At 30.1% G+C, this 70966-nt stretch overlaps 6 protein-coding genes and 1 pseudogene across 7 annotated transcripts; 5 read left to right on the top strand and 2 right to left on the bottom strand.

Annotated features, from left to right (window-relative positions):
* The first annotated feature begins 3851 nt into the window (after positions 1-3851).
* On the top strand, positions 3852-6101 carry LOC114177417 (subtilisin-like protease 4 pseudogene; annotated as a pseudogene).
* Positions 6102-12416: 6315 nt separating this feature from the next.
* On the top strand, positions 12417-14842 carry LOC114175651 (subtilisin-like protease 4). The gene has a single exon (XM_028060423.2). It carries the CDS (start codon positions 12473-12475, stop codon positions 14720-14722), a length of 2250 nt encoding a protein of 749 aa, XP_027916224.2. The 5' UTR covers positions 12417-12472; the 3' UTR covers positions 14723-14842.
* Positions 14843-16613: 1771 nt separating this feature from the next.
* Positions 16614-18019, bottom strand: LOC114175653 (uncharacterized). Its single transcript, XM_028060424.2, has 3 exons — positions 17837-18019; positions 17502-17617; positions 16614-17386 (listed from the first exon to the last, which is right to left on the bottom strand). The coding sequence occupies exons 1-3, from the start codon at positions 17945-17947 to the stop codon at positions 16900-16902; spliced, it is 714 nt and encodes a 237-aa protein (XP_027916225.2). The 5' UTR covers positions 17948-18019; the 3' UTR covers positions 16614-16899.
* Positions 18020-21374: 3355 nt separating this feature from the next.
* Positions 21375-24284, top strand: LOC114176562 (PGR5-like protein 1B, chloroplastic). The gene is made up of 10 exons (XM_028061639.2): positions 21375-21738; positions 21841-21968; positions 22120-22216; positions 22303-22403; positions 22769-22825; positions 23092-23168; positions 23334-23385; positions 23498-23608; positions 23681-23778; positions 23890-24284. Exons 1-10 carry the CDS (start codon positions 21543-21545, stop codon positions 23957-23959), a joined length of 987 nt encoding a protein of 328 aa, XP_027917440.2. The 5' UTR covers positions 21375-21542; the 3' UTR covers positions 23960-24284.
* A 4951-nt stretch (positions 24285-29235) lies between these two features.
* On the top strand, positions 29236-30440 carry LOC114179160 (expansin-A18-like). Its single transcript, XM_028065396.2, has 3 exons — positions 29236-29461; positions 29527-29842; positions 29921-30440. The coding sequence occupies exons 1-3, from the start codon at positions 29299-29301 to the stop codon at positions 30231-30233; spliced, it is 792 nt and encodes a 263-aa protein (XP_027921197.1). The 5' UTR covers positions 29236-29298; the 3' UTR covers positions 30234-30440.
* Positions 30441-33877: 3437 nt separating this feature from the next.
* On the top strand, positions 33878-40968 carry LOC114179106 (B-type cell cycle switch protein ccs52A). Its single transcript, XM_028065325.2, has 10 exons — positions 33878-34617; positions 34713-34835; positions 34969-35073; positions 37293-37472; positions 37573-37635; positions 37717-37911; positions 39271-39372; positions 39464-39526; positions 39647-39715; positions 40473-40968. The coding sequence occupies exons 1-10, from the start codon at positions 34150-34152 to the stop codon at positions 40524-40526; spliced, it is 1422 nt and encodes a 473-aa protein (XP_027921126.1). The 5' UTR covers positions 33878-34149; the 3' UTR covers positions 40527-40968.
* A 1059-nt stretch (positions 40969-42027) lies between these two features.
* On the bottom strand, positions 42028-54565 carry LOC114176151 (agamous-like MADS-box protein AGL14). Of its 2 annotated transcripts, none has more exons than XM_028061089.2 (8): positions 54348-54565; positions 54034-54242; positions 46533-46623; positions 44528-44589; positions 44337-44436; positions 42714-42755; positions 42573-42614; positions 42028-42420 (listed from the first exon to the last, which is right to left on the bottom strand). In XM_028061089.2, the coding sequence occupies exons 2-8, from the start codon at positions 54219-54221 to the stop codon at positions 42244-42246; spliced, it is 702 nt and encodes a 233-aa protein (XP_027916890.2). In that variant the 5' UTR covers positions 54222-54242; positions 54348-54565; the 3' UTR covers positions 42028-42243. The 2 variants fall into 2 exon arrangements, with proteins under 2 accessions (XP_027916890.2, XP_027916891.2); XM_028061090.2 differs by having other exon boundaries at positions 46533-46614; positions 54348-54561.
* Between the last annotated feature and the right edge of the window lie 16401 nt (positions 54566-70966).

Here is a 70966-nt window from a genome sequence, read left to right on the forward strand (position 1 = left end):
TAATTTATATTTATTTTTCTGTCACATTCGGGATGAACGATATTTTATCCTTTTATCTATTTATTTTATTTTTAAAATAATTTTTCTACATATTTTTTAATTTTTAATTTTATCCTTTTATATTTTTTAATTAATGGTTATTTTATACTATTTTTTATTTTTATTTTTATCTTTTTATGATTTACACCGTCATAAGAAAAATTCTTTCTCCAAAAATTTATTTAATCTCTATTATTTAATATCTAATAAATTATTATTTTAGCTCTTAAATATAACTATTACGTTATCAAATTTAAATTTTTTATATCAATTTCCGAATTGTTAATTATGTATAAAGTTGGAATTATTTTGTTAACTAATTTAATCTATGATATGTATTCCTAAAAATTATTTTAAAAATTTGTTGATTTTTAAAACAAATAAATAGTTATTTTTTAATGTGTGCTCTTGACACATTTTAAGTATTACTAAAAAAATTGTAATGTATTTTCAATATATTTATTGTTAAATAATAACTTATAATTAAAATATAAATTTTTATAGTTCTATACTATTTTTTTTTCATTCTTAATTTTATTTTATGATTTCTGATTACTTGATCATTTAATAATTTATATATTATTTTTTTTTCATTTTTCATTTTATGCTTTTATGATTTCTAATTATTTTATAATTTAATAAAATTAAATTTAGAAAAATACATTTTATTTTTATTTTTCAAAATAATATTATTTAAAAAATAAAATATATTTATCAATAATACAAATTATTTATATTGCTACAAAAAAAATTCTTTCTCATATGAATCTTTTTTCTTAATCAACTTAAACAATGATAGACATCCCACAAACATTTTAATTTGTGTTCTTAGTGAAGATGACAAATAAAATTGACCTTGTGTGTATTGACCAAACATGTTATCGTATTTTGACGAAGAATTCCTGCATTGATTAGATATGGATATAGATAATACCTAACTTTTTCAATTAGGTATGGGGAGGGTATGTACATCAGTCCCCCACCCCTCATTCCTCGCTCACATACCCGCTATAACTCTCATCCCCGCCATTTTCATATTCATGTTTAAATTATTAAAATACTTATAATCTATTAAGTAACCTTATATATATATATATATATATATATATATATATATATATATATATATATATATATATATATATATATATATATATATATATATATATATATATATATATATATATATATATATATATATATACACACACACACACACACTATATACTTTCTATTTTTTATCTTTCACTATTTAGTTTGTCATGAAATTCATTCGTATCTCCAATATATTTCTAGTCTTATCTCAACTTTTATGCAATTATGTTATGTATGTATTAAATATTTTTTGTCTCACTTTTGAATATTTTTACTCATTTTTAATATTTTATTTATTATATATTTTTTTTTTCACTTGAGAATGTTTAACACTATCAATTTAAGTATTCAATTAACAGAAACCTTTCATTTACTAGGTAATATAAAAAATTTATCTTCTTTATTTTATTATTATTAATTTTTCTTTCATTTGAATAATGATTTCATTTCGCTAAAACAATTTTCGTTATTTATCAATTATCAACTAAATTGATATTTGAACAGTTTTTTAGATCTCTAAGTTATTTTTTATCTTATCATACTCTTAATTATATATTTGTTTTTCTTTGTATACAAATTCAATAGTTTCTCAAATTATATTTGTTTTAATAATTTTATATGTTATTTAATTTTATAATGTGGAATGCTATTTTGATATTTTTTATATAATTATTTTTATTTTCTAACTCATTATCCACTATACAAGAAAATGTCTTATTAACAACCAATTTTAATGACCAAAATTTGTTAGTCACTTTAGTAGGGGTGGCAAACGGGCCAGCCCGGCCCGTTTTGGCCTGGCCCGTATGTGGCCCGTCAAAAAACGGGCCGGGACGGGCCAGCCCGTCAAATAGAAACGGGCCAATAATCATAACTCATCCCGTATAGGACGGGCTAACGGGCCGGGCCGGGCTGGCCCGTCTAGTTTTTTTTTTAATTTTTTTAATTAGTTTTCAAATTTTTTAATTTGTTTTATTTTTTAAATTTGTTTATCTATACATATAAATTATTATTAAAGTCATATTTAATCAAATAAAATATTATTTTAAATTTTAATTGATTAGTTAATGTTTTTAATTAGATAAGTTAAAATAATTATTAAATTTACATATTAAATTATTCAATTATAACTAATAATTCAAAAATTAATTTGTAGGTGTTGATGATTTAAATTACAATACTATTATATATTTCTACATTTAAAATATATAATCTAAAAAGTTAATCTTTTTAATTATTTTTATTTTATTTTATTTTTTTAAAACGGGCCAACGGGCCAGGACGGGCCAGCCGGTACTTTGGCCCGTCAAGTTGACGGGCTGGACGGGACGGGCCAGAACGGGCTGACGGGTTGAAATCTTCAACCCAGCCCGTTCCTTTTAGCACGGGCTGACGGGCTGGCCCGTTGGGCCCAGCCCGTTTTGCCACCCCTACACTTTAGTGACTTATTTATATACTAATTTACAAAATAAAAATATAATAAATGTATTGAATCTTATAATGAATATTTTATAAATTATATATATTATAACACTATACAAAATAACATGTTTAAAAAGTTTATGAAAATTTTGAAAAAATATAATAAAAATAAATAATATTTCGAATTTGGGTATCGTAATGTATTAGAATATACAAATGTGAATATTAAACGTGTAAATGGCAATACTAATGTTTTTTCCTCTTTGAACAACTAGTTTCAGTGTGCATAAAACATTCATCACACTAACATGGTTGTGTAAGTGCTCTACCAAGACAAGGCAACACAGTTATGGAACATAGCAGAAGCGTATAGAGTAGATGTAGAGAAAAGCGTTTATATCGTTCAGAAATGGTAGAAGAACTACTTAAACGTGAATAATTTTTCTACTCAGTACTGAATTTCAAGAGTCGGTTCAACTTATAGGAGAGTTTAATATTCACTTATTAATATTAAAAACGATGTTTTCATAATTGAATTGAGTTGTGGAATATGTCATAAGTAATAATTATTCTAATAACCTACACAAACACATTAACCAAGAGGCACAATCAAGAAATTATTCTGTCTGTCTTCTAGGTTTGGAAAGGTGCTTCTAAAGAATCATTTCACAAATAAAATTATATGCACAGAATAATTTAAAATTATAAAAATATTTGACTAACACTTACTACCCACTGATTATGAATAAATTTACGTAAGTCCTATTGCATACAGAATGAACCTATTTTTATAAGACATGAAATTCATGTAATAGTTAACGGTGTGTTTGGAGAAATAAATGTTGAATTGTTACATTACCTGTTCATTTGGGTTAAAACCAAAACTAAAATGATAGTGAATTAGACCGTAAAAACTAAACAAGACCAATAATAATGAACTGAGTTTGAAACAACGTAAAAAAAAATGAAAGATTATTCAGTAAAAAGACACTCACAGCTCTTTACCTTAGTGTAGAGCTATGCGATTCATGCCCCATTACGCATCACAAATGGTTGCACTTTCACAACTCCTCAACGAAACTAAAAATCAACGACAGAAATAAACAATAGAATTGAACGGCCAAGCTCATTATATTATGTCGGTAACACTACTAACTAAACAATATGGGCTTCTAACATGCATATGCCACCTTTGTTTTGTACAAGATCTATTTCCTATTGTACGTGTGTTCAAAGCACACTCAACTAAAGAACCTTTGTTTATTCATCCATCAAGCAGAAAACTTCTGCTAAACATGAATGCTTTCGTTTTCATTCTTCTCACTTTTGTGTTGAGCTTCCACATTCATCTTGCTCAAAGAAGTGAACTGCCACCAACCACAAGCAGTTCAAAAACATATATTGTTCATGTGAAAGGGCCACAGGATAGGGCACTTGCTCAATTAGATGATCTAGAGAGCTGGTATAATTCATTTATGCCACCTACTGTTATGAGCTCCGAGGAACAGCCACGAATAATTTATTCATATCGGCACGTGATAAGTGGTTTCTCTGCAAGACTCACCGAACAGGAGCTGAGAGAAGTGGAAAAGAAGAATGGGTTTATCTGTGCCCGCCCCGAAAGGATGCTACATCCTCAAACCACACACACCCCACAAGTTTTGGGGTTGCAGCAGCAAACGGGAGTGTGGAAAGAATCGAACTTTGGAAAGGGAGTAATTGTTGGGGTGCTGGATTCTGGAATCACGCCTGAACATCCTTCATTCAATGATGCAGGAATGCCACCACCGCCACCCAGATGGAGAGGAAGATGTGAGTTGAATGCTACAACTTGTAACAAGAAACTAATTGGAGCAAGGTCTTTCATCCGAGCGTTGGAGGCAGGGGAAGGAACAGAGGCACCGATTGATGACGATGGGCATGGGACTCACACTGCAAGCACAGCAGCTGGTGCTTTTGTTGATTATGCAGAAGTACTAGGAAATGCCAAAGGCACTGCGTCAGGGATTGCCCCTTATGCTCACGTGGCAGTTTACAGAGTATGCGTCGGAGGAGACTGCTTAGAGAGTGATATACTGGCCGCATTGGATGCAGCTGTGGAAGATGGCGTGGATGTATTATCACTATCCCTTGGCCCATCTGAGTCACCTCCATTTTTCGATGATGGCACTGCAATAGGCACGTTTGCAGCAATGCAGAAGGGAATCTTTGTAAGTTGTGCAGCAGGGAACTCTGGTCCCTTTCATGGCTCCGTAGTTAATGGAGCGCCTTGGATTCTCACAGTTGGAGCAAGCACTGTTGACAGAAGCATTGTAGCAACAGCAAGGCTTGGAAACGGGCAAGAATTTGACGGCGAATCTGTTTTCCAGCCTTCCAGTTTTAGTCCAACACTGCTACCGTTAGCATATGCTGGAAATAATGGCGGACATGAAGCTGCATTTTGTGGTAATGGATCCCTGAACGATGTTGATTTCAGCGGCAAGATTGTTTTGTGTATGAGAGGAGGGGATGCAGGAAGAATTGCCCAAGGGAAGGAAGTGAAGAGAGTTGGTGGTGCAGCCATGATTATCATGAACGACGAAAGCAGTGGCTTCAGTGTGTTTGCTGATGCACATGTTCTACCTGCAACACATGTAAGCTATGAAGCTGGAGTTAAGATTAAAGGGTATATGGATTCCACTGCAACACCTACAGCTACCATTTTATTCAAGGGAACCGTAATAGGAAACTCCGTATCACCGGCCGTTTCATCCTTTTCCTCAAGAGGTCCCAACCTTCCGAGTCTTGGGATTGTGAAACCAGACATCATAGGACCAGGCGCTAACATCCTAGCCGCCTGGCCATTCTCCCTTAACAACAGTACTGATTCAAAATCCACTTTCAACATCGCTTCCGGCACATCAATGTCATGCCCTCATCTTAGTGGCGTAGCCGCTTTGCTAAAAAGCTCTCATCCTCAGTGGTCACCGGCTGCCATAAAATCTGCCATAATGACTTCTGCAGACATAATGAATTCTGAAAACAAACTCATTGTTGACGAAACACTTCAACCTGCGGATATCTTTGCCACGGGTTCTGGCCACGTGAATCCATCAAAAGCAAATGATCCCGGGCTGGTTTATGATATCACGCCAGATGATTATATACCTTATCTGTGTGGTTTAGGCTACAGCGATACGGAGGTTGCGATCATTGCACATAAAACAATTCAGTGCTCTGAGATTTCAAGCATTCCCGAGGGAGAGCTCAACTATCCCTCATTTTCTGTGGTGCTTGGTTCCCCACAAACATTCACAAGGACTGTAACAAACGTAGGTGACGCCAACTCGTCTTATGTTGTCCAGGTTACTGCGCCAGAAGGTGTGAATGTGAAGGTGGAGCCAAATAAACTGAATTTTTCAGAAGCAAATCAGAAAGAGACATATTCAGTCTCGTTCAGCCGTACAGAGTCGGGTAATGAAACCGAGGATTTTGCTCAAGGGTTTTTACAGTGGGTCTCTGCCAAACACACTGTAAGGAGTCCGATCTTAGTCATCTTTGTGTAAGACAACAACTTTACAATCTCGATCATAGAGCACCCTTTTATGTTCTATTTCGTTCAGTCAATGCATAAGGGGAAATAAACTAGATCCCCACAAGATTTCCAGGCTTTTTTTTTTTTTTATGAAAATGAAATAGAAAAATAAAATCTCTGTTTGGGTAAAATTTGTTACCCAATCAAACAATGGTGAATATAGAAAGGATGACTAAAAATGAAAAAAATTACATGGGGGTTAAATGACCATGCTCAATACTAACAAACTAATTGATTAATTTTACAGATTTTTGTACTCTAATGTTAAGCACTTACTGCTTAGACATAGTTTTTTATAGAGTTTTCCTTTCGGTGCTTGAATTTGTAAGAATTACTGAATTAAAAGGAAATCAGTAGAAGAAAAATCTGAAATCAGAGTAACTATTGTAGAGTCCAATTACCAAAGATATTCTGTATATTATCCTCTCCACTCCTGTGTAACAGAACCAGTAATCCTTTCTCTGTCCAAACAAGCTCCACTGAACTTCTACATTTTTAAACTACGTAACTCCTAGATGACCTTAATTAAGAGGACTCTCAATTCTATCGGTATCCGACCATACCAAACCATATGGCCAACAACCGAGAACCGAAGACCTGTAAGGACTTTTGAATAAATTCATCTGCTCTGAGTGGACTTAAGAGTGACTAAACAAGTATTTTGGACAAAAATGCTTATTCTGGTGGGACTCACAGATGAATTAGTATAAATAACTAATTATCTTATACATTCTTTACACATCGATTATTTTCTGAAATTCTCTTTTCTGAAATTCTCTCACATTGCTCATGCTAACTTAAGCATAAAAGTCCCCTTAACAAAGTATAAATTAATCCTATAAAAACATAAACTAGGCAAGAGTATTAGGTTCTTTCATCAAACAATTTTAAAATATGTATATATATGTATGTTTGTTTTTGACAAGTCACGACTTAGTACAATAGGATCAATTAGATGAATGACAATTTGGATAATAATGATTTATATATTGAAAGATGGTCCATATTCTATGTATGTTTGTATTAATAGTTTTAATAATAAGTATACAATTACTTAATCACAACACATGTTAAGTAAATTTTTATGTTTATAGATCTTTGAATATTATTATATTTGATAGAGTGAATCCAAGTTTTACAATTTTAGGTTATGTTTTAATTTTTTTATTATTTGTTATAAAGAATTTATTTTATATAACTTTTTTTTCAAGTTTCTAAAGATTTCCCTCCCTTTTATGTTTTCTTTTTATAGTAAAGAATTATCACATTTCATAAAAGGTGTTTACAAAAGATTTAGAAAATTCTACTTGATAGTGTTAACTTGTAAAAAACTTAATTCTTAGTTTTTACCATATCTTGATGAAATTTTTATAATTATTCCAATCTTATATATAAGATTCTTATTATTGAAAAAAAAAATTGATAACAAATTTCCATAGGTTCCTCTTAGACGATTTTAATTTGTATTATTATTATATATATATATATATATATATATATGTTAATCCATGAAAATATTTTATAATTAATTTTTTTCTATGTAAGATTTTTTGAAATTTAATTAAAAAACCACTTTCATTTTTAATTAATTAAATAAATAAATGTTAATATCATGAATGTTAGATAACATATTCTCTGAACATATATGTATTGTTAACCCAATAACTTAAAACTTGAAAAGCCTCTCTCAATGAGTATAATATGAACCTTTCAATCAATTCTCAGATCCATTTACAATAATTTCTTTCTACAAAAAGAGTTGTCAGACTTTTGAAAATTAATATTGCCGTTCTAAAGATTTAATGTACTTTGTATAGATATAAACAGAATCAAATAAATTATTAATGTTATTATTGCAGAACTTTGATGTCGAATGTTTAATTTGTATGTCCATAGGTGGTTCCTTAGAGTAAACAGCAACCCAAGAGCCACAACAGCCTCTGTAAGCAATGAGGAGTTTCTCCTTCGATGCTTCTAAACACTAATTTCACCATCAAATTTTAAATTCATGAAGTTTTTCGTATACAATGTCACATTCTACTTGTTATGAATGCGATTTTAGGAAGTCTCGCTAAATAGTATTGAACCGATCAAAATAATATGTCTTGAAAAATTTTACATGAACAATTAAAAGAGTGTGTGTTAGCGACTATATAACAAGTTCTAAGTCTATAATATTTTTTGCCTCGAGTCAAAGACACGTCAAATTTGTATTTAACTCTTCTTATATTTTATACTCTTGTCATAAGAGCGTCGTGAAGTTTGTGTTAAATTATTAATTTAGAAAGTATGAATGTACTCAGAATGCGAAATCAAAAGACATAGAAAAGTAAAGCTGTTTTACTTAGTGACATTAGTGGTCCATTTCTTCTGAAAATTAAAACTATTGTGAACCAGACAACTATAATGGACGAACTAGACCATAAACAATAGAATGAGTTTTGGACAAAAGAGAATCTTGAAAATTCGTTTAAAGAAAAAAAATAGCATAATTTAGGGCTATGCCTCCCATACTCTTTGGCGTGACAAATGGTTGCACAAAGTCTAAGCAGAAAATGTGTATAACAATGTTGGTCAAGCTCATTCTATTCCAACCAGAGATTGATGCGTAATTGTGGTATAAGAGGGGTAAACTAATAGAAAAATATAATTGAATAATAGGCAATAATTTTAGAGTTTTCTGATTTTTTTCCAAATTAGGAAGAAAAAAAATAAAAAAAAAATATTGAGTTTAAATTGTAATTGTAACATCTCATTTAATAGTTTTCCACATTATCAAACAAAATATTATATCATGATCAGATAATGCAGATAGTCGGGATAACAATCATATATATACACAATATATGAACCTAGTACAGTCCTCTGAGCTATTACTTCTACATATATATATATATATATATATATATATATATATATATATATATATATATATATATATATATATATATATATATATATATATATACACAAAGTAATAGAAGGTAAAAGAAAAGGGTGCTAAGCTACACCACTCCAAACATATCACCAAAAATTTATTACAAGGGACACTCCTTGCCATGCTCCAACTCCTATTAGGAGGGGGTATCTCCATCTGGTTTCTGCTCTGCTCCCACCAAACACAGGTGATCATAGCAAAAGGACAACAATACAAAAGCAGACAACACAAACGAAAAGGGTAAGCCAACTGAAATAAACAACATAAATACTCTTCGCAATTAGAGATATCATTCATAGCATATAATACAATCAAAATTTTATCGACTCAATATCCAGATTGTGTAAGGGACGTTGGAGCTCTTGGTGGCTTGCACCTGTAACGGTTCCCAGACTCTGCAGAGTCTGGACACATGGAGTATTCACCCGACCGTTCCTAGGGTAAGGCCCCACCACGTCTAAGACTTGATCAAGTCCGACAACGAGGACCTCCTGCTACTCCTCACGACATAATCCATTCTACTCTATCTGAGCTTGAATGATTATTGGAGTTTCAGGATACCAACCATTTTAGATTCCTCACATCCTTACACACACTACTATTCCACTTGGATTTCCCTTGAAATACCACTTTAACCTCATCTTCTCATAACTTATATTCATCCAATTAAATCATGCAATACATCAATGGTAGCATTCAAAGCATACAGGGCCTAAGTTGCACAAGGATGCATTAAAACATATATCTTTACCAAAGAAAATAGATGTGAAGCACTATCACTGCAGTAGTTCTCACTTAGGCTAAAAAGTCTAGCCTAGGCGAGAGGTTATCTCGCTCAGGCGAGACACTAACAGTGGCAAAAGAGAAAAACCTGGGCGAACTCTCGCTCAGGCTAGGCTGGTTCGCCCAGACGAGATCGTTATCTCGCTCAGGCGACCCCAGCTCGCCTAGGCAAGACTTCGCGCAGGAGCAGAGGTGCGTCTCCTGATGTTTTTGCTCAGGCGAGAGTGACTCGCCTAGGCGAAAATACCAGGTCACACATCTATTCCCACATGCAACAGGCCAGTTTCTAGCAATCATCAAGTAATTTGCACTAATACACGCAATACAAACACGAATTCATCATTCAATTACATAATTCAAGCTCATCCATGGATTTTCTATACAAATTTGAGAAGAGGAGTTAGCTTCCCTTACCTCTATATATCTTTCCAATCAACTAGGACCCTCCCACTCAAGAGCTTCAGCTGTACCACTTAGAGAACTGGAATTACAGGTTCAAAATGAGATGGGTTCCCAACAACAGAAAGGGATTCCACAAATTGTCGAATTAAAGAGGAATGAAATGGTTGGGAGCGACTTACATGGAGGAGAAGGAGGAGTTGAAGCTAAGAGGAGAGATTCTGAGTTGGCCCCGGGTTTGAATTCTGCAAATAGAGAAAAGTGGTTCAGAAATTTTCTCCTTTGGTAGAGAGAAGGCGAGAAGAGAAGAGGGAGAAGGGTGCTGTGAGGTGCAAAGTGTTTCAGTGGTGTGGGTGACAGAGAGAGAGGAGAGCTTAGGGGGACTGAAATTGGGTCTTCACAGTAATTATTTTAAGACATGATTAAAATAAAAAATAATTTATGATTTTTAATATAATTTGAAATTAAATTTTGTTGTTATTAATTCCTCCAAAATAAAATATTATAATATAAAATATTTAAGATCAATAATAATAATAATAACATTATAATTTTTTTATTTTTTTTATTTCACGTCAAATTTTTATATAAATCATTATATAATAATAACAAATCTCAGTATTTTTAATCAAGAAGATTGATCTCAGTATTTTTAATTACTTGATTTTTTGAAGAAGTAGTTTTCATTCTAACATTACTAATATTAACATTACTTATATTCATAATACTTAAATTATTGATCAAATATAGAAACATATACTTAAATTCTATTATTTCTTCAATCAAAATAAAAAAATAATAAAAATATTTGACATAAAAACAGAATTTTAAATCACTTAAGTCGGGTCATGATTAGGGATGTCAAAAAAATCCGTACCTGCGGGTATCCGCGGATAAAACCCGCAACGGGTAGGAAATGGATATTAAAAACGGATACCCACTACCCGCGGGTATGGGTATTTTTGATACCCGCATGTTCGTACCCGTGAATACCCGTACCCGTTAAACTTTACCTTATATATATATATATATATATATATATATATATATATATATATATATATATATATATATATATATATATATATATATATATATATATATATATATATATATATATATATATATATTAGTAAACAACATTATGAGTCTTCATCCAATAATGGTGGTCAGATTCTTACCCCACAAATGAGTAAATTACTTCCATATACTGTGGAGGTATTGATGTGTCTCTAAGACTGGTTATGGACCAACATGGAAGGTAATAAAATTAACACTTTTACTTAGATATTTTAATTAAGTGATTGTTCGAAATTTTTACTGAACTTCTTATGTTTTAAGGCTCTTCTAGATTAAAATTGGACAACATGAAACTTTATACAATGTTGCAAGAGGTGGACATTGATGAAGTTAGTAATTTCTTTAATATTTTATTCAAAAATAAACTACAATATAAATTGGTAGTGATTTTTTATTTGTTTGTGTTTCAAGAATCAATCGGAGAAATGAGACTTGTTGATTTAAGCACTAATTATGGTTAAATATTTATTATTTTAAATATTTTTGTAAATACCCGCGGATACTCGTGGATATCCGCAGATATGAAAAAAATAGACGAGTACCCGCATAACGGATACCCGACGAATATGGGTACGGGTACGGGACAAATATTTTTTCAACGGATAAAGTACGAGGGAACTACTACTCGCCCAGTTGACATCCCTAGTCATGATTCGGCCAATACCACGTTACTCACTACTCTTTATAAGTCCTCACAAGCCCAGGCCGGCAGTGTTACAAGCAAGCTTCATTAATAGTATATATACTAGTCGAAACATGTGTGGGAATTCACCTTTTTTTAGTAAAAAAATAAATTATAAAATAGATTTTTTAAATAATTATAAAAATAAATAATTTGTATACTTTTTATTATAAATAATTATTTGAATTTAAAAATAAGATAATTATTTCAATTTATAAAATAAATAAATTTAAATTAATGATTATTTAAAAAGTAAAAAAAAAAAATAATTATTTGTGTTGAAAACAAAGGATTTACATAAAGGGTACAATTGAAAAAAAAATGTTTATACTAAAAAAATGAATTCTTTTATATATAAGTGTAGATTAGTAGTGTGTTTAAAGTACACCCAACCAAATATCAGAGCCTTTGCCATTTATTCTTCTCCCTTCAGCAGATAGCTTACACAGTTCTGCGCAGCATGGATTCCTTCTTTTTCGTTGCTCTAACCTTTGTGTTGAGCTTCCATATTCATTTTGCTCAAGCAAATGAACAACCTTCAACCGCCAGCACTTCAAAAACATATATTATCCATGTGAAGGGGCCAAAGGGTACGACACTTACTCAATCAGAAGATGTAGAAAGCTGGCATAATTCATTCATGCCACCAACTACTATGAGCTCAGAGGATCAACCACGAATGATTTATTCATACCGGAACGTGATCAGTGGCTTTGCTGCAACACTCACTGAAGAAGAGCTGAGAGAAGTGGAAAAAAAAGATGGCTTTATCTCTGCTCACCCCGAAAGGATGCTGCGTCGTCAAACTACGCATACCCCACAATTTTTGGGGTTGCAGCAACAAACGGGAGTGTGGAAAGAATCAAACTTTGGAAAGGGAGTAATTGTTGGGGTGCTGGATTCTGGAATCACGCTTAACCATCCTTCATTCAGTGATGCAGGAATGCCACCACCACCACCCAAATGGAAAGGGAGATGCGAGCTTTATGGGACAGCTTGTAACAACAAACTAATTGGAGCAAGGTCTTTCAACCTCGCTGCAGAGGCAACGAAAGAAGCAGAGACACCGATTGATGAAGATGGACATGGGACTCACACGGCGAGCACAGCAGCTGGTGCTTTTGTTGATAATGCAGAAGTACTAGGAAATGCCGAAGGTACAGCAGCAGGGATTGCCCCTCATGCTCACCTGGCAATATACAAAGTATGTTTTGGAGAAGACTGCCCAGAGAGTAGTGTATTGGCTGCATTGGATGCAGCTGTGGAAGATGGCGTGGATGTATTATCAATATCCCTTGGCCTAAACGAGCCACCAACCTTTTTCAATGATAGCACCGCAATAGGCACGTTTGCAGCAATGCAGAAGGGAATCTTTGTAAGTTGTGCAGCAGGGAACTCTGGTCCCGTTCATGGCTCCTTAGTTAATGGAGCCCCTTGGATCCTCACAGTTGGAGCAAGCAATATTGACAGAAGCTTAGTAGCAAGAGTCAAGATAGGAAATGGGCAAGAATTTGATGGGGAATCTGTTTTCCAGCCTTCTGACTTTTCTCCAACACCTCTATTCCTAACATATGCGGGAAAGAATGGCAAACAACAAGCTGCATTTTGTGCTAATGGATCCTTGAATGATGCTGATTTTAGAGGCAAGGTTGTTTTGTGTGAGAGAGGAGGGGGGATAGGAAGAATTGCCAAAGGAGAAGAAGTTAAAAGAGCAGGTGGTGCAGCCATGATTCTCATGAATGATGAAACAGATGGTTTCAGTCTCCCAGCTGATGTGCACGCTCTACCTGCAACACATGTAAGCTATGATGCTGGAGTTAAGATTAAAGGGTATATAAATTCCACTGCAACACCTACAGCTACCATTTTATTCAAGGGAACTGTAATAGGAAACTCCCTATCTCCGGCCGTTTCATCCTTTTCCTCAAGAGGTCCCAACTTGCCCAGTTCTGGTATTTTGAAACCAGACATCATAGGACCAGGCGTCAACATCCTAGCTGCCTGGCCATTCCCCCTTAACAACAGTACTGATTCAAAACCCACTTTCAACATCATGTCCGGCACATCAATGTCATGCCCACATCTCAGTGGCGTAGCCGCTTTGCTCAAAAGCTCTCATCCTCACTGGTCACCAGCTGCCATAAAATCTGCCATAATGACTTCTGCAGATATACTCAACTTTGAACACGAACTCATTGTTGATGAAACATTTCACACAGCAGATGTCTTTGCCGCAGGTTCTGGCCACGTGAATCCATCAAGAGCAAATGAACCTGGGTTAGTTTATGATATCACGCCTGATGATTATATACCTTACCTATGTGGTTTAGGCTACGGCGATACAGAGGTTGGGATCATTGCACACAGAACAGTTAAGTGCTCTGAGACTTCAAGCATTCCTGAAGGACAGCTCAACTATCCTTCGTTTTCTGTTTCGCTTGGTTCCCCAAAAACATTCACAAGGACTGTGACAAATGTGGGTGAGGCCAACTCATCCTATGAGGTCACTGTTAAGCCCCCAGAAGGGGTTAATGTGAAGGTCCAGCCAAATAAACTTTACTTTTCAGAAGCAAACCAGAAACAGACATATTCAGTGTCATTCAGCCGTATAGATTCGGGTAATGAAACTGTTCAATATGCTGAAGGGTTTTTAAAATGGGTGTCTTACAATCACACTGTAAGGAGCCCTATCTTGGTCAACTTTGTATAAGACAACAACGTTAGCAGGCACCAACAGTACTACAATGGAACCAGTGTAATGTTCCAACAATAAGCTTCAACTTGTATTAAGTGGCAAACCCAAATCATACGACAGTCCTTTTTTTTTCTAGTTTTGTTCCATGTATGCATTGTGAAATTTAAAACTGAATCACCAAAAGATTTTCAAATCTTCCCTTCATGTTCAGTCACGAGTGTGCAAAAATGAAATAGAAAAGTAACATCTCTTTTTATGTAAAATTCGTCAGCCAACCAAACAATGAACAACTTTTTTTTTTTTTGTTTAGGAATCAATAACTAACATGGAGAGCATGGTGTAAAATAACCATGCTTAATAGAAAATCCGGACAGGTGCCCGATTTTTCTTTCAACTGAAACTTCGGAAACGAACTAATTGATCAATTTGTGTAAACCATTAATTATAAAGATGTTTATAATCTCATGTTAGGTACTAACTACTTACACATAGTTTTTCTTTGAAATTCCAATCAGTATCTGAGTTAGTATTATGGACTTCTGAATTAAAAGAAAATCAGTAAAAGAAAAGATAAAGGGCACAACCCTCCCCCAATCAGAGTAAAGTACTCTAAACTCCAATTACCAAGACATTCTCCACATGACCCTACATTATTCTCTCCCGTCCTATATATGACAGAATCAGTTATCCTTTCTCTGTTCACAACTAACTCTGCTTCCTTCCCCATTTCATGCCTGTGTTACTCTAAGGTTGACCCTGGATGTTGGGCCTACGGGGTATAGACCTTAAGAGGCCACTCCATTGTGTCCAGTTTACTAACAGATTTCAAGCACAGATTGATCAACTCCATCAACACTTTAGCAATTGGCCACTATACAAAAGATTATACAGATACGTGATTTATATTTTGTACTATACACATAAATGCTTTAAAAAAGAAAACCAAAAATTAAAGATATATTCATGATTAACAAACAAAATTCAAAGTCAAACACAGATTCACCATCAATTTAAGACATGATTACCAATGAGAGCATCGGAGGTCTTGAACAAAAATAGCAAGATGACGAAATTTTCAGAAAAAACAGAGCGGCAGCAAAACTATTATTGAAATGTGGAACTATGAATTGTAAGAACTCGCTACTTAACCTTAACCTTGCAAAAATGTTTCGAACAAGTTATGCATTAGTGGCAGCTAATCATAAGTAACCGAAGGCAACTTCACCTCCTATTTGAAATGCAAAATCAGAGGTTAAAGGTTTAAAGAGACAACAAAATGAATCCCCAAAAAGAAGATAGAAACAAAAATAAAATCTGGCTGTGCAGGCAACTGTGTTTGAACTAGAAGACAATCAGATTCAACAATATTTTAGAAAAACAGAAGAGCCAGAACATGGTTAGCATAGAAGATAAGACGACAACAGGAAACGAAAATGTTGAAAGGCAAAAGAAAGGCTACAAAGGGGTGAGCTTTGCCATAAAATAGGTAGGTCAAGCAAAATTGGGGTGAGTTGGCTACAATATGAAGGGGGTGAGTTGTGCCCTGTCCATTGTGATTTGGCCACCAATAAGCTGTCAACGCAGAGACTATTTGCATCTTTACACAGAAAAATGTGACACTACGAGAGCAATATCAGAACTATTCGCTACTATATTGATAACTAACCATGTAGTTGGCAAAATCCCTGATCAAATGAATAGAAAGAATGTTTTAGAAAAATGTACAAGATATTGATACCAGTTAGTGGTTAGAACACTTCAATAAAAGAGGAACATGGGACTAGTGAAAAATAAATAGAAACCACAAAGGAAACGCATTATTTCTATGCCTTAAGAATCTCCAACAAAAACAACAAAATGATGAAAAATGCATACAAACTGCAAACTATTGATTAAAGAGCACCTATTTTGGTCAATAGACTTTAATAAAATTCATTGTGAAGGTCCAGCATTCATGTCAGAATAACTTGGTAGCAGTTCCTACTAAAAATTACAGGTAATAGTTTGACCTTAAGACTATCAGAAAAAATAGTGCATCCAATATTTGATTGGGATGTAAAGAGACCTACCTCCAGATTGACTCTTGTTTTTCGCTGGTTAATCATAATCAAAAACAGAAGTTTAACGACTGTAACATGGAACAACAGCAATGGCTGTGTAATACAAGAAAAAATGAAACACCTTCCGAAACATCAACCAAAACCAGGAGGCACATCAGGGTCTTCATCACTGCATTCAGCAGGCGGTTTCTGCTCCACGTCCATTGAAAATCCAGGGGGAGCATTGCTATCAACATCATCTTCACCAAGAGTATCCTGTGAGGGATGGGAATCTTCCTTCCTTTCTACAGTTAATCCTTGCACCTGAACCTGCACCTTCCCTTTGTCCTGGTCCTCTTGATTGTTATTATTCACATGATTATGCACGAGAGTGAAACCTGGCGGCTCCTCGGGCTCATTTTCATGTAATGTATCATCAATCTCAGTAGCTGAAGCTGTTTCCCCCTGTCTCTGAATTGGCATCACATCAGATGTGGACAACATAACCTCATCTTTCCCTTTCGGGTTTGCCAGTTTATCATAGACAGATTGCACCGTCTCCATGATTTCGTTTTTCATGCCATCACCCGATCGAATTATTTGCCATAAACTATCAGATATCTGACCCATTACTTTATCACTGGTTACAAGAAAGAAAAAAATCAAAATAAACTTCCACACTGAGTACAAAGAGACACAACATGCCTTGAAAATAAAAAGCAATTTAGAACTACACAACAGCTATGGGAACTCACCCAACTTCTTCATATATAACATCAGAAAGTTGTCTAGGTTTCATATTTTCTGCTCCGGCACGATTGAGTGCCACTGATTGCTTCACAATTGAAGCAATATGTTGTCGTAACTCTTCCTGTCATCAATTGTTGAATTTAATATTACTGAGACGCAACCTTATGTTACTAACAATTACAAATTATAATCAATCTGAATAGTTTAAAGTAAGTGGAAAGTAATGAGCAGTTATGTAAACTGTGATTGATTAATTTTGTTTCTTCCTTCAAATCATTTGATATAAACCCTAAAATGAGAAGAAGAAGAAGAAAAATTAAGAAACAGAAGGAGAGCATACGTTATCCTTGAGCTTACGAACGATCTTCAAACGAAGCCTGTCAAAGTCGCCATCGTCCTTCAGTTTTGTGATAACCTCTTCTTTGCCGACCACTTCTCCACTGTTTCCCATCTCACATTCCTCCTGCGGACGCTACCAACAGCTTTCTCCGTTCCCGTATGCACCCGCCAAATTTTATTTACACTTTCCCTTAAGTAAGTTTGATTCAATTTTATTTCCGGTATTCAATATATTTTTTTTCAAATTACTTAATAAATTATAAAATATTGTTAGGCGAAACACCATTTTGGTAAGTCTGAAAAAAAAAATACATATATAAATAAATTATATCATCCTAACTTTATTGAATGTTAACCGTTGACAAAATTTTAATTCAGTACATTCTAAATTAAAGTCATGATGATATAACTTTAATTTAAAATATTTAAACTAAAATTATGTTATATTGATATGATTTTAATTTTAAAATATTTTAAACTAAAATTATACTACAATTGACACGATTTTTTCATAGAAAAGTCGTGCCATTTTTTAATTTTTATTTTAAATCTATCCATTTCGATAATTTTGCTAGAATAGTACATTAGAATTGTGCTTTTTGGACTTTTTCGACATCTAATATTTATGTTTTTAACACTATATTATATCATATTTTAACTTACAGACATGTTTGACTCAAATAACTTGAATATAAAAATATTATCAAGTCTTTAAAATAAAAAAAATGATATTTGTTAAAGGTTTGAAATTTATTTAGTTCTTTCGTTATTATAAATTTTGTATATAATAACCTTTTAGAATTAGGGATATTTGGCATTAAAAAGCTTCCTATACTGCATATTAAGCCACCACGTGTCATTAATATGTGTCATGTCAAATATATACAATGGATAAAGTTTTGAACTTAGTGGTGTTTAAGAGCAAGCAAATTCTCAACTTGGTTGACAATGGTACGTATGTTTTCTTGTTATTGTTGTCTGTACTTAATATTATTTACAAATTGATACATATTTGACCCGTTTATAAGTCCAAAACCACTCATGGAATTTAATTTCATCCAATTCAAAATTAAAATTATTGATTTTTGGATATAAGTCTAAATTATCTTCCCAATTCCATAAAAAGAGTGTTTATTTTACCTAAATACGCTAAAACTTATGTTCCCAACTCCAACTACAATTGACATTCAAGTATGCTGAAAAGAGTGTTTATTTTACGTAAAGAAAGATCATAATCCTTATAGTTGTCCAAATAGATAATGGAGACGATAAATATTACAACATTGCAATTCCCTTCAATATAAATTAATTTATATTTTATTATAATTTATTTGAATTTTAATTTTCTCTTTTAATTTACATGATAAAACAAATATACACACATATCAATTAAATTTAAATTAATAATTCAAAGAAAATTATTACCTAAATAATTGTACTCCATATATAGCATTATTTTCTATTAAAGTATGTTTTAAAATATTATGCGCTGTATATTTTTAACAAATTACCATAATTTATTTACTCTTTTAAACTACATTAGGAAAATCCTCTTAAACATAATCAATCTAAGCTTAAATTATAAATTAATTAATTAAAAGTTTATCATCTTAAAAACAACTAATTACATCTTAAACAATAAATACCTAAATATTATTTAAAAATGAATAAAACATTATAATTAAAAAAATAAATTAATGAATTACAATTAACTATATAAAAATTTTAATTTATTCATTAACTATTAATTTCTACATTATTTTATGTTTTAAAATAGGACAATGATACTACGACTCCCATTATTTGACTCTCATCTTTTACTTTCTGACGTAGCTTAGTATATTTAATTGATTAATGTATTATTATATTTTCCTTTAAAAGTTTAAAAGAATCGATGATCCATACTAAATCGAGTCAGAAAATTAAAGATGAGAATCAAAAAATAAGAGTCAAAGTATCATTTTCCTTTAAAATACTACGAACAGTTTTATATATAAAAATTCAGGACTAGAAAAAAAAAAACTAAAATCACCACCTATTTTATATTCAAAATGTTTAGACAAAAACTCCTCTAAAGAATAGTAACAAAGAGTAATATTTTGTTCGCATGCTCACTAACCCTCTCACATAAGTATCTTCAAGTGTTCCCCAAAGCTAATTAATGTTCGAAATCCAAGTGTGAGTCTAAATGTCTAAGTTTCAGAGTAAAATGAGAAAGTTGAGCACTATATAAAGATAAAGACTCATAAACCTATTGCCTTAAGGTTTTGGGTTAAGAGTGGCGTCAATCCCTCCTTATATGTGGGTTGGGCTCATGCTCATTAGTGTTGTATCTCCCCAGTGATCCTCTCTTGAAAAATCCAACAATAGTATCAAAGCCAGGTTCGTGTGGTGATCGGCTCAGACAAGACCCTGTATCGAAAGTCTTTCTGATAGTGAATTAGGTAAGTAAGTCTCATTAAGAAGAACAACATATAGATAAAGGGATATTACTCTCCCTCGTGATCTTCTTTTAAAGACCCAACAATTAAGATGCCAACACTGATCAAATAACTCCAACAAATTCTAATTTATTTACTCTTTTAAACTACATTAGAAAAATTCTCTTAAATCACATAATCAATCTAAGCTTAAATTATAAATAAATTAATTAAAAGTTTATCATCTTAAAAACAACTAATTACGTCTTAAACAATAAATACCTAAACATTATTTAAAAATGAATAAAACTATTATAATTATAAAAAAATAAATTAATAAATTGCAATTAACTATATAAAAAATTTAATTTATTCATTAACTATTAATTTCTACATTATTTTATGTTTTAAAATAGAATAATGATAGTATGACTCTCATTATTTAACTTTATTTTTTAATTTCTGACGTGATTTTGTATGATTATTTGATTAATGTATTATTATAATTTTCTTTAAAAAATTTAAAAAATCAATGATTTATACTGAATCATATAAAAAAAAATAAAAGTCAAAATATAATTTTTTTTAAAAATATTATAAACAATTTTATATATAAAAATTCAGAAATAGGAAAATAAACTAAAATCACCAACTATTTTATATTCAAAGTGTTTAGACAAAAACTACTCTAAAAAATGGTAACAAACACTAATATTTTGTCCACATGATGCTGACTAACCTTCTCATCATAAGTACCTTCAGGTCTTCCCCAAAGCTAATTAAGATGCCAACACTGTTCAAATAACTCCTACAAATTCTAAGTTTGCTTTAGTTGTGTTATGATAGGTTGAAGATGACTATTCTTCCTTATGAAATTTCTTTATTTTTATCCTTCTAAGTAATGGATCAAGAAACTAAGAAAAACTCTTAATCACAGTCATTTGACGTGGGGCCCTCCTTGCCTACGTGAGGGAAAACCCGTGGCGATAGTAAAGCCAACGCAACACATGAGGGTGCCCACACCAGATTTTTAAGGAACACGTAATCAAAAGACATGTAAGAAACAAAGGTAGTAAGCGATATGATGAGGTTGTCTACTAGCGAAACAACGAATGAAGAGAAGGAAGCGGAATAAGCCGTTGCATTTCCCTCCACACGTTCCACTTACCTTATCTTCCACCTCTCTCCACTCTCCATAATCCTCCTTTCCCTCCAAACAAAACCACCACCACCACCTTCAACTTTCCCACTGCACTGTTTTCATTCACAGCGACCACCACCATCACCATGTTCACGGCTAGCAAACTAGCCTTCATTTTAACACTCCCTCGTCCATGCTCTGCACCCTTCGCACCAATCCCTTCCTTGTCTTCTTCTTCTTCTCCTTCTTCCGGTGTCCACCTCATTCACTTCAATGGACGCCACTCATGCCTCCGCCGCAGACTGTTTTTACTTTCTCCTAAGGCCACGGCAGATCAACAAGGTCTCCTCAATACATCATCTCTAAAAATCATGATTCATTCTCATCTTCTGACAACAGCTTCTCTCACTGCCCACTTGTTTTTTTTTTTTTTTTTTTTTTCAGGCAAGGTTAGTGAATTTGAAGAGGATGGAAACATTGTTGATGGTAAAATCCTCCCTTATTGTAGCATAGACAGAAAAGAGAAGAAATCAATTGGTGAACTTGAGCAGGACTTTCTTCAGGCACTACAAGTATGGCCCCACAAGTTCTAAGTTTGTTTGTTTCTGTCTTATTGGTTATATGCTTTTCGTGTGATCGACGATGATTGTACAGAAAACAGGCATTGTCTTTTCGTGTATGTGAATTAAATTTTGTATTTGTTTTGTTTTCTCTACTCGACAGGCATTCTATTATGAGGGAAAGGCTATCATGTCTAATGAAGAATTTGATAATCTTAAGGAAGAGCTCATGTGGGAAGGGAGCAGTGTTGTCATGCTAAGTATGAGACAACTTCGATCACATTAGCAGAAGCTGCTGCTGTCATTGAATTTGTGTTTTTGAAGTTTCTTTGTTGGTTGATTGCAGGTTCCGACGAGCAAAAGTTCCTGGAAGCTTCTATGGCCTATGTGTCTGGAAACCCAATTATGACTGACAAAGAGTTTGATGAGTTGAAAATGAGGCTAAAGGTTTGCCATTTTTTTTTCATCGATCAAAATTTGGAAGTCTTATTGTAGCAGATGGTGCATCTATGAAAATGTGTAAAATCATCATCATCCCCCTGATAATTTAAGGTAAAAAGAAGTAAAAAAGTATATCATCCAGGTCATATCAATGGTTAAGAACTTTGGGTTGATACTGTAACACAAATTCAAAAAAAGGGAGAACTAGTACAGCAGTTCATGAAACTTTGTCACATGGGTTTCATTTTGGAAAGTTTTCACATGAAATGAAATTGATCACCGAAATTAGGGAATGCAATTGGAATTAGGTTAGTTGCTGAACGTATCTCCACCTTCTGGTTTTATTTACTGATCTCATAGTTGTTTTCCAGATAGAAGGGAGTGAAATTGTGGCTGAGGGTCCAAGGTGCAGTCTTCGTAGTAGAAAGGTATTCTTTGAATTCAGTTTTGCTAGTCGTCGGTTTTGTTTCTTATTTCATCACAAAGAGATCTGTTTTCAAATTCGAATATAAACTACTAAGATCTGTTGTATCACAAAAAGTAATGCCAAGTGATATTACATGTCAAATCAAATGCTTCTTAGTCATTAGAATTCAGATTTATGATTTGATCAAACCATTTGCGATTCATGAATACTTGGATCTGAGCTTTTTCATCTTTATTCTTTACGTTACTAATTACAGTCCGTTTATAGGTTTACAGTGACCTATCGGTTGATTATTTAAAGATGCTCTTGCTGAACGTCCCGGCTACAGTGATTGCATTAGGACTGTGAGTACCAAAAATTTTACCGAAAATTCTTTACTAATTACAGTCCGTTTATAGGGTTCACGATGTATTTACCAAAAATTTTAGCTCAAGATGCTATCTACATTTGGTTTCTTTGATACACAAGACATATCCCGAAACTGAAACTTCTAAAATAAATGATATTAGGTTCTTCTTTCTTGATGATCTGACTGGATTTGAGATCACATATTTGCTAGAGGTATGTTCCCTTCATTTTTATCTTGCATCTTGTATTCCAAAACTTGTTGTTCAATTTGACTGGATTTGGATGCAGTTTGATTCCATATATTATGCATTGTTATTGAGTGCAGCTGCCAGAGCCTTTTAGTTTCATTTTCACTTGGTTTGCTGCGGTTCCCCTCATTGTGTGGATAGCTCTGAATCTAACAAATGCCATAGTAAAAGACTTTGTGATTTTAAAGGTATAGTTTTACTGATATGAACATGAAGGTTGTATTTGATTACTACATGTTACTGACATTTGATTTCTGCAGGGTCCCTGTCCTAACTGTGGTACCGAAAACACCTCTTTCTTTGGGACTATACTGTCAATTTCAAATGGTGGTTCCACAAACACTGTCAAATGCAACAAGTATGTAAATACAACTCATTAACCAACCATCGTTGCTTCATGTGATTCAAATTCTTATATTATTTATAGTATGACATTAACTGAAGAATTGAATGAAACATTTTGCCTCAGCTGTGGCACTACAATGGAATATGATTCAACTACAAGATTGATTACATTACCAGAGGGAAGTAACGCCTAAGGGGAGGTGATTCTAGCGATCATTCATAAAAGTTCTTGTGAAAGTGACAAATTAATCATTTAGTAAATTGCCATGTACGTGAGAAAATGGTGTTGGAAGTGATGTTATCACCATCACACCCAACTGGTGTCATCTCAATTGTATGTGCCACCATGTACTTGTGACTATATGGTCTTTGTATACTTGTAAGTAATATGGACTTTGTATAGCATAAACTGGATTGTCTCTGCTTCAAGAGTTGAGTTATGAGGGTGCTTAACACCATCGATCAGATTAACCTACAATAATGTGTGTGTAAGGATTTTTGTTACACACTTGTGCAAAATTTTTCTTCTATTATTGAGGCAAGAACCTGATATGAAAAAAGTAACACAATTTTTCCTAACAGAACCTTTATATTCCCTGGAATATGAACAACAGCAAAGAAAATTGACAATATTTACGCAATTAAAGCTAATTCACATATATATATTTCTTGTACTCTATTAGGCTTTCTAAATTGGATGAATACCTTAAATTTTAGGAGGGTAATGGTATCTTTTTATTTTGAACCGATAAAAACAAGCATTTGTGAATTAAAAATGAAAACTTTTAAATGAGTTAACATAGTGTTTTGAATTTTACAATCACAAAATTGAACTTTTTTTTTTTTTTCGAATTCAATGTTAACCATGAAAAATATGATAATACGATAGAATGGGCAACGATAGTAACTTCGGAGTCATATAGAAACTAAAAAATAACATGATATAACACATCAAAAATTTTATGTTATCCACAGTGAATATTGCTAATATGTGTTCTTAAAATTTTTTAAAATGCCGTAGAACTTGTATAAAAAAAAATGGCCTCTTAGCTTAACAAAAAACTGAAGGGGGTTTCCAAAAGAGTTATACTACACTCCTTCAAAATTCCCATAGTACCCCTCTGAACCTTTCACTATTCAACAGTAAAAAAGTTAAAAAAAAAAATTCTTTGCTCTCCTCTAAAGTCATGGGCTGTCATAAATGTCACACACCCAACACCTTTTAACCTCCCTCCTCCACTTTCTCTTAATTAAAAGAGACTTTTAATCTCACACCCCTAATTTGAAAGCTTCTGCTGCTAGGGGAGACCCTTTGCATCCAAACCCACACCAGCCGCTGCACTGAAGAAATATGCAAGAAAATGTTCTTTGTTTTTTCCAAGAGTGGTAAGCATTATTCTTCTATTTATGATTATTGTTTGAATGTACTTGAAAATGTGAATGAATATGATTATTGTTTCAACATGGAAAAAATATATCATGTGTAACATCGTTTATAGCATCGTTTAAGAGGTAGAAGTGAAAAACGAATTTGGATAAATCGAGTTTCGAAACCCGGTAAAATATTTAACCGGCTTTTTAAACCCGGTAAAAACTTTAACCAACTTTTGTAACCCGATAAGCAGATTTGGATTGTGCACCGGCATTTGAATTCCGGTTGTTAAACTCAATTTTTGTTTAAAGTTACCGGCATTCCAATTTCACTAGTTTACTTTTATTTATTTATTTTACATATAAAATTTAATTTCAATTTGATTAATATTATTTAGTTATTGTTTAATTGTTTTTAGAATATATTTTATTAATATTTATTATCTTTTGAATTTTAAACTTCAGCTTTTATGTATTTATTTTTAATTTGTTATTTTTTTATTCATTTTATTACTATTTTTAATTTTATTTTTCATATATTTTTTAGTTATATATTTTATAGTTATTTTTATTTTTTTAATTTTTAATAAATAATGATAAACTTTTATTTAAAATATTTGCCTTTATAATATCTAGATTAATTATAATTATTTAAAAAAAATAACAAATAAAAAATTATTACAAAACTATTTAACGTTAAATTAAAACGAAATTAAATTTTCAACCAATTAATAAAATTAAAAATAAAATTATAAAACAAATACGTTAAATAAATAAAATATTATACTTAAAAGCTAACACAGCACAACCAACAAAATATTCAAAATAAATAAAAAACATTTCACAAAAAAAATCAATAAAGCAAAATAAAAATCGGATTTCGATTTTCGGTTTTTGTAAAATAAAATTCGTGGTTATCATTACCACTAGAAGTTGGTCTGTGTTAAAAACAAATTCAAAATGAAGAATTAAATATTTAACAAAATATTTTATTTTTAGAAGTTGGAAAAAAATAGAAATTAAATAAAATATATAATGAATCACAACAAATATAAATAATTTAAAAATTTAACAATTGAACCGTTTTCATGAAAACCAGATATCGAAATCCGTTTAATTTGTGAAGCGGATTTCTAAATCCGTTTTTGGACAACCGGATGTCGAAAATCGGTGTATGTGTACAAATTTGTTTTCTGGAAAATCGGATGTCAAAATCCGTTTAATTTTTGAATCGAATTTCTAAATACATTTTTGGGCAAAAGCGAATGTCGAAACATCTAACGTAATAACTATTTTAATTACTTTTACCTACTTAAGACATAGGTGAGTCAGAAGGATAAAATGGCTGCCAAAAATACGTTCATCGAAAATTAGAAATATATTTTTAATAGTGCCGATATTTCACAACTCGTTTGATATGGATCTAACTTAACTCAACTCCACTTGAGGTGTGTCCAACTCATTAAGTTAAAGGTGAACCTTACCCAATTAAGTTCAAGGTAGGTCCGAATCGACTCAATTAAAGGTAGAACTAGCTCAACTCAGCATGACTTGACTTAGTCTAACATGTATCCATTGTGGGCTTAACTTGACTCAACCCAATGTTGGTTTGATTCTACTTGACTTGATGTAGACACAACTCGATCGTGCTTGACATGGGTGTAATGACTTAACTTAATTTGATTGGGCCTTGAGTGAATCATATTTAACTCGGTCTGATGCGCTCAACTCACTTTGGTCTGAGGTGTGCTCAACTCTTCTCAACTTAACCTTTTGTGGGTTTCACTTGATTTTGTTCAATGTTGGCTCAATTAAACTTAGGATGATGCGAATCTTATCAACCTTGGCTTGACTTTGATGTAGCCTAACCTAAACTCAACCCAAACAATCTACTTGACTTGGGTTTGACCCAATCTCGTCTATCTTGACCTAGGACAAACTAACACATACTTATCCATGAGTTGGCCTTGGCCTATAGGGATTTAGTTATCATTTTTTTATTTGTGTGGGCTTTCTGCTCAAGTGAACTTTTTTGGGTGGGCCAAATAGACAAGTCCAATCTTAATTTTATTTCTTTTCACAACTATATCAATAAAAAATTCCCATATTTTGAATAAAAAATTATCTAAATATATATCTTAATTCAAACAATAATTATTTTTACTTGATAAAATGAAGGTGTTGTTTGAACTTGTCCAATTTTGACGCAAAATTTTCTCATTGATTAAATATAAATATGAGTATGAGTACTATGAGAATGAGGATCGAGATGGAAAAAAAGTATGAATATGTACATATTTGATGTGTCCATATACCCGTCCTTATCTTCATACTCATCAATTTTAAATTATCAAAATATTCATAGTTTATTAGTTAATTTAACAAACTTATCTGCACTATTTTTTTTCTATTTTCTTTTATTCTTAGTTTCCTTTTGTTTGAAAATTGTTATTCCTCTCTTTCAACAATTTTTTTTATTACAATTATTGTTTGACACGTTATAACTCAAATGTCACTCTGGAACATTATTTATCATGTAAAAAAATTATCGTTGTTGGATTAATAGGATTACATGCATACATATTTTAAGTTAGGAACCAAAATATATAAAATTTTTGAGCAAATACAAATTATAATTTCATGTTTATGTTTTGGATTAAAAATATATTTAATCCTTTAAATAAATATGAAAAGAATAGTTGTTTAATATTATTGTAAAGAAATTTTTAATGATTGATTAACATAAGCATGCTGATATGTAAAGTGATGCTGATAAACACATGTATTCTTTTAGAAAATCTTACTGTCTAATGAACTTTTAAACAAGTTAGTATCTATTAGATTTTAAAACTAATTTGTATCATATAAATAGTTTATATGGCCAACACTTATTACATTTAACCAACTTATATCGAGCTTTGTCTCATTTTTTTAAGTAAAACTTATTTTAAATGTTCTAATTTATATATGTTTGACAGATAATTATTAAATATATATCTTACGCGGAAATATATAAATTCAGTTTCTAAACGTTGAAAATTCTTAATTTACTTCTTAAACGTAAAAAAGTATTATATCAAACTTAATTCACTTAAAATATTAACGATCTGATTTGTGTCACCGGTAACTCTTTATGTTTTTTTAAGATAAAATTTTTTACGTTTTTGATATAATATTTTACATAATTTATATATATAAACCGTTTAATAATTTTTTATATGAAAAAATCAAATTGAGAAATTTTCATATTAAATTATATATTTAAGTTAACTTATATGAAGTTCCCAAAATTTTAACATACGAGATAAGTTTTAAATACAATAGATCAAGTTATTGATTTTTAAGAAACTTTAAAAACAAACCTATAACATGTAGACTAGACTCGAACCTTAAATTTAAAAGAGCAGAGAAATTTACATCTCTTGCTTAGATTGAACCTATTTCCATCTCTAGTGGGAGGCAGGAACTTTTCTTGGCGAAGATTTTCTAGGAATCCAGATTTTAAAGCAAGATTGTTTAAGCCATCCAAATTCGTTCTGAATGTTTTTAATATTTTTCTAATAACAAAACGTATATGTTGAGGAAAAACGCTTATAGGTTCAACTATAAGTTAACTTTTTAAAATTTTAATAACGATATAAGTAGAGGTTGAAGGCTTAAAACGTTCCAACTAATCTAACGTTGTTAACCACCGTCACTTAATGGTTCTCTATTGCTTAATCAGATGGATAACCGTCATCATCCACGCCAAAACATGTTTTTTTTTTTTTTGTAGCTGTTTTAGTCCAAAGTGTGGACATGAAGAAATTATTATTATTGTTACGAAAACGAATGAATTTTGTAATTGCTGCTTGGTGGATGAAAAGAAAGGACAACACCTAAGAAACACGTTCGCACGTTTTTCACTTACGTAATGATATATATAATAAATATTCCTTCCTACATCATTGGCTACCAATATTGTTCGAAGAGGAGAAAACGAGAGTAATAATAATGTTTGACTTGAACGATTAGAGATTAGGGGCGTTATCTTCGTGGGGATCACGAAGACAAAATTTCTTTGAATCAGCTACCAGTGAACGTTTTATATAAGCATATATACATGTAGAAACCCCTTAGGAAAAACAGCACAAGAAGTTAAGAAACAAACAAAAATTTAGCAATGGCTGTCTCTCTTCAACATCGTAGGTTGTTGTTGATTTTGTTTTCATGGATGTTCATAATGATGGGAAAGCCAGCAACAGTAGCGGGTTTATTTCAGCCGAGTCAGTGGACACAAGCCCATGCCACATTTTATGGTGACGAGAGTGCTTCAGCCACCATGGGTATGTTACAAAAATTAATTAATTAATTAATAATAGAGCATAACGAAATGAATATGAGTTTGTAGGAGGAGCGTGTGGATATGGAAATTTGTTGATAAACGGTTATGGGACAGACACAGCAGCTTTGAGTTCTACATTGTTCAACGATGGATACGCATGTGGGACATGTTACGAGATACAGTGTGTGGAATCCAGTGCGTGTTTTTCCAATGTGCCTTACACCACAGTGACTGCCACCAATATCTGCCCTCCTAATTGGGCCGAGGCCTCTGACAACGGAGGGTGGTGCAACCCACCTCGTCCACATTTCGACATGTCCAAGCCCGCTTTCATGAAAATCGCACAGTGGAAAGCTGGAATCGTTCCTGTTATGTACCGAAGGTAATGTTAGTTAAATATCTAATATTCTTAGTTAATGGTATTAGTGAAGATGTGATGTGGTGAATAATAATTTTTCAGAGTGGCTTGCGTGAAGAGTGGTGGACTACGATTTTCTTTCCAGGGAAATGGGTATTGGTTATTGGTGTATGTGATGAATGTGGGAGGAGGAGGAGACATTTCAAACATGTGGGTGAAAGGAAGTGGAACCGAGTGGATCAGCATGAGCCACAATTGGGGAGCTTCTTACCAGGCTTTTGCAACATTGAGTGGTCAATCTCTTTCGTTTAAGGCAACCTCTTACACCACCAAAGAAACCATAATAGCTTGGAATGTTGCTCCCACCAACTGGGGCGTAGGATTAACGTATTCCTCCAACGTCAATTTCAGTTAAACATCACACACCATCCTTTTTATTTACTTCATTTCATCTCCACGCTTTTTTTTTTCTTATCTCACAAATGTTACGGAGACATTCTCTTTTTCTTTTTCCTAGTTCAAACAAACAAACCACCAATGTTGTCACACTGCTGGCACAATGAGAATTTCTTCCACCGGTCAAATATTTAGAATCATTAAAAATTATGAGTAGTTTTGTTTACTCATACAGACATATATGTTGCACGCACGTGTTGCTGGATCGAACAAGAAAATCTCCTCACGTATCTTGTTTTTCACGTCTCACTCGATGACTCACTGCTGCTTTCTTTTTCTGATCTTACGTTATACTTTTTTTGCAAATTTGGAATTAATTAGTTATTTTGGTATTCGACTCTCAATGGCCAAATTAAAGAAAGGACAAAACTATTAAGTGTTGATGATATTATTATTTAATCATGGAAGTATACGATCTTAATAATTCAGGCTCGGTAATGCGTGAATTGTGAAAGTAAATGAATGAGGTGTTAGTTATGATTGAGAATTTGGGTTGCTGATGAAGGTGAAACAATAATTATGTGCGTTGGTTGTGAAGGGAGGGTTTGGTGGCCATGACATGTGCTGTGCTACCGTGGCAGTTGGTATGGTTAAGCAAGAGGTTGTATGGGTTGTGGGTCGTGTCGTGTGCCTTTGTATCAATATACTCAAAAAGTTAGAACATCAATGTGGTAATTTTCGACCATGTTACGCTTTTTTCTTTTTAATTTTTATTTAATGTGGAATATTACCTGTCGGAGTAAGTTACGTTATTATTGTTGGAAGAACTAGGTGCTTTAAGTGACTAACCAATGTCACACGAAATGAAAAGTTTATAACCAAATTATATAAAGTTAGAACACCGATGTAAAATCCAAATTAGACTTAGAGGACTGGATGGTCTTTTTGTCAATAGTAATCAAACAAATGTATTTACTTAAGCTACCAAACCAACACTTTACATTTTGCATCAGATGAAAAGAAAAATATTTTAATTACTATTTTTTATAATAGTGACGCTAAATTTAACTTATAACCTCGTATTGTCTGTCTTAATCTTTCAACGTAAGATCTGTTTGTTACAGCTTTGTTTTTTGCGTATACACAAAGTTAAGTAGTACTTTTTTTAACCATTCTTTTTATTATTGAATAAAATTTATTAACAATCTTGTGTGGATCTTTATGACTATTTTTCCTAATTTAAAAGTGAGATTCATTAAAATAAAATTATAATTCCTAACAAACTTGAACCAATAAAAAATTTCTTGAAAGAATTTATTGGTTTAATATTGAAAAATTCAATTTAAACGTAAATTTTACATTATTATTATTATTATTATTATTATTATTTAACAATGTGTTATCATATAATTTAAATTCAAGCATTTATTTTCCCAAATATCTAACTTTTTGTAATAATCTGTTAACACTTTACTAAATATTAATATGAAGATAAAATTAATTTTTGTATATATATAAAATCCAGTCTACTAGATTCTTGTGACGGATATATTAGAAATAAATGACATTAAAGTTGATCTTATTTCCAATTTAAAAACATTAAAAAGAATTAAAAAAACATTAAAAAATCTTACTACCATGCATGTTACTATTGAAAGATCCAATCTGATCTTCAGAAAAACCAAAAAAAGATCTAAATCTGATTAATTTGGTGTATATATAAAAACAAAACAAAGACTATCTGTTTTAAATCTTGGAAGGTAGTAGGCTTGAGCTTGTTGTTTTCTTGCATCTTGGGATGTACTTCAGCCATGGCTGTCTCCTCCTAACCATGATGCCATTTTCATTTTCACTATTTTATATTTTCTTCTCAATGCCACATACTTTCCTGCTACTACCAAAATTTATAAAATCCAACCTTTCATTCTACCACCCTAATATAATATATTTCTAATTATCCAGGTACACTCAATAATTTCACATTCTTTTAAAATACCTTTTAGAACAAAATAATTTTAATTATGGTACATTTTCTAAAATGAATTATAAAAAAGTTACTAGATGGGGTAGGGTTACGTGCCTCCGACTTAACCAAGAAGAAGCAATGTTACTTACGAAATATATCACGTGAAAACACCATACGGATCTGTGCTTCATTCCACATTCCTCATCATCATTCATTTCACATCATGTCTATGTATCTATCAATTTCTTATTTTGTTATACTGCGTGCTTTAAATATAAGAACTTCTTCCATGAATTTATAGCAACCTTTAATAAACCCCATGTGATAATGTGTGTACAAATTTTAATTCTCTTTATAGCTTTTGCCTTCGATTACTTGTCTCATCAACTTAATGACATAGTTTTTTTACCTAAACCGTGTTATCATGGTTGGTATAACTATATATAGAAAATACACCTTTTATTCTCCCTCCAATCCTTTTCTAAGATATTCAAATTTTTAAAACCTAAAACTTTATTATATTTCTATAATAAATATATTCAACTTAAATACAACTAATATACAGCAATTTCATAACCAACCCAATTCAATTAAACTGTAGTTTGATTCACTTGATTTCAATGTAATTAATGTTTTTACTATCAAAATTTATCTTTCTTTAATAATTTATAATAAAAAAAATCATTATTGCATTTAAATTTACTATTTCAACATAATGGTTTTACGTCCGTGCACAGGCCAAATAATCAGGTATTCTTAATTACAAATTAAAAAAGGGATAAGTAGATAATTAATGTAATATTAAAATTTAAGGATCTGTTCGATTAAAATTAAAAAGTGAGTTATCTTGTTTGAATATTTTTAAATTCCAGGGTTTTATTTGCGCATGCTATTTTTAATTCTCTTTACAAGAGATGCCTTTGCATTGCATGATAAATGCATACAGCACCTTTCAGTTCATGTAAACAACGTTGTTTAACTACTGTGAAGGCAAGAACAATTACTGTTCAATTTTTTTTTTTAATATTTTATATCAATACTCAATTATGCGTTTTTTTTATTACTATTTCCGTTACTATAGAGGTACGAAGTATAAACAGAAGCAAGGGACAAAGGGAAGAGGATATATAAAGAGTTGGAGTTCATAAAAAGTTATTTACTATATTAAATAATATCACTAACTAACAGCTAATAAAACGATTAGACGCTCTAATTGAAATTAACGCCATGAAATATAAAAAGAGGGACACTAAATAACAGTGGTTGGCTATAATTAATATATATGAAGCGTGGCAACTGTTTTTTGGTTAAGTTATTATATGTAACGAATTACTAAGATAAATATTTAGTCTTTAACAAAAACAGAATCTTTAATTAAAAATTAAATAGATATTTAATTTAGGGCAGTAAAATTAAATAGTTTGCTCAGGAAAGTAGAAACTAAGAAAAGATTGATTCTTGAAATCATATTTAATGTCTTATCGAAAAAAAAAATTGTTGAGAAAAGTGATATATTCGGATGCTTAAAGTGGAAGGGCATAATCTCAATCTCACGGAAAAGCATGCAGAAGAATAAATTGCAGAAGAATTTATGAATGTGTTTAATTAAGAAGGAGAAAAAAGTGACAGCGGTGAAGTAGAAGAAGATATTAATATTAGTTTTGATATTAATATGAAAAGTAGGAAAAAGAGTGAGAGTGTGTGATATGTGTTATGGTTGCATGTAAAAGTGTATAAGAAGAGTGGAAGAGAGGGGTATTGGGTCCGGTGGTGGAGCCAGAGTGAGGAAACAGAGGGGTCCACGATCCACGGTGAGCGTGCACGGAAACCGAAGCCTCTCTACGCCACTTCAAAAATAAAAAGAGCATAAACGGAAAAAACAGCTGTAACCTTTTACTGGGTTTTTTCCCGGGAAAATATTAACAGCCTCGCCACCACATCCTTCCCAGATCGCTCCACCGGAATCGTCATGGACCGCTCCGCCGCCAGACTCAATGTTCCTGCGCCGGTAGCCTCCGGACCCTCTGCGGAGGCCACTCTACGCCACGTGGACCGCCTCATAAACTCCAATCACTACACGTCGCCTTCCAGGACAATTTACTCCGACCGCTTTATTCCCAGCAGATCTGCGTCGAAATTCGCGCTCTTCGACATCGCCTCGCTACCCGAGGGCCGTGATGACAGCTCCAGTGCCTACACCACGCTCCTCCGCACCGCCCTCTTCGGCCCCGATGCCGCCGGCCTAGCGCCGCCCCTCACGCCGCAGAAAACGGCCTCGCCGCCCATGACGCTTCCCAGCCGGAATATTTTCCGGTACAAGACCGAGACGCGCCAGTCCATGCACTCGCTCTCGCCGTTCATGTGCGACGATTCCGTACCCGGAGTTAATCACGGCCCGGTCAAGGCTCCCAGGAAGGTTCCCAGGTCGCCTTTTAAGGTGAATTTTGATTTAATTCAGTTTAATTTGGTTTAATTTTTTTTTTTGGTGCCTATGGAGATTGAGATGTTAGTTTGTGTTGGTGTTTGGAGTAGGTCCTGGATGCGCCTGCGCTGCAAGATGATTTTTACCTGAATCTAGTGGATTGGTCTTCGCATAATGTATTGGCTGTTGGTCTGGGTAACTGTGTTTATCTCTGGAATGCTTGTAGCAGCAAGGTGATTTTTTTGTTGTTGCTCGATTTAGGAACTTTGATTTCGCTTTGGTTGTGATGTGTGCTGGCCGGTGTTCTGTTTATGCAAATTGAAAGAATTGTCTTTGTGATTATTCTGTATTGATGTGATCATGCAGGTTACTAAATTATGTGATTTGGGGATTGATGACCTCGTTTGTTCCGTAGGCTGGGCTCAACGTGGTACGCACCTTGCGGTTGGAACTAGCAATGGTAAAGTTCAGGTAAGAGTTTACGCTCTGATCTCTGTCGCATTTACGGATTCGTATCGGGGGTTCCCAAAGGATGATATTTGATTACCAGGTTTTATGATTTAAACCGTGTTTGGGGGTTGGGTTTTATTGCCATCCTCTCGATCGTGAAAAATGGTGCTGCAAGCTTTAGTCATGGCAATTGATATGTGGTGTAGTAATGCAATGATGCATGGTAGCCCTCACCCTAGTGGAGCACTACAGCCATTTAGCATTATTGTTATGGGGGTTGATTAGCTTCTGTTGATCCTGAAGCCCTAAAGAAATTCTTCAAAAAGAAGGCACATTGGGGTAAACCGTCAAGATAATGATGCGGTCCTTCGTTGAGAAAAAAATGGCAAGTAATTAATTAGAACATGCTAGAGTGTATGGGAAGCAATTGAAGATAGCTTCTAAGGGAAGTCAGTTAGTTGCTTGACATCCTGTAGGTGAACTGAGTCTTCCAGGGGACAGAGTACTTCCTGGTTGGATTTTTAGCTTTCAGCAAATGAGTATCAAATTGCATGCCGCTGGTGGTTTATCTGTCTATATTATCCAGAATGGAATGTAAATTATTTTAATAGTCATTAAGGAATGCAATATCATGGAAAATAATCTGATGAATTTTTCTTTAATGACATGGTTCATTATAGACAAATAATAAGCGTGTAGATATGTTTGTTTGGGATTAGGTTGAACTTTCATTAAAGATAAAATTTTCTATACTTTTTTTCCATTATTTTATTTTAATTTTACTGATGGTGTTTAAAATTGGAAGGTTAGAAAATTTCTGTGTTTATCATTTTTTGTGCCCCTCCCTTCCATTCACTTCGTTAAAACGCTTTCTTGGGGACGAATCATTCCCTTTGCCTGCTTTCAAGAAGCAGAGACACTTAAATACCTCCTTATACACGCTTTAGTTCATAGGTATATTTGTGCCATTCCAAAACCTTGTGTTATAGACCTTGTCATGTTGTGTCACGTCATATTGCGTTTTATTGTCAATATGAAGTTAGGTTGATAAATTTTGGGGGAGCGATCACTATAGAAGTGAGTAATGTTTCTCACACTCTATCTGTGTACTGGACTCATGCTCTCGAGTAAACCCCAGTGGGAAGAACCTTCAAAACTGTGATACTAATGGTGTGAAGTGAACTAGAAGCTAAGCTGATGGAAGTGTAGAGGCTCCACTAAGAATGGGAGTTCTGTGGTAGGTAAGAAGCATAAACTCCAGTGTCCAGGTATTTCTACGTGTCTAATGTTGGACACTGACACATGTCAAAATAGCTTGGAAACTTGTAGACATAACTCAGATAACACTGCTTCAGTAAAAAAAAAAAAAAACAAAGGATACGGCTACTGCATATCCAACTTTTTTTTGGAAATTTCATAACCAAATTTCAAACTATTAGATAACAGAAAGATAGATTGCAAAAAATCTTGTCGCATATTCCTTCCCTGTTTTTCATTCAGGTGTTTAAGTTTGGCTTCCTAATTCCTCTCTGGTGTAATATTTGACTCCTGACTTCCTCTTAGGTTCTTGATCTCGACCTCCACTGCATTTTGGTGGCTTGCTCTATTCTTATTTTAGACGCCCCTATTTCCATTGCTTTGTGATTTTGTGCTATGGGCATTTCGTTTGGGCAGTTTTGGCTTCGATTCTAACATTTCTTCTGATCTTTACGATAATTGATTACTTTAACACCATTATAAATCATTACGTATAGGACATTACTAATTTCTCTGTGTTGTGTTTGGTGCCTGCGCTTCATAGGGTCCGGTGTAACAGTCAGCTAATGTGGATTGTGCTTCTGCTTGTTTCATTAAATCATTTATTAAATGAGTTAATGAAATTTTTGGTTTTATCATATTCATACTGAAAAACGTAAATATGTCGGTTTGTGTCTTTAAATGTAGAAACTTAATTTACCTTTATGTAGTCCAACTCATTTGCTCTCAAGGAGCTAAATTGGGGCTGGAGAGATATAGGTGGCTCAATTTCATTTTAAGTTTGATATCTAGTGCATTGCTTCTACACATTTTCCTTGAGGCTAAGTTCCCCAAGAAAACAAATTTGATCTCTGCTTAACTACTTTGCATGATCACAAAAGGATTTTTTCTTCCCATTGCATCCGTGAAACTTGCTAGTTCATTTTATGTTTTTTCCCACCCACCAATTAAACAATACTTGGGTCTAATTATTGTCCATGTAGATTTGGGATGCTTCTCGTTGCAAGAAGATAAGGTCTATGGAGGGTCATCGGTTACGTGTTGGAGCCTTGGCCTGGAGTTCATCTCTTTTGTCTTCTGGCGGCAGGGATAAGAATATTTATCAAAGAGATATCCGTGCACAAGACGATTTTGTCAGTAAACTGTCAGGGCACAAATCAGAGGTCAGTCTTGTTTTTATTTCTTACAGTTTCATCTTGTCTAACTATTCTACTGTACATGATATCCAACAACATATTGATTTTCCTTTTTGTTTCTTTAAAGGTTTGTGGACTGAAGTGGTCTTATGATAACCGTGAGTTGGCATCTGGAGGAAATGACAACAGAGTATGCAAGTGCAAACTTAAGCATTCTTCTGAACTATTATTCTTTATTCTCCTGCACAAGTACTAATAATTTTTTTGGCAGTTGTTTGTATGGAATCAACACTCAACTCAGCCTGTCCTCAAGTACTGCGAACATACAGCTGCTGTTAAAGCTATTGCATGGTCTCCTCATCTTCATGGACTTCTTGCATCTGGGGGAGGAACTGCAGATCGATGCATACGTTTCTGGAATACTACCACCAACTCACACCTAAGCTGCATGGACACTGGAAGTCAGGTAAGAGTACTTGTGTTTAATCTGTTTATACTTTTTATGTCAAATTCACTACATTTCAATACTTTCTGTAATATGAGGATGGCTATTTGTTGGTACTACGTATTCTTTTACTGGTCGCTGTAATATGTGTTCCTTCCGGTGAAGGGTAATTTATGAAATGGAAATAATAAAATAGCGCTTGAAAGATGATTCAGGTTATACAATTGAAGAGAGATAAACATGTTTAAGAAAGGATTAGAAAAGGTCATGGTACATCAATGTTGGACCTCAATATGAATAGGACTCTCTGTTAATGCAATCTTTCTGATTAATGTTGAAAGATAAAGATTTAATGATTTCTTGTAGACATACTTTCTTTTCTAATTCTTTTTGAGTGGTAATTAATAAGTCTTGACATTTTTTTTTTGTTTAATGTGAAATAGGGATTTAAAGCCTAAAAATGTAGAATCATCTTAAATGAATAGTAGCTGAATAATTAGTTACCAAAAGAAAGAGGTAGAACTAGGAGGTTAGTCATTTTCTGCCTGTAGGTTATGATGACTGGCAAATTATGACATTTAGTTGAAGGCTTATGAATGACCATCACATCTCTAACGTCATAAGATGCCCTAAGGGCCCTTTAAGCTTGAAGTGGGAACATTGCATGAACCTACTAAATAATGAAATCCAACCTTAATTTAAAACAATGGGGGTAACAATAATTGAACCCTGACCAGTTAGACAAGGAATCTGTAATACTATGTCAAAGATCAATTCCATTAAAAGCTTAAGCTATTGGTAAAGGCTTACACAGCTTTATAGCATCTCTAACTAAGATCATCATTATTATTATACCATAACTCTGGGAATGTACCAAGCTGAACATGGATTGGTTATTTTTCTTATTGATATTATTATTGTAATTCCGGGCTGGGAGGCGTGAGTGAAGGTATGATAACGGAATATTTGCCCCCTGCCCTCACCCAAACCTAAGTTCAGAATTCACTTGATGTTCCTCTTACATGGAGTCAGTCATCTCCTGTCACCCTTAGAAATCCAGTTCTGGCGGTAAAATCATTATTTGCTCTATCATTGTATAGAAACTGAGACATTACAATGAAAATAGCTTGTCTAGAGTTTATTATACTAATGTAAAGTTGGAAAAATGCCTAAATTAAATGTCATTTTAGTTGACCATTCATAGCTCGGAGGTATGATTCTTTAAGTTTCTTCCGGCCTATAAATTGTTTTAAGAACTTGTGGCATTTACCACTTCAAATATTAAGACATTTGGAGATACATTTTCTTAAACAATACCTGCTCTGCGCTTTCCATTTTTTTAATACAAATAAAATGGTGTTCAACCTTTATATTTGGCAGGTTTGCAATCTCGTGTGGTCTAAAAATGTCAACGAACTAGTAAGCACACATGGTTACTCCCAGAACCAGATAATTGTTTGGAGATACCCCACAATGTCAAAGGTACACCATCTACTGTGATAAGATGTATCTCTTTTTTTATTTTTACTTTATTCAAACCTGCTTTACCACCATTTTTGGTCCTTTGATGCAGCTGGCCACTCTTACTGGCCACACATACAGAGTTCTCTATCTTGCCATTTCTCCAGATGGACAGGTATTTCAGTTCTTTAACCTATTCCTTTTTCTATCACTCTGTCTTTGATTATGAAAATGATTTCTTTGTCGTATCATCTATATGTTGTGTTTCTGCTTGTGATGAGTTATACTGTTTCAGACTATTGTAACTGGAGCTGGAGATGAAACACTTAGGTTCTGGAATGTATTCCCATCCCCTAAATCACAGGTAATTTACTCATTTAAAGATGGATAAAAACAATTGAAGCCCTGCGGCTTTTTTGTATTTGTGAATATAGTACGTTTAGTCATACTAGGAACTGTATCACTATTACTTTGACTACAGATACATTAAATTCACTTTAAATAGTTTTTATGACAGCTGCAGTTTTCATTTTTCTTTCTTGTACTTTTCCCCTTTGAGAAATAACTTTTAATTTCAAGTTGTTTTGCATTTTATTAAAATGAGTGGTGTATCATTACTTGAATTTATCTATTTTATGTTTGTTCCTGGAAAGAAACTAAGTATATAGGACAATTATTATTTGTGCGTATGAAAAATGCTTTGTATATCTTGTTCACGTGGGATTAAAAAATATTTAACCAACAATACAATTATATACTGCAAAAACTTGATCAACAATCATCATGCCAATCCTTTTACTTCATGTCATATATTGCTTAAATATGTTTGATTGATGGTTAATCATCTAGTTATCCCTGCCAACCTCAGTAAAATGATTTAGTGTTTAGATTGGATTGATGGTTGTTCTCATCAAGTGATGGGAATAAGTCCTTTTATGTTAAATTTCACATGACCATTCCATGTAAAAAATTTGCTTTCTCTCACTTCTTAAATGACATTAACTACTTAACTAAGTCAGGGTTGACAAAAAAATTTCCGCATGATACGGTCGTGTTTAATGAAAGCATCCATTCCCTTTATTTCCATGTTTATATGTTAATGAAGGTGACCATTGATGCAGAATACTGACAATGAAATCGGAGCATCATCTCTTGGAAGAACTATTATTAGGTGATCGCTCGTGGCATTTTGATTCAATCATGTGGCATATTTCAAAGTTTGTTTTCCTGCACAGAACAAATTTCAGAACAGGAGCAACATGATGAAAAAACATACCATATGAAAAATAACATCATAAGGAATGCTTTACCGTTTGGAGAGCATTGCAGGGAGCTATGAGAGTATATTGTGGCTGCCAAAGATAAAGACATTCATGCGATTCGTGTGAAGTCTCATTTCTTACTTAAAAATAGGTCATTTTTTTATTGTTCATCGGAATTTTATACATGTTAATGGAGTTGTAGCTTCTTTCTTTCCCTCTCCTTCTATTCTTTACTTCTTTTCCATAATGCTCTCCGATGTTATACATTCAAGGCGAGTACACACAGAACACATCCTTAGCAAGCTTGTAACAGCTGTTGTATATAATTATTCCATTTTAGGAATTTTGGTACTTCCTTCAATTTTTTAACCATCTCATTGCTTCTAATTATCGAGAGTCTCCTGATTTTAAAAGTCTACACATTATCACTACTTAGTTCATTATTTATTTATAGTGAAAAATATATTTTCAAAATTTTTAAGACAATACACTAATTGTTTAATGAAGTTTTATTTGAATTCCTGTGTGGATTCTCTCTCCAACATATGATGCATTACCAGTAGTTGAAACTCGAGAACAAAATTTAACACCCTGAAAAATGTATGGAATCAATTTCTTCAAGTTAAAATTGGTAATATCATTATCACCAATCTTTCTCAATTACTTGGAAGTCTTAAATATCTCCAGGAAATGCAAAAACTTGCAGTACTGTGTGATGTAGAGACAAACTATAGTTGTTTTAAAAGGATTTTCTATTATGGATGGAGTACTGAGTGATTTGTAGAGCCATATTAGTATGTGCATTTTAATTTTTAACGACAACAATATGCAGACAGTTCAGTTCCATCAATTATGGTTCAAAACTAACCAAAGCTTAGTAAATAAAAATATGATGTTACGTTAAATATCTTGAGGAATAGGTTCATAGCTTCAATTGGATAACCTGCTGCTTTCAAAAAAGTATGAATTGCATCCTGTGTTGTTAATGCTCCCGTAAAGTCCCAGATAAGGAAGCACTTGTATGTTGTGTGGTTGGCCCATACCCTTAATATAAACGTTTTTAAAATTATTTTTAAGATAATAAAAAAATCAACATTTTTATAAGTTCAAACAATTTTGTGCTTAAATTCTTTTATATCGATTTATTTTAAAGTTTACTTTTAACTTTTTTATTCTTAAATAAAGCTTACTTACAGACAAACTAATTTTATTTTACATGGAAATAATTTTATTTTTTATTTTTCTTGAAGTTCGTATTATCTAAATATTCTCATAATAACCCTTTTTCCAATTAGTTTAATATAAAATAATTTGGTGATATTTTCAAAATCTGGCCTTTTTTACACGTGTTGGTCAATCAAATTTTACTATCTCAGATTTTTTTTTTTTTTTACTGTTTTATACCTCATTGAAGTTGTTATAGACAAAAACGAAATTTTATAGTTTTTCTTACACAAAAGCACTGTAATATGGAGTACATGAAGAGCATTGGAACGAGTGTTGTACTTATACAGAATTATTTAAGTAGAGTTTCACAAGCAGCGTTGTGATTAGAGAGTTAGAACAAGAATTACATATATTTATGATACATGAATATATTGCAAGTGAGGTAGCATTTATATTGGCATTGTTAATTTTCCATGTGTAGGCATTTATGAGCTCTTTCATGGCTTCCTGGTTTCAACTTTAACGTCATTTGTTTCTCAGGTCTTCCTATGAATAACTCCGTCTCCACCTCTTCTTCCCTCTTTTCTGTCACCACTTCCAAATCCTCATCACTCAAATAACGCCGTCGTTCAATCATGTACTACAACAAACAAGTCATCTTCCAAATTAACTTCTAATCAATATTAAGCAATATCAAAAACAGTCTTAATAACTTGTATAAAAATAAATAAAAGAGAATAGTTTATACTAATTTATCATTTTATGCAAATAGTGAATAATATTGATGATAACCTGCTGGCGTAAGCGTTTATTTACTTGGAGTAAGCACTTTTCCTGAAGTCAGTGCAAAGAACATGGTAATTCTAATTAGTGAGCAATTTAGGACAGATTAATTAAAAAAATATGCGTGCAATAAAAAAAAGATAACATTACCTCTTCTTTTAACTTCTCAATTTGCTCCTTGAACAATTGATTCTGAGCAAAAACGGAGTCATGGTTATTGATCAAGGGAGTTATGTTAAGAAAAATGATTTTTTGACTACTAAATTTTGACAATTTTATCTTACAATCTTAGGTATCATTTTATAAGTTGTTTTCTATTTTTTCTTTTTCTCATTTTCAATATTCAAAAACCATTTAGAAAATGACACTTCATGTTATAAGAGAAAGTTGCCAAAATTTAATAGTAAAAAAATATCATTGTCCTTATATTAATTATACTAATTTGGAGTCTTACCAATTAATCAAAATCGATCATAATGTCACAAGTAGGTTGTTTTGCGGTGTTGATGCTATGTACTCGTTATATTGAGGAATTTATTCTAGGGAAAAGTTTTTCAGATATGTCCATACTATATGGGTCTTAAAAATATCTTCAACTTGGATTGGATAGATATTTACCTTATTATTGAAGAAAAACTTAACTTTCTAATAATTATATATATTAATTATGATATAGTTCATTAACATGTTCCAATATTTATATCTTTAACATTTATATAGTCAAAGATTTAACTTTAAACTTCTTTATGAGTTTCCCATAACTTCTTGTCACAAAGAGATTATCAATACAAAAGGAAAAATTATTAAATTTGTAAATTTCTTCCTCCTCTTCTTTGATGTGAAACCCCTCAAATTGTTCTACATAATTTTTTTCCTACAAATAACCATTTAGAAAAATCTTTTACATATAGATGATAAACTTTCGACCTTTGTATCAAGACATGTTGCAATCACTTGTATCTCTCTGTAAAAAATGTCATCAACTTCACCATCAAGGAATTGTGAGTTTTTCGGTAATTGTTTACTCATGGGCTCTTCCCAACTTCATTGTTGATTTTTCATGAAATTTATATCTTTACTTACAAGAATTTTTACATTTTTGTAGTTCAAAAAATCTGTAAACTTTGGAAGTGTTGTATTTAGTAAAAACTTCAATTTCAGCATTCTCGTCCCCCTTTACCCTCTACAAGTTGTTGTTCAATGTCAGCATTTTCGCAAAACTTACTAAAAAACATATTTTTTTGTAGTCCTTTTTGTTGTCAAACTTTATTATTTGCAACATGAAACCACTTTGATTCTTTACCAGTATTTTATGTTTTCAACAAATAATGACAACCTCAATAGTGAAAATTTAAAGAAATAAATCCAACAATATTTGTGTGAACCAACTACAGTTTTTGAGCTGCTCTCTAAACGGTTTAAGGAAAACTTTTAGATCTCATTTTCACCTAAATGCTTCTTTTCATTTTTGTGTTATTTTGTACTTTGTTAATGAGATCCAACAATTATATCTTGATCGGATAAAAGGGATTTGGTACAGTTTTGTTGTGGACTCGGTAGAAGTGTTGTTGGACATGAATCCAACTTCTACAGAATTTACTTAGAAGGAAAACAATTCAGATGAGTAACAAACCATGTGTATTCAGATTATCTTTCTTTGTATTTAACATTTTGTGTCTAAAACATTCTATCTTTGAAGTGCTGTTAGCTTCCATTAGATTAATTATTTCAATCTTCATAAAAAGACAGAAAAATTGTGTGATTGAAGAGTACCTTTCTTGCCCTAATTTTTTCCAAGCTGCGTTCTAGCTGATTCTCTACCTGTCGTAACTCGTCAAGACTGCATGTGTCCAATTCATCTCCCAAAAGCTTCCTACAATATCAAACAATCTCAAATCTTAATTCAATCATTTGTTATTCCAATGCCAATCAGAATATAAAACCAGTGAAGTGGGTTCCGAAACCTTCTGGAATTTTCTAGGTACTCGATTCTCTTTGCCATGCTCATATCACCGTCCTTCAGAATCTGCATGTAAACACATAACGTCAGCCATACACAGAAAGTTTAAATTCAAATAGAGAAGTCGTGTGTGCGTGTGTGGAGATAGTCCATTAACATACAGAGAATTCAAATAGTTGAAAACAATGTAATTAGACATGCAGAAAATTAATTATTTACAATTTAAGTTGTTATCATGCCAGACAGAAATAAAAATTATAGGAGGCTAGTACATCAAAAGCTGATTCTGAGAGATAGAATGTCCAAGTGCATTAGTTGCTGCATTTGTCAGCAACGATATTGGCATCTATCTGTCGAAGTTTAGATCGTTCATCACCGTAAATTAAAATTCTTGAAGATGCATATCTGTTTTTAGGAAGATAAAAAATGGGGAATCGATATCCATTTCTGACATTTACTCCTTCACCAACAACATCAATTCTCCAATCAGAATGTTTGTTTTGCTGAAATGGGAGAGTAGAGTACACTAAAAGTAATTGGATTTGGTTGTAAGTGTGGAGAAGGCCGGTTTTTCATCGTATGAAATGATGATAGTCATAATAGAATTTGAAGTGTTGGTTTAACTTAATTTTCCAATGCATAATCCTAATTTAACTATTTTTCTAATTAATGTCAAATCTGACACATTTTTTATGCCAAGGAAGGACAATAAATCTCAAGTAACATTACCATAATTCAATAGTTCTAAATGATATGATAATGGTTTAATAATAAACTCAACAAAAATTACTCAAATGAATTTTAATTTATTTAAGAATTTAATATTTAGATCAATTTAATTTTACAAAAATAGTTCATAAAATTCACCAAAAATAAAAACATTTTTTAGTGTAACCGTGAACATATACATTATACATCAAACCACATTAAATTCTTCGTATCTATTTTTTTTCTCTTTTATTTTTTCTTTTATTGTCTTGTTTCTAACCATATACGATATACTGGTTACTGACACTGTTTGATAAATGTCTTGAGCATTGTCTATTTGAGCAAGGGTATAATGGAAAGAGGATTATTAAATTTATTCTGAATTTCTATAGCTAAGTTAGCTTAGTCTTTTATATATCCTATATGCTATAAAAAAAACTTGCTATCTTCGCTTTTTATGTTATTGTAGCAAGATGAATGATATTTTGACATCAAAATCTTTTTGCACCTATTTAACACTATCTTTTAGTTTATTTTTTTTAGAAATGCAAAAATTTACTTTTTGTTGAAATCGTTTGTTAAACGGTGGTTATCAGTATCATATAACCTTTTTCCTTTTAACAAATTTCTAGAAGTGCCTCTTAAGGTGTGTGTCTTACCTTGCTTAATATATTTGAATAGCCATATCTGCTATTTTAGCCTTTTCACTTTGAAAGATAATCATCACCTCTTTTAATCTTCTTTTGAATGATAACTTGAATTTGGAATTTACTATGTCTGTCTGGATATTAAAAAAACAGTGTTTGATGATATTTTCGCATATTATGTCCAATTCAAAATTTTATGAGTGTTAGGAATATGTTTTTCCAGATAAACTTGAAAAATCAAGAAAAAAATCACTAATAAACATATGAAACCCACTAATTTTATAATTTTTAATAAATTTTAACTGATATGGTTTACTTAAATTATGCAGAACAATACTATATTTGTTAGTACTCCTTTTTGTTACTGATACTTTAGACTTCATATAATTATATCATGAGTAAGGTTTAAGGTCAAAATGGGCAGTGTTCAATACTTCATTATTTATTTATTTGTGTCGTGATCCTTTAATTTGTCTTTTGTTGTATTTTTTAATTAATATTATAAAACTTCTACTGATGAGTTAGAATACTTTTTTCTCATGTTTCTTGATAATATTTTGCATGTAAAAATAACAACACAACCCCAACAATATCATATATATGTGAGTGTGTGTTTTGATCATATGTACGAGTATCTGTGTGTGGAGAGCTAACCTGTGTATTTTCATGGATTCCTTTGTGGCTGTCACCAAGGTCCTTGATCTTCCTTTGATAGCGTTCAACTGTTTTGTTTATACTGTAGCATCTCCAATAGACAAGAGCATTAAAATTTCTTAGGCACCACTGATTTGATCCAACAGCATGACAGAATATTTGACTATGAATACTAATTGAAGTTAACTAGATAATCTCATTTCACAAGAAAAAAACATTTATCCATGTTATCTTGAGTATGAATAACTTAGTGAAGAGATACATAATCACATTTCACAATAAAGCTTATTATGTAAATCCCTTTTTCTCTTTATTTTTTTATCTCTTTCTGCTTTTCACCATTGATTAACTATGTCACTTATGAAATAACCAACACAATAAGTTCTATGTCGGTTGTCGTTACAATTTTCACAAAAAATCTCATTTTTTTTTATATAATCTTTCTTTTCCTAAACATTTTATCAACTACTTAACCTCAAAATTTTCACATATATATGTCTTCTGATAACAATTTGTTTGGGCTGTCATAAATTACAATTTAGATTATAACAAAACTTGTGTCATAGGGAGGATCTTTGAATTCATAACAAGTAAAACAAAGGAGCAACTAGATTCTTTAACAATAGTTTAGTACTTTTCTGATAATTTGTTAACTATACTTCCATTCACATTACTCGGATATGTGTTATATAGATATAGGGTATTAAGGGATGTCATTTTCTACGTATATTCTGTTCGAGGTCATTTAGTCTGAGTAAAAGTGTAAGGTGGTGTAAATCTTGCTCCTTTATGGTGAGTAGATGTAAGAGAGGAGACTATGTCTACTTGCAGTTTTCCGCATGAGGGTTTCAGACTGTAAGAGGTGTGGCAAGTTGGTTCTAAATGTACCCAAACATTGGATTATCATTAGTCATATCCAATAGGGTTATGCAGTGAAGTTTTTCTGATTGTTTCAAAATGCACAAGTAGCAGAAAAGGTGTGTTAGAAAGAGATCAATGAGGGAGTCTTATAAAGGTTGTGTTACATTGTTACATGTCTTTCAATTGGGGTTTTGGTTATGTACTGATATTATATGCAGGAGAGAAATATGAAGAGTATGGGTCTCATTATGGTTACCTAATTTTTATATCTATTATCATAAATATAATTTTTTAGCATATATTTGGACACCTCTATGTCTTTATATTTATGTCTCTCTTTGCTGATAAAAGGAACATTACTCGGATATTAATTTTGTTCTTTACATTCATAGTAATCTGGGTGTGACAATGATAAATATGTCTGTTCACGTAAAAACGATTTTCTAGTTCTAGCAAAACTAAAAAGAATTGCCTTAGTTATAATGCACACTTGCTTCATATCTAAACAAGTTCTTCTACATAAAAGTTGTAAGTGTTTTTCTGATTAAGTTAAAATGTACTGATTAAAATGATATATAATAGCAGCATACATAAACCCATGAATATAGGATAAACTATAAAAACAGAGATAGAAAAACGGAGGAAGTACTACTTTCCAATCGTGTATCTAAAACAACATTGGAATTTGGAAGGAGTTTTTGGCATCTTTTTTAAATATGTGGCTTAAGATACTTCATGAATTGACCATAATATAGTTATAGTTAACGATATAACACGGGACAATGCCTTGGGTTTGTACCAAGTTCCCTCAATCCAATGCCCTGGGTTTCTGTAACTACAGTTCACACTTTAAACAATAATTTGAGAGAAAAAGCAGCATAGTGGCAGAAAGGTTTTGAATGGATAATCTTAATAGTATTTGGTAATTGGTTCATCAAATAAACTAGACCATGCAATCAATCCACGCAAGTAACAAGGATAACTACTCATGCATGCCACAGAAAAAAGAGAAACAATTTTTTTTCCAAAAAAAGAAACATATTTTAAGTAAATCAAGGCTAGCTCTTATTTTTATGTTTATCTTATTTTAAGATTCCAAGATGGTAGTATCATAATCAAACCTGTCCTCCGTTTAAACAACTACTTGTTCTGAAACAAATATTGCATGTTTTACTTAAACTGTTATCCTAAATCTTATTAACCCATAAATTATTATAATAGAGATTAATTTATTAAATAAAAATCAATTTTAAAGATTAAAAGTAATTAGTTATTATAGAAATTAATTTATATATCAAAAATCTCTGTTATAAATAAAAAATTATAATTGATTTGTAAACTAAAATCTAAATTGATCTTTTATATTAGTTTAAAAAATAGTATCTTAATTAGTTTTTAATTTTTAATTTAAACACAAATTTAAAAATCAATTTAAATTCTAATTTATAAATTAATTATAATTTTTTAGTTATAATAGAGATTATTTTAAATATAAGAATTTTTACTTTATAAATTAATATTTAAATTAATTATTATAAAGATTAATTATTTTTTATCTTTAAAATTGATAATGATTTTATTGTAGTACTGTGAAATGAGGTAATGTGTAATTATGAAAGTCTGATATTTAAGTGACATTTTTAAATAAGTATCTTTTAAAAATGATTTTTCTGTAACAAATATATCTTTAATGTTGATAGCAGTGCTTAGAAAAGACAAAGCAGGAGAATATAATTGTATCACAGCATTGCATTACTCTACAATTATAAAGAATTAAAGTAAATAACACTACTTAAAATTAGTATCTATACTGTAAATTAAAAGAACACATAATTAGAATAATATTCTTAGATTCTTTTATACAACAAATAAATAATTACATACTTTTTTAAGGGTATTGCTAACCTTGCACAAGGTAAATAGCATTAGACCTCTTAAAAAATATCTGTTTTAATAGCTCAATTTTTTTTAGAATGGTAAATATTTAAGTGATATTTCAATTGCAATTTGTAATTCATACTGATTTTAATTTGGTGATGTCTACATTTCTTTGTTTCTTTCTTTTTTTCTTAAACTCTTCATCTTTTCATTTATTTCTTCCATAACCAAATTTCTTCCCTTTTTTTCACACATGTACAGACTAAAATATATATAATATTTTATTTATAGCAAATTAAAATTTTATTCTTGATATCACCCTCTATTTTTACCACACCTATGAGTAAGCATGAATTATTTTTCCATTCCTATCAACAGTGTTAATTTCATTACAAATCCAACTGGCCACAATATTATCACTTGTGTAAAAAAATAAATAAATAAAATCATGATACGAAATATCTTCCGGTGTGAACAGAGGAGTGAAAGAAGGATGTTCAAGTACAAGAAAATTTAAAATCCTATCTATTACATACAATTGTAGATTAAATTGTCAAGTGGTGTTTTTTTTTTTTAATTAAGGCAGAGTATAACACATTTTTCATTGTAATGATGAAGTTCCTTAGTATTTTATACAATAATTTTACTTATATTTTATATAAAAGTATGCTCCTAAAAATAAAAACAGAAAGTTGAAGAGTAAAATAAACTATCAATAAAAATCCTAACTCCTGATAAAATTAAAATCAATATATAAAGGTGAAGAGTTTAAGAATGAAAAAAAAAAAAAAAAAAACTTAACTGAGTTTCAACTTTTAATAAATTAAGATATTTTTAATTGACTTTGGTAAACTTATTTTTATCTATTATATATTAAATATTTATATATTTAGCAATTGAATTTTTATTGTTTAAATTATCTTATTTATTCGGTGTTAGACGATGTGACAAATATAATTACTAAGATAATAATTTTAAATATTATTTCATATTATTCATTTTATTTTACAGAGAGAATACAAGATAATGAAATTAATGATGAAAACTCGATTACAAAATATAAAAATTTTGATCACTCAAAATTTAATACTCAATTAAAAGTACATAAATTTATAAAGGATACAAAATTTATTTAAATTTAAAAATAATAATAATAAAACGAGGATAAACATTATAAAATTAAAATCAACATTAAGTACAATTGAAACATCACTCAAATATTCACCATTTTTCAAAATTCTGATTCTTTAAAAGCATGTTTTTAAGATATCTATGCACATAGGTTAATAATACAACTATAAAAAAATTTATAAATAATGACCAGGTGACTAAAAATAATTAATAACTGTAATAATTACTTTAAATATTAATTTATAAATTAAAATTTTGTAACTAAAAATAATTTTTATTATGAAGTGTTAGTGCACGTCAAAATATACTAAAAACCTACTTTTAACAATTTTACTTGTAAGGAATAAATAATAAAGGTAACATAGTTTGGAAATGTACGTGGATAGTTGTTGTGTGGTCTATTTATACATATAGGAATAATATAATTTTTAGAAAAGTTGAAAAAGATTTACAAGAAGTGTTTAATTAAACCCAAATTAAGATTTGGATATGAATTATAAATAAAGTGAAAAAAAAAATCATATTCGAATTAGTGCTTATGTCCTCTTATCTAAATTAGATCTTTAAATTCCTAGTTTCCTATAAACACCTAAGTTCAGGTTCCTTTTTGCATACATATACACTAACCTCACTATAAGACTTTTAGTACAGAGTGCTCTTCCATTTTCATTTTTACGTGCTCTTTCTTTTTTACGGAGGAGATTCACACACTCTTTTTGACTAAAAAGAATCTCTTTGAAGGTTTCATTCTACAAGTCTAAAGTGTTATAGGAATGGAAGCATGAAAGTCAAATGAAGGACTCGATCAACAATACTAGAAACTTTTATTGAAGATCTAACTTTGTTAAATGTTTATCATAATTGTGTGTTTATATGTCTTTTTCTTTCTTCCAAACCTTCTTTGTGTAATTTTAGTGTTTGAATTTTTTGTTCTGATGCTTTTGTAAAAGGATTGGAACAAAACAAGTATTCTCAATTAATATATCCTTCTTTGCTGATAAAAATATGAATAAAATGTATAATTGATAACTAAAATAATTTGTATTATAAATTGATATATTATTAGTCACAAACATATTTTGACTACCAAATAAATTGATCACTAAATTAGTTTTAGTTAAGAATTTAATTTCTAAATTAGTTTCTAATCATAATTTTGATCACTAAAATTACTCATTATTTAAAAAAATATCTGTACGCTTTTTCTAATTATAAATATAATCTACTTTTTTTATCTATTGCTTAATATTTTCATGTAAAAATCAATAATATAATTTATTTTCATTTTGAAATATAAGGCATTGGTACTATCTACACTCCTTGAAAAATTATTTAGTTGTGCAACACTAATTTTTCTTTAACTATAATAGTTTTTTTTTCTAAATTTATCCTTAAATCATTAATTAATGTACATGAAAAATTGAATAAAGTTTTAATTTTTAAAACTAAACTATTTCATTCTTCACTTTTATAATAGGGAAAAGGTGACTATGTATTGCATTTTTTTGTATATCAACTAGAATAATTAAAGATATTTTGATAAAATAATTAGTATAATAAATTTTTAAAAAGAGTCCTATAAAACGATTTTTTTTTAAAGACAATCCTTATAATTAGAGCCAAAGAGAGTATCTTTTATTCTAACAAAATAATTATACAACTAAATTTTATTCTTTAATGTTTGCATCATAATTAATATACGTAGATTAATTTAGAACCATGTAAGAAAAGTAAGATATAATTTAAAAATGAGTAAATAATAGATAAAGCTGCTCAGTCAAGTTTTCTAAAAACAAATTTGTTAGCGGTTAAGTAGGTTACAATACTAATGACATGATATAGAAAATATAGATAAATAAAATTATTTCTTAATAAACTCACTGTAGAAAAACAACTGAAATATTAGTTGTTAACTTTTTATATTTTAAATTCATTATGAAATCTATTAAAGTGATGGTTTTTTTTTTGTAAATTATATATTCATTTATTTGTTAACAATGTACCACAATGATAAATGAAAAGAAAAACAAGATTAAGTTTAATGCAATGAAATATGAAAATAGAAATAATGCAATCCTATAAGAATTGTTAGAAATTAAAATTAAATTTGTGATATTATTTATTAAAATTAATAAACTTAAATATTTCTATATTTTAAATGAATTAACTATTTTTTACGTAAAAGACAGAGAAAGCACAATTTAGCTAAGTCATAAAATAAATTTTATTGTTTCTTTTTGTTTAGTAATCTATGAACAATACACTATGAAATAAAGGAATTATGCAATATATGAGTCAGATTGTGGTTGTTGATTTCTTTTATTAAGGTTAGTGAGATTTAGTCAAATAAATAGATATTTATTAACTCTTTATGAGAGTCAAAAATTTTGACCGACTTAAAAATTAACTTCTCAAAGTGTTAAAACATATATTGCATCCGAATGCTTTCTCCCAGCTCCATTTACATAAGATAAAAATGTAATTAATTTTCTTGTAATAAACATTTCATTTTATATAAATAAATTTATTAGACTATTCCTGATCTTGACTATATGTATTTACATTTTGTAATTTAAAATATAATAAATAATAGCAGTTAAATATATATCACGTAAAATTTGATCGATTACGTTATGTTACAAAGGACCAATAATTTTTCCTAAACATGTGTATATCAATTATAAATTAATTGATACTTATTATAACCCAATTTAGCCACTATAATGGAATATGCTTGGTAGAGTGTTATATCAATTATAAATTAAATATTGTTACGCTTTGTAGTCCTTTTTGTTTTAACCATCAATTGGATGTTTAAGTAAAAAGAGTGATCAGTATATATGATCATCACTCATTCACTCTAAATACCCTTTTAAAATTTAATATTTTCAACGTTTTCTTCTTATTTTGTTATATGTACTTTATTACACTCATATTTTTTTTTTAATTTAAATAAATTGTGGTAAAGGACAGCTTATCTTCAATTAACTGTGTCTTTTAGGGGAAAGTGCACCGAAATAACTTTTGACAAAAAAAAACTGACACGAATAGCAAATTATATCGAGACCCTTAATTGAGGTTAATATCAGACTATTCCTTTCAATTTACCTTTCTTGATTCACCTTGAAGCCTTTGACAATCACTGTCTTCTTATGCAAGAATTCTTATTGTGAATTTCTAAATAAGCTCTATTAAGACAGAAAAAATCACCAGATGCAGTGAATACACATAACTACCATGAATGATCCTCTTTAGCTTATTTCTTTTCCAGCTTCACAATGGACATTCGATGCGTACAGCACAATGAATTTCTCTATAATATTATATTCCTTAAGGCAACAAGTATTAAATAAGGATCACTAAAATCCACATAGCATTTATACGATCGATAACCATCTTAATTAAAAACATCAAATGACACTGACAAGGGGCTGAGCTCCATGGTACGAGCCAAGCAAACTAGGGTCAGGAAAAATTGTTTTATCTTTATTGCTTCAAATTAATCTAAGTACGATTTTGGCAGAAAAAGATTGGTCCAACATTGAAAGAATACACACACTAATCAAGTACTTAAGCAAATAATCAAACAAGTAACCTACACTGAAAAACAAGTTCGGGAGTAGTAACGTACCTTGAAGTTGAACTGGAGAACTCGTAAAGCCTCCCTCTGGTGGAGAAGATGATGAGTGCGACTTCAGCATCGCACAGCACCGAAAGCTCAAAGGCCTTCTTCAGCAAGCCGTTCCTTCTCTTCGAGAAGGTGACTTGCCTACTCGTTTCGTTTTCGATGCGCTTCATCTGAGTTTTCCCCCTCACCATTTTTCCCGTTTTGCCTATTGTCTGGACAGAGAGTGTGATATTTTTGGCAAAGAAGCAAACAGAAAACGAGATCTGGATAGCCAAGGAAAACAACACAAGTGGTGTTTCTAAAAATAGAAATCAAACCTGACAAAATTTTAATGTGGAAGCCAACAATGGAATCTTTTGTGCCCCTGAGTGAGTAGACCCAGCTACCAAGGAAGTTTTTGCAGGCTCGATCACAGAAACCCTAACACAGTTTTCCGGAAGAGAGAGAAATAGAGGCTCCAGTGACTGATTGATTGATGGATTGGTGGTTCCACCTATATAACCTAGCTTCTTCTTAGGTTTTTCCTTGCATATAACATATATTATTATTATTATTATTTATGAATAATAATAGTAATAATAAAATATAATAATGGGGCATATATCCCAACCTAAATATTCTTGCGAAATAGAGAGATAATAAAGGTGGTGAAACTCGAAAGGGAGGAGCGCCTAGAAAAGAACCTAATCCTATTTTTTCTTTTTTGGGTAAAGCCCGAGAAAAAAGAAATTGGGCCTTTCCCAAATTGAGAAAACTGGGAATAAATGCTCCCAATGGCACGTGAATCCACACTTGTTTACACGGGCCACTTCTCAAAAGAATGACGCTTGTGTTGGAGGCACAAAACCCTCTTCTGCCATAGTCTATTCTTCTGACACGTGTCCGTCCACACCGACAACCCATGCTTCCGGTGACATTTACTCGGACAGGGCCAATGTCCCCATGCTAAACAGCAAACAAACTTGTCGGTTCCCACTTGCCAGTTATTTTCGGACAAACAGGAATGAAGAAGTGCAACTGCAATTGCAAAAGAAAGGTACTACTTCTGTATTTTAACCTTTCTTTTAATACGTTTAGATTATTATTTTATTCTCTTTACAATCATAAAATTGTTAATGTGATTAATTTAGTTAAAAGAAAGCTCATATAATCTTATTAATCTATGTTAAATTTTAAGGAAGTTGTAACATCTAATATTGAGGGATGGATGGCGGAAAGAAAGGGTCAAAATAGTTCTTTCATTTGGTAGAAGGAGAAAGACGAAAAAAAAAAATGGGCTTGGTTGGGGGTCATTATAATTTTATGTTCATCATGTTTGTCTTTTCTTAACATTACGAATATTATTGTTTACATCGCATCTTATTTTTTGTTTCAGATATTTATATTACTATACATTTTCCTTTATTTTATTATTTATATAACTATGCAACATTACAATAAATTCATCAAATAGAAACTGATTTAAAAAGAAAAATACCAATTCATCATAATACAGAGTGATTTAAAATTATTTACAAAAAAAAAAATTGTAGTCTTTAAATTATGTGTTTATTGTTGTTGAATAGATTTATGAAATGTCTATCAAATGAGCCCCTAAAATTTGTTAAGTTCTATATGCTTGGATTTGGGTAGGATGGGAAGAGAGGTGAAAGGAGTGGATAATAAAAATGTTTGAATTGGGAAAAAAAATTGAAGTCTATAATAAATTTAATGATGTGATAAAAAAAATTAAATTAATTGGACAATATATTTAAATTATAAAAATCTTTTAATTAATTTTAACGAAAATATAAATGGATTAAAATTTTAAAATGGTTAAATTTAAATTTCCTTTTTAACTATATATTAAAAGGATGTCCGATGTGACTCTAATTAGCTAATTTAAAAGGGATTGTTGTACCAATTCAGTTTGGTCCGTGCATATGGGATTCGAAAGACATTAGTTAAAGACCAAAAAATAACCCTTTAAAACTTTCACACAAAAAATTGATACATACTTCACAAGAAAAATAGTAAAAACTATAGTAATCGTTTTCCCTATTAGAGAAAAGAGCTAAACAAATAGTTTTTTTCTTTTTCTTAAAAGATTCTGACATGGTATTCTTTTTCGTTTGAAATGAAAGTCATTTTAAATATATTATTTTACTTTTTTCTTTTAAATATATTTTAATAAACAACTTAAAATATCATCTTACTTTTACACTCCCTCTTTCTGTCCTTTTTTTTTCCCACTGTAGTAAACAAAAACATGAGAATTTGTTTTACCCTAACGTTCTTTTTAAGGAGTATAAAATAAGCATATTATGACATGAAAAGGTGTGAGAGTAATAAAAGTGGTTTGAGCAGGAATGGTTGAAGCATGTAACTTTTGGCACTGTTAGAAATTAAAAAATGGCCCAATAAGGCTAAACGCAACGCTGAATTAAAGGAAAGTGCTTCAGAACACACACCCCCAAGCTTTCACCAGCTGTCGCTGCGACCATGAAGGGGGTTATCCAACACTTAACTAAGTGTTTTTCTTTTTTACTTGATTATCTTTCAAATTCATAAATTTTGGAAATTTTAATTAAATTTTTTTATTAGATATTCAGAGTTTTATATTCTTTTTTCATTTATCAGTATATGATTCTTATTTTATTATGTCTTCTTATTTACATGTCTCAATATATTAAAAAATATTAAAAAATATGAGTTTTTTAGATAATATAAAAGTGATATTGTAGTTAACATACAATAATAAATGATATCCAATGTTTTTATTATGATATCCAATGTTTTTTTTAACGTGTTAGATACGTTGAAATGAACGATATTTTATGAACTAAATTATAGGTTTATATAGTTGTACAAAACATTTTATGATCAAACTTTTTGAATGTTGGAGTAAAATGTTATAGGAACAAAGTATCTCTATACAAAAATATATAAAAAATATAAATGAATATCATATAATGAATTCTATTTTCAATTTGGTACTAGAACTTAAGATTTTTGTTTTGTTTCTTTTTATGAATTTTTAGAGATTTTAGCTGGAGAGATAAAAGAAAAATCGATTTCAATGATAATTTAATTTGAAGATGTTTTTGATGTAGATATCATTCTAAATGAATCTAATCTAATTATGATATATGGCAGGAAAATTGTAGATTTCAAATAGGATATTGTTGAAGTCTTTAACAGAAGAGATAGGCGATATAAAAATGGTATTGTTGCATACTAAAAATTGAAAAGATGATTGTTAATGTCCATTTACATGTGTTTATTGAATATTTGATATTTGTCCTTGATATTTGAATATTTTGTCAAAGTCGTTATATGATGGAATTGATGAGTTACATGTGTTTATTCTCAACCAAGAAAAATTCATTGCAAAACAAAATGATAGAACCTTAACTAAATATTACATAGAGTTGGTTGGGATTTTTAGATAATTGAGTCATCATGATAAAATAGTCATGAAGAACTCTGATGACGTGAAGTCATATCAGAAGTCAATGTAAGAATTGAGGGTACATATATTTTTTTCTAGATTGGATAATGATTTTAAGTAAATTCGTGGAGAAATCTTAAAAAATAAAATGATGTCTGATTTAGAAAAATATTATACTTTGATCTAGAGAGAGAAAATTAGACAAACAACTGTAAAAACAAAGTATATGATTTCTGATTTCGCAACCATAATGACAAGCAAGCTAGCAAATTATTCAAAAGATTATGAAAAAAAAGCATGTTCAGTCGTACTCAATGTAATGAGAATGTTCACACCAAAGAACGATGCTATGAAATTATAGGATATCTCAAGTAATGGGATCACAGTTAGGCATCAAAGAAGAATTAAAAAAACATAATTGTTGAGGTAATTACCAATGAGAAAGAGGATGATAAAGACATGTTATTTGCTACAAATGAAGTTGATGATGATTTAATAGTAGGGTCCTAATAAGCAAATCTATTATTTTCAATAATGGATGAATAATTAACTATGCATGTTATGATCATGTGACTTTTGATGTTAAATAAATTAAAAATCTAAAACCTTTCTCGTAGAAAAAGTATTTTCACAACTAATGACAACAAATAACTATAATTGGAGATGGAATTTTCTTTATTTAAAACAATTTGAATCTCACGAGTAAGACAAGGTACCCTATAAGTAATTACCTTTCTTTAACTCCAATGTAGTATTTTTCTCCTACACTTGAATTGTCTTTCTACATAAAACTTAACTTTGAATTATGCTTCAATTAATCTATTATCCACCAAAAGACTAAACCATAATCTAATTAATAGTTTTGTAGAAAAATTACAATTTCTTATCAAGATATATGCAAAAAAAAAAAAAAAAACTTGAAACTTGTATATCGAAAAGTACCGAAAAGAATTGGACAAAAGAAACACATTTTGTTGGAAGTCCCACATCGACTAGAGATAAGGCAATTTTATGAAACGGAATACAGAATCCGTTTCATATAGTTTTGAAACGGATTCTGTATTCCGTTTCATAAAAAAATTTTGCAAATTTTTTTATGAAACGGAATACAGAATCCGTTTCATAATAAAATTTGCAAATTTTTTTATGAAACGAAATACAGAATCCGTTTCATACAGTTTTGAAATGGATTCTGTATTCCGTTTCCTATAAATTATGAATTCCAAACGATCCCTTCAAACAAATTCCATTTACAAACTTATGGGTATGGGTATGGGTATGAAGGCTAACCTGGATTGATTGATGGAAATACCACTGCAGAGAAGGACTGAAGAAGCAATGAATGGATGATGGAGAACAGACGGAGTACAAGGAACGTATAGTAACGTTTTGGGGATGCAGGGACGTTGACGCAGTAAATGAAATTTACTGCGTCCGTACCAACTTTCACCCATTCTCACAGGATATTAAATAAGGGCAGAAACGTAAATTTTGGGGGTACAGGAGATTTCTTGGAGGTGCAGGGAGAAGGTGCCATGTGGAGTTTGAACCATAAGAATACATTCACATAGGTCCGGTTCACATATTAAGGCTTTTTTAAGTCACCTTTTGACAATATTACCTCTTGGATCTTTACCATTAATTTGGGCCAGTTACGTTTCTGGCCTTCAGATTTGGGCTGGCCGGCCAGCTCCATCATCCATCTCTTTGAGAGTGTTTCTTTCTGCAGCCCATAGGGGTATGTAAAAGATCAAAATTACCCATATCTTCCTACATATGGCTTCTTACCTTTCCTTATTTGGGAGATTTATGTTGGTGAATTTCTGGAAGGGAAGTAGCTAGCTAAGTTTTTTCTTGTTAGCAGTTTGGTTACATTTCTCGGAATTACAACAAGTAATTTTGTGTTGATAATTTAAATGTAAATTTAAGTTTTATATTAAGTAAAGATGATAGAATTAAATGTTTTTTTCTTGAATTAATTTTTTATAATATATTTTCTTCCCTCGAGCCAACACACCCATAAGAAGTCATAGAAATAAAGTGAAAACTTGAAACTTTGTGGATTGAGTGGATGGAATATTAACAAATATTTTGCACATAATATAAATAAATAATTTACCATAATAAACACCATCAATATTTCACTTTTAAAATATAAAAATAAATTTATTGTATTATACATGTCCGAATACATCTTGGTCAACTGGATTCAGATGTACTCAGCCTAAGTATATTTGGTTAGAATAAGATCATTGTTAGGAATACAAGTGTGAGTCTAAGTTCCACATTGACCAGAAATGGGAAAGTAGAGCACTATATAAGAATAAAGACCCATAAACCCATTGCCTTAAGGTTTTGGGTTGAGAGTGGTGTCAGTGTCTTATGTGGTTAGGCTCAGATCTCATTGGTGGTGTTCTCCCCAGTGAAACCCCCTATGTAAAACCTGACAATCATATTAGCCAAGTCATTAAATTTAGTAAATTATGACTAAGTTAAAAAAGATTAAAAAGAGTTAACCAGAAATAAGGCCATGTGGCTTAGACTCATCTAGATAAGGGTCCATAGACATAGTATAAATAGTCTTAGTACATTACATGAGCTAAATGAATTACGATCATTGATTACTACATTTATTGTCATCTAACGTATTTGGTTGACTTAGCATTAGAGTGTAGGAATATCAGCGAGGCGGGTAGGGTACGGGTAGGCCTTGTACTGATACCCGCATATTTTTTTAATATTCACGGGTACCTGCGGGTATTTATAAAAAAAAATATTTAATAAAAAAATTTAACCATAAATTCAAATAAAAATACAATTCATAACTTTTATAAATTTCAAACAAAGTGAAAATAATTTATTTAAATAGTGTTGAATGACAATTTACAAATAAATAGAGATTTTTTTAAACTAATTGATAAAAAATAATCCATTCAAAATCAATGTGTTAATATTTTAATATTTTTTTTAATTTAAATTAGAGTATAGGATGTACAAGTATTCACGGGTACGAATACTATGATATCCTACCCGCCCTGTTAACATGTGAGTATAAAAATAATACTTGTACCTTTTACTCGCAAGTATCTATTTTCACTATCAATTTCCTACCTGTTACGGGTTTTATCCGCAAATACCCGTATATACATATTTTTTTGACATCCCTATTGGAGTGTCTTCTGAAGATACATTCCCCGGTTGGCTTGCAAAAGATAAGTATTTAGCTTGTGTTTGGATTGAAGGGTAGTTTTGAGAAGAAAGAGAGATGAATGTGAGGTTATTTCGATTAAGTAATAGATGGTAAAAAATGAGAAGAAAGTTTGTGAAAATTTATGAATAATGTGATTGATTTAATAGATTAAAAGATATTTTAATTAGTAAAATTATAATATTATAATTTTATTCCTGTGTTTAAAATGTAATTTAAAATAAAATATTGTCGTTATAAATTATGTTATAATATAATATAATATGAGTTAGTATTTTTAAAAAATTGTAATCGATGAAATTATTGTAAAATAAAAAAGATTTATTATTTTTATTACAAAATAAATAATTTCATTTTATTTGTTATTTTTATCCTATAGTTTATATAATAATAAAATATATTTATAAATTTTTAATTATTATATCTTAAATTTTAATTTAAAAATGTATATAATATAAAATCAATTTAAAATTTAGTAATTAGAATAAATTTATTGAACAGTACTTTTTCTTCAAATCTTCTGACGAATGCAGAGAAAGTTTAAAGGGTGGTAAATTATGATTTTCAGTATTTTAATAATATTTTATTCATTAAAATTTACCCTTTCATCTCATTTCTTTTCTTTCAAACAGTATACACCCTGAAACAAACATATCATTAGACATTTTGGTCTAAAAAGAAATTGGAGTTATAAGTGCTTAAAATTAAAATATTTGATTTTGTAAAAACAAATTAAGGCTTTAAATTTCTTAACAGCAAAATAAGGATAATTTTGTATAAAAAAATACGAATTTTATGATAATGGTTTCTTTTAAATTTTCTTGATGTAAAAACATGAACTTGCGTTAATATTATGTAACCCTATGTAAAAGCTCCATGGTTTGGAATTCTAGTTTCTGAAAACAATTATTTAAAAACTCTACACATAATATTTTAAATAAAAAATCATAAAAAAAATTAAAAGGATCACTATAATATTTTAAAATCAGGAAATAAATCATATATATATATATATGATATAAAAAACGAATATAAGAAAAAAATTTATAAAAATAACTACAACACCAAATTATTAGAATATTACTTCCCGAGAATACGTTCAATATTGTACGCATTACATAATAGGATGAGGTTTTACTGGAGAGAACAAACACCAATGAGACCTAAAATCAGGAAATAAATCATATATATATATATATATATATATATATATATATAATATAAAAAACGAATATAAGAACAAAATTTATAAATATAACTACAACACCAAATTATTGGAATATTACTTGCCGAAAATACATTAAATATTGTACGCATTACATAATAGGAGGAGGTTTTACTGGGTGGGAAGCAGTGGCGGAACTTGGACTAAAATTGTAGGGGGGCCAAATTAGATTTGTTATATATAATTTTTCTTTAGAAGAAAAACTATTCATTTTTTTCTCTTCATTTCCTCTTCTTAAAACAAACACACATAATAGTAGAATTCAAACAAATATTACTATCATTCGCTATTATATCATGCTATTATATCATGATACCAATTCATGAATACCATTTTAGACAAGTCATTCGTATCTCATCAATTTGATTTGGTGGTATTGTCAAATTTGATGTCGTTTTTCCCAGATCACGTTATAATAAATTGTTAAATTCATTATATGTAACTCTAAGAACTTTAGATATTTGTTTTATATTGTCTTAAATTCTTGGTTCTTATTAAATTTCTCAAGTTTAGTTAACGTAAATGCATTTCTTTTTCATCTTCATCACAAACCTTCCTCTTTGAAAAAAAGGAATCAATTTTTTTACTTTTTATCATAATCTTTCTAATATAAATTTATCACCTCTTACCTATTTAAAAAAAAATAAAATTTATATTCACAAATCACAATTATCACAATGTAAAACATAACAAAACTCATACTACTTTAATTAAATAAGCTATACTGTATAAATTCAAAACTTAAAATTTTTTTTACCATAGGTAGCGAAAAATACAAAATCCCTAAATTTCATAATTAAGGGTTATAATAATTTAAGAAAAATTATAATTAGGGTTCATACCAATCTCATAAAAGAATCCCTAAAATTATAATTAGGGTTTATATTAATTTGTGATAAACTTCATTTGGAAGAAACATCCTAAAAAGAATCATAAACTAACATACATACATCATAATAAGATACTAACATTGATTTGTGAGAGATCATGCAAGAATGTATACATGAATATCAATCTATGTGTTTCTAACCTCTATTTTCCAACCTATCTATTTGTATTTATCTCTCTTCATACACTTTCATGATAATTTACACGGCGGAAAAATCTTATAGTCAGAAAAAAAAAAACTAATCTCTTTTATAAATTAATGTCTCTAATAATTTATTTTATTTTATCTTTTATTATAATTTTCCATAATATAATTTTAATATAAATAATATATAATATAATTTTAAAAAATATATAAATATATATAAAAAAAATTCAAAAAAAAATGGGAGAGTCGTGGCTCCCCCTGTCCTATCCTAGTTTCGCCCCTGGTGGGAAGAACATACACCAATAAGACCTCAGTCCAATAACATAAAACATTAACACCACTCTCGACTCACCTAACGACTAAATCTTTCTTCACCTAATAACACATTTTAATTTATAGGTCTTCAATGGGAGAAATCATAAAGTGGGTACTATTTCTAATACCAATGATATATTGTATGTCCAAAACTCATTCTCAAACGATCACCATATTAATGAACTTAAGTACATATACAGTATTAAATGTTTGATGACAAACCAAAGTTCACAATTAATTACAACCTACAAAATTTTATTATTATTTTTTTAAATTACATAAACTCTTATTACATTATACAAATGTTATTAAGTATCATTAAATATGTAAATAAACACGTGTTACATTGATTCCGCAACATCGATCCTTAACAATTAAAAACCGCAGGAAACAAAAAATTGTAGTTATATATACAAAGTCAATTTCTACTGTATAGACTTATCAGCAGGAAAAAAATATAGTCAATGTACTCACGTAACTCAGTATTTCCATGCAGTAATTTTTTTTTTAAATTATGATAATCTCCAAATACTAAGAAGGACGTGGAAATTAGGTACCAAAATCAATAAATAAACAGAAGATCATTAAAAATTGAAAGGCATAGCTCCACCAGAAAGTGAAATGAAACACTGACAGTTCAACCATATTAAAAACTATCAAACTGCATATCATTATCTTCTTTAATTAGTGGTGTGCACTGATAAATCCTATGTGGTTAAGATTTCATTTCCTTTGTACATTTTGCTGAGTATATTCGTTGGAACTGAAACTATTGTTGGGTGGCCATGTTTATAATATTTTTATAATCGTCTCTGTATACGTTTTTGGTGCAACTAATCGATCAATCAATAAATTAAGTGATCACCAAGTTTGTTCTCAATTAATTCATAGCTCACCCATAATATACATGCTTAATGCTAAACCTAATGTCTAGAGTTTATTCATTAATCTGTTTCCAACCACAATCGTCTACATTTAAATCTTCACCACTTCATAGTTGCTAAATTAATAACTATAACCTAAGAATACTGTACTGTACCATACCAACTTTTCCTTCATTTTTTTTTTACCGATCTACGTCTCACGTATATACTCATTATTAAATTGGTTTAAGTTATATATAAATTAAGTTCTCAGAATGCAAACATGAGTTAAAAAAAGTTAAGGTATACGAAATATTTTATTTGATTTTAGATTAAACCAAAATCACCCAATACTCTTTCGATAGAAAATATTGGGTACCCGAAATAGAATTATGAGACCAAAATAATAAAATCATCGCTAAACATTTTTACCCATATTTGTTAGAAATTTAGTCATTTGAAAATAAAGATTTATTTTATTGGAAATCTTAACTATAGATTTAGTCAGTATGTAAAGTTTAATGCAAATTTTATTTTATAAATTAATTTTACGAAATTGAGTTAAATTTAAATAAATTAATTTTACGAAATTGAGTTAAATTTAAAAATTTATGGCTCGAAGTGTCTTAAAAATTTTATATTAATAAATAATATGACAAAATTATAATAGTAGTATGTGAAAATATGAACAAATATCACATTGCATTATATGATTATTTATTTAAATACTTATATATATATATATATATATATATATATATATATATATATATATATATATATATATATATATATATATATATATATATATATTACTATTATTATTCATACGGATTTATACACGATCGAGACAGGTCTTATATGTTTTTTAGAATGCAAGTGCTATAATATGGAACCGAAACATTATCAGTTGTCATCCCATGTTATGATTAGCTTCTAATGGTTGCTTATTATTTGAAAAAGAAAAAAAAAAATCCTTAAGCAAGTGAAACTATATTAAATGCCTACAAATAAAAAATAACAATTTAGCATTACATTTTTTTTATTAAGATAGGTTTTTCCCTTGCGTGATACATCACTTTAACATGGTATACGTGGGATCATATTGTATAATGCTTCGAACCACGCGTGTTTGGCGTGAATGACTGACTGCGGTTTAATAACTATCCTGGTACACGTGGATCGTTTAATTTTAGTATAAATATAAATAATAAATATTAAACTACAGTACTAAAATAAATATTAAATATTTAAAGTATGGAAGAGTTTACTAGTATTATTTCTTTTACAATATATCCATCCTTCATATTTAGAGAGTAGTAGCACATGGTATTCAAATTTGAAGCAGTCTTAAAATTTGTTGTTAGATTTTATTAATTTTAGGAATTATGAAGTTAAATTTAAGAGTTGCCTTTATTAAATGATATGTTTTTAATGTTATATAGTTATGTTTGAAAGATTTAATAAGTAGTATAAATTTCTTTTTTATTAATTATTGATCTTAGGCTTAGTTTAGTAGCAATACATGTAATACCAATTATTTATGGTTTATATAGAATCCTGCATTTGTTATATAAACAAACATTCATGCAGGTTGAAAGACGGATATTTGAAGAGAATAAGACAATACTATGTCTTAAGCTAATACTTTTGGAATTTATATATATATATATATATATATATATATATATATATATATATATATATATATATATATTAAAAAAACATTTTTAACAATTTAACATGATAGGGATAAACAATGAAGGTAGCACAATTTCAAAATTTATATAAATAACTATTGTGTGGTTTATTTAGACACATACTTTAAGAAAAGTGAAAAAAAATATGTAGATGGTGTTTAATTCAGCCTAAGATAAGGCTTGAATTTAGATTACAAATAAAATATTAAAAAGAAAGTTTCTATACTACCATCATACTACCATCAATATTTATATCCTCTTATTTGTATAAGATCCTTAAGCTTATAATTTTTTAATTACACATTTAGAGATGTCTCGTTTATAGATACGTGCACTAACCTTCTTCTAAGACTATTTAGTATATAGTATAAAGTGTTTTTTCTTTGTTGTAGTTGTGAATCTCACAATCAATTTAAATAACTTGAGATTTTTTAAAGATTTCAATTTGCAAATTTAAAATGTAGTCAGGATGGAAGAAAGAAAACTCAAATAATGTACTAGTTCAACAATATATGAAGCAAAATCATAAGAGCGTACTTATTTGCTATTTACTTCTATATCCTAAGTCTCTTTATATATAAATTTAGTGTTTGAATATTCTTTTTGAATCTTTTTCTAAACGAGTTGGTACAATATATTTGTTCATAATATATATATATATATATATATATATGATGAACTCCTCATTTTTTTAAAATTATTATTAAGTATATAAAAAAAATATTTTACATCTCATAATTTTATATATTTGTCCCTTTTTGTATATTACCCTAGAGACTTAGAGACTTAGATCTGTCACTATATATATAATAATAAATAAATAATAATAATAATAATAATTATAATAAAATAATAATAAGAAGAATAAAATAATCCATGTATTTCTACTAAATTATAATGGTGTTTATAAAGTTATATTTACAAAATCGGTGGAAACATAACCTAAAGGAATTATCACCGGTGAAATTAAGATTCTCAAAACCCAACATTTACGTTGTGTTCTTTTAGGAGGATTTCCTGTTCAAGTAGAATGGGAAGAGAGGATTAGTAGGCGATTACTTTTTTCCTTTGGGGGTGATAGAAGATGATGTCAAGCAATGATTAGGAAAATTCATTCTAAATACAATCCCATGTACACGCTAAGATTAGATGGTAATGTACTCCAATTTACAAAATTGCCCCCTTATATTTCATTTTTCTTGTACGTGATTTATTCATTTCTCCTTATTATGAAAACAACACAATAAAAATTAATAACACAAATAAAAATTTATTATGGTTATAATACAAATTTATTACTTCTAAAATTAATATTAAAAATAAAATAAAATCTTCATGTAAATAAATTATTTTCCACCTTACATATTAAATTTATTTTCATACCAAATATCTTCTATAATTCATTTTTTTATAAATATTTTTTTTATAATTTTAATCATTTAATAAATTTTATAAAAATAATTCTAAATAATTTATATATCATTTTATATTACTTTTAAAAATAGATATATTTTGGTAATTTAATTTTTTTACCTATTAAAAGTTTTTTCTAATATGTTGCGTCAGTCAATTCTTCTGTTAGAAATTTTATTCTCTAATCCACTCCAATTTCCTTAAAAGAAACAACATCAACTTCACCATCTAATCTTTCCAATTTATTTCTTTCTCTCTCTCTCAAATTATTCATCCCAAATGAATACGACCTTAAAGTCACTTTTTTGCTTAATAAGGTGTTGGAATTTATTAATCACTTACTTAGAAATATTTAATTTTTATAAAATAGATTATAATAGTATTAAGAAATGTAATTAATTAATAAATTAATGAGATAAAAATAAATACAATTATTTGTAACCTCTATTTATTAAAAACAAATAAATTACTTTACAGGAGATAAAAAACGAAGTTAAATTACAAAAAATAAAAGCTAATGATGTATAATTGTGAAATCAATTAAGTAAGCGCTTAAATTAATGTGATACTCTTTATATTATTCTGATAAACTAAATTAAAATTTTAATTCTTTCAAAAGATTAAATTGTTTTTTATTTACACTTGAGTGCAAAACGATTGCTTTTTCAAAAGAAATACTCAAAAATATATTTCGTAGTTTTAAATGATTGTGAAAATTTTGATAAAAAATAAAATAATATTTTAGATGCGTATGTAGAAATCTACAATGTAAAGATGAAATAAAGAGAAAAAAATAGAAACAGTGAGAGGAAGTTTTTCAGAAATATAGCTTCTTCTTCTTTTTTAATTATAAAAATATCTTCCCACTTATATATTAAATTAGACCGTTTTACTGTTGAGATTTTGCGTGTAAACATTATGAAATTCCGACATTTGACATAAAATTATGTAACTTAATATTACATTCTATATGAAAATTTTCAATATATTATTTACTTGATAATGAATAACATATATTGATAATTTAAGTTTTATACAGAAAAATTTATAAATATCTTTTTATAAAATAATATTACTTTTTAAAATATTCACATAATTGAACTCTGATCCATTTTAATTTTAAATTAGAATTGTTTATTATTTATTGTCAAAATTCATCTTCTCTATTTCAGTGTAAACCACACCATATTGCCATATATTATTTTCCTTTTGTGTCAACATACATCTACTATGACACAACTTTATCCACTAATTCCTCGATTGCTTCCATCCTCTTCTCTTTCTAGTAATTATTCCTCACACATAATTATATTTTGTTTTTCAGCTTTGAACATTTCACATTTCTAGGTCGACGATTAATACAAGTTGAATAATTTTATATCTCCGTAGAAGAGATCGAATTTAATTTTTATATAAATTATAATAATGGGAATTTTAATATATTATATAAAAACATTTAATAAAAATGAATTTTAATATAAAAATTAAATTTGGTTTTAATTTGAAAAAAGATAAAATTAATTCATGTTAATAAAATTGGGATTAAATTGAACAAAACTAACAAATATAGGGATCATATTAAATATAAAACATTGACTCTGACAACGTTGCTCGTTTGACACATAGACATTTTAAAAAAATTTAAAAAAAATTAAAAAATTAAAAAATTAAATAAAAAGATAAAAAAGTACGAAGTGACATGTGTAATCACGGTTCATGATCGTTAATAATTTAAACGGTGTTAGTAAAAAAGTACTAAATGAACAAATTTGACGAAAATTAGGACCTATTAGAGAAAAAACAAAATTAGGACTGATTTACAAAACTAGACGAAAATTAGAATAAAAAGAATACTTTAACTTAAAAAATAACTCATTGAAAATCAATATATTATATTTCAATCATTCTTTTTATAATTTTTAATTTAAATTAAAATATAACATGTATGAGAATTCACATGTATCAATAAGATATTATAATACTTTTATGCAATATAAAAAATATATGTATCAGGTATCTTTTATAATATTTAATTCCTATTATCTATTGCGATTTTCATCTCCAATTGTACTGTTTTTTTATATCTCTACACGTGACAATTAATCTTATTTTGCTCCATGTCATATTTAGTCTCATTAAAACAACGGATAAACTCACATAAATTTTGCGGAATATTATGTTTACATTCCATAAAGTTAGGGGGTTCGTGGGTATATAAGTTGGTTTCCACACACTATAAAAAAATTAGAATAAAATCAACAAAATTATTATAGTTTTTTCATTCCTAATTTAAGTATCTCATAAAAAAGTGATTAGAAATAAATAAAGAAATATGCTACAAAAAAAAATATTAAAATAAAATATATGTTCGTATATATAATTTTGATGAAATGATAAATACAAATATTTAATTATGTTCTAACACCTTAGGCAAGGTGAAGTAAGTCAACATATTCTTGAAATTGCATATTAGCTCACATACTATAGACCATGTAATAGATCTATGCTGATTGATTGGGAAACTAAAATGTCCGATCACCTCATGATTAAATATGATATCGGGCTGGATCAGGTACAAATAACTCACAATTTGATCTGAAACAAAAAGAAGAAAAAGTACATCTATTATTCGTTCTTCTTAAATACTTATTTAAAAAAGTTTAATTATTGGGATAGTACCCACTTTGATAGATGTGTGTTATTTGGTATCCGTATTTAAACAAGTGTCAATTACATTTCAATTTTTAAAAAAATGATTCAATTAGGTTCCTTTCAGACGAAGTTGACTAACGCCGTTAACGACGTACCACATGTCAGTATGTGGTTTTTTTTATTTTTTTTAAAATTTTTTTTTTTTTGAAAAAAAATAATAAAAAAAGCCACGTATCAGGTCCTTGTGTGTGACACGTGGCATTGTTAGTGTCACGTGGCATTGCAATGTCATGTGTCAATATCACTATCAGATGCCATTGTGTTGATATCGATTTAGTCCTCATATATGTCTTTTGTTTCAATTTAGTATTTACTTATGTGTATCTTAGTCAATTTTGACCTAATTTTTTTCAATCATTAAAATCCATCTTTTATAAAATTAAAAGTAATTAACTATAAAAGTTTTACAAAAATTAAGCATTTGATATTTATATTAAAATTTAGTGATAAAAGTCATTTTATTAAGTCATTTTTAATAAAAAAAATAGTATAACATTCGAATATAAATTTTTGTTTAAAATTAGTAAGAGACAATATTGTTCTATTTAAAAAAAAATAATAATTAACAAAACATGAGTACTTAATAAAAAAGTAATTAATAAAGTAATATGTTAAAAAGTCGTTTTTAATAAAAAATATTATTATAACATTTATATAAATAATAAATTTGGTCTGAAATTGAGAGAAACAATATAAATGAGGACTAAAATGGATTACAAAAATATTTTAATTATTAAAAAAAAATTAGAACAAAATTGAATTATGTGGTATTACAATATTGTGAGTTTACCTGTTATTTTAATATTTCGCGATAAAATCGAAATCAAAATCTGATAATAAGACTGAAGAAAAACAAGTATGTTCCTGCTATATTGTTGGACTGCTCTTTCTTCGTGCAAAATAAAATTTAGTATACTTTTTTACATTTTCAGTACAATGTTATCTTATTTAATATTTTATTTTTTTATTACTTAAATTAGGATCGTATATCTCTATCTTTTTCAAGTAAAAAAATTGTCTGTTTCGAAAAGTTT

This window comes from Vigna unguiculata, chromosome 3 (assembly GCF_037176805.1).
Source record: "Vigna unguiculata cultivar grain cowpea cultivar isolate G323 ecotype 2 chromosome 3, ASM3717680v1, whole genome shotgun sequence".
NCBI classification, from domain to species: Eukaryota; Viridiplantae; Streptophyta; class Magnoliopsida; order Fabales; family Fabaceae; genus Vigna; species Vigna unguiculata.

What these genes read in the sequence shown, in the direction of transcription:
- LOC114175651 (XM_028060423.2), top strand. Translation starts at nt 12,473, where the DNA reads ATGGATTCCTTCTTTTTCGTTGCTCTAACCTTTGTGTTGAGCTTCCAT.
- LOC114175653 (XM_028060424.2), bottom strand. Translation starts at nt 17,947, where the DNA reads ATGGGAAACAGTGGAGAAGTGGTCGGCAAAGAAGAGGTTATCACAAAA. An exon ending in TTCGTAAGCTCAAGGATAAC is followed by an intron (nt 17,618 to 17,836) that starts GTATGCTCTCCT and finishes AATTGATGACAG; the next exon opens with GAAGAGTTACGACAACATAT. An exon ending in GTTATATATGAAGAAGTTGG is followed by an intron (nt 17,387 to 17,501) that starts GTGAGTTCCCAT and finishes TCTTGTAACCAG; the next exon opens with TGATAAAGTAATGGGTCAGA.
- LOC114176562 (XM_028061639.2), top strand. Translation starts at nt 21,543, where the DNA reads ATGTTCACGGCTAGCAAACTAGCCTTCATTTTAACACTCCCTCGTCCA. An exon ending in GAGCAGTGTTGTCATGCTAA is followed by an intron (nt 22,217 to 22,302) that starts GTATGAGACAAC and finishes GGTTGATTGCAG; the next exon opens with GTTCCGACGAGCAAAAGTTC. An exon ending in GCAGTCTTCGTAGTAGAAAG is followed by an intron (nt 22,826 to 23,091) that starts GTATTCTTTGAA and finishes GTCCGTTTATAG; the next exon opens with GTTTACAGTGACCTATCGGT.
- LOC114179160 (XM_028065396.2), top strand. Translation starts at nt 29,299, where the DNA reads ATGGCTGTCTCTCTTCAACATCGTAGGTTGTTGTTGATTTTGTTTTCA. An exon ending in GAGTGCTTCAGCCACCATGG is followed by an intron (nt 29,462 to 29,526) that starts GTATGTTACAAA and finishes ATGAGTTTGTAG; the next exon opens with GAGGAGCGTGTGGATATGGA. An exon ending in GTTCCTGTTATGTACCGAAG is followed by an intron (nt 29,843 to 29,920) that starts GTAATGTTAGTT and finishes ATAATTTTTCAG; the next exon opens with AGTGGCTTGCGTGAAGAGTG.
- LOC114179106 (XM_028065325.2), top strand. Translation starts at nt 34,150, where the DNA reads ATGGACCGCTCCGCCGCCAGACTCAATGTTCCTGCGCCGGTAGCCTCC. An exon ending in TGTCAGGGCACAAATCAGAG is followed by an intron (nt 37,473 to 37,572) that starts GTCAGTCTTGTT and finishes GTTTCTTTAAAG; the next exon opens with GTTTGTGGACTGAAGTGGTC. An exon ending in GATACCCCACAATGTCAAAG is followed by an intron (nt 39,373 to 39,463) that starts GTACACCATCTA and finishes CCTTTGATGCAG; the next exon opens with CTGGCCACTCTTACTGGCCA.
- LOC114176151 (XM_028061089.2), bottom strand. Translation starts at nt 54,221, where the DNA reads ATGGTGAGGGGGAAAACTCAGATGAAGCGCATCGAAAACGAAACGAGT. An exon ending in AAAAAATTAGGGCAAGAAAG is followed by an intron (nt 42,756 to 44,336) that starts GTACTCTTCAAT and finishes GTTTTTGCTCAG; the next exon opens with AATCAATTGTTCAAGGAGCA. An exon ending in TTGAGAAGTTAAAAGAAGAG is followed by an intron (nt 42,615 to 42,713) that starts GTAATGTTATCT and finishes CACTGACTTCAG; the next exon opens with GAAAAGTGCTTACTCCAAGT.